Below are 70,442 nucleotides of genomic sequence, written 5' to 3'. Positions count from 1 at the left end.
GCATTCCGCGGATGGGAACCCAACATCGTCTACTTCCAGCGACAGGACACTCTTCAAGCCATCCACCGCGGCGCTTCACACTTCTCGGGACATAGAAGCCGACAGCGAGCTACCAGTTACCAAAGGACATGGCAGCAGGGCTTGTACGCAGATGGCTCATAGCGCCCTCTTTCCGCAGGTAAGAGGGCACTATGGAAAATGCTTTCGCTCCATGCAGTGAGCGTTGTCTCGTCGTGCTGCCGTGCCCTATGGTACTTATCAGTTCTTTGTGTGACATAGTGTATCTTGCAAATTTACTATTGCTTGCCGGCGATGTAGAGACCAATCCCGGGCCCGACTTGTCAGACCTTGCCGAACAACTTAGCCAAATTACCGAAGACATAAAGACAATAAAGACGAACGACTGACATCTATCGATAAAAAACTAGAACGCTTAGCATGCCTTGAAGAGAATGTTTCAGCCTGTACTGAGCAAGTTGCTAGCTTGCAAAAATTTTTAACTTCCTTAGAGCTAAGATTCGACGATCTAGAGAATCGGTGTAGAAGATCAAACCTTATTGTGTAAGGCATACCGGAAGACGAGGAAGAAAATTACGAATCACTGGAGTGTGCAGTAAATGAAAAGGTCGTTAAGAATAGCTTGCAACTAGAGGAAGTGTCTACTATAGCTTGCAACTAGAGGAAGTGTCTACTGAACGCATACATAGGTCAGGAAAACCAATGGCAAACAAAACTAGGCCAGTAATCTTTAAGTTGTTAGACTTCCCAGAGAAAACTAAAATTTTGCACAACTGTCGCAAACTCAAAGAACGTGCCTACACCATTAGAGAGGACTTTTCACCGCGTTTTCGAAGCATTAGGAAGAAGTTGTGGGAATATGGAAAACCAAGCAAGGATTCCTGTGATAAGGTGTCATTGGTGTAGGACAAACTAAAGATTAATAGTTGTCTTTATTTTTGGACGAGGAATAGAATGACGTGTCACCTGTAACGTCAAATTCAAACAACACAAAAAACCAGGACATCGGTGCACGGATCCTCCGTCCGCGCGGCACACAACGTCCAAAATAAGTTCCGCTAATATTAATGCTCGAAGTGTCATTAGTAAACTCGGTCCCCTCGAATCAATATTAATAGCTTACGAACCGACATTTATAGGCATAACAGAAACCTGGCTAAACAAAGACATCAAAGATTTAGAAATTACTCCCACAAACTACGTCATTGTTCGCAAAGATCGATCAACTCAAGGCGGAGACGTTGCTTTACTGGTAAAAAAAGAAATCTCTTTCATTACACTGCTTGAGGTCGAAGAAGCTGAAGCCGTTTTTTTGCAAACTTTGCCTTACTAATAGCATCTTCAATGTGGGATGCATTTACCGTAGTCCTTGTTCTGATTTGAATGTTCTACAATCACTGCACGTGTATATGCAGCAGTATGTGAAGGGAAACAAGGTGATACTATTAGGTTATTTCAATCTGCCCGATATCAACTGGCACACACTACACCACCACTCACCTTACGCAGATATTTTGTTTGACATCATGCTCTCTTTGAATCTAACCCAGATAGTAACTGAACCCACTCGCGTACAAGGATCCAGCTGTAACATTTTAGGTCTAGTATTTCTAAGTGATCATTTTCCCAGTCATAAAGCTAATATCGAAATGTTATCCGGCCTGTCGAACCACAAACTAGTATTATGTGCGGTACCATATCACGATTCGCTACCATCACAATAAACAAAAACATACAGACTACAGCAGAGCTGACGATACAAGCATCATTGATACACTGTTTCATGAACTGTCGTCATTCAATGAACTCTCACATGATGCGAACACAGACATTGAAATTTTATGACAACGGTTCGAATCAGTTGTGTCCCATTGCATCGCTAACTACGTCCCATTGAAGACTAAGAAAACACATAAACACAACTCCTGGATAACTCGAACTGTTATCCACGCAAAAAGAAAAGTTTGCCGGCTCAGAAGAAACCAAAAAAGTCATCCGTCGCAACGCACAGTACAAAAATTATCTTCCGCGATTGACGACTTGAAATCAAAAAATAAAAGAGCGAAATCATACTACTTTACCAAAACACTTCCCAATTTCCTTAAGAATGCTCCACAAAAACTTCTGACGTTATTTAATCCCTAAGAAACGGGATGAAAGACAAACATCTACCGAAGATAATAAACAAACTGAGATTGCTCTGAACAACTACTTTTGCTCCATTTTTACAAGTAGTAATGGAAAACTGCCCACAATGAACTCTAGCACAGGTATGAAGATGGAACCTATAATTATAACAGAAACTGGAGTATTAAATCTTTTACTAAATTTAGACACTAAGAAAGGACCAAGGCCAGATAACATTTTTAACATATTTCTGCGCTGATATGCTGAGTGGGTGGCAAATTCCTTGTTCTACACTTTAACAAATCATTATCCACTTGTATCTTCCCAGGGAATGGAAATCAGCAAAAAGAACCCCAGTACATAAATCGAGGAATAAATCTGATCCCTCGAATTTCACACTAATATTATTAACCAGCACAGTATGCAAGCTACTAGAGCATATTATCTTGAAACACATAAATGCCTTCCTAGAAGTAAATGATATTTTAACCCCCTGTCAACATGGTTTTCGTAAGGGCCTTTCCATCATTACTCAGTTAATTGAATTAATACATAATATATCCTTGAGCATTGATAACCAGAAACAAAAAGACCTCATATTTCTAGACTTTTCTAAAGCATTTGACCGCGTATCACACACAAAACTTCTGGTAAAACTCGAGCTATCTTTGGGAACTGGTCCTGTTCTAGATTGAATTAAAAATTATGTTAGTAATCGCACACAATTTGTTGAAATTAACAACGAGAAATCCGTTGAGGTGTACCCCAATGACTCACAAGTCATGAGGTGTACCCCAATGACTCACCAGCCTACGCTTCACATAATATTAAACTTTTTGCTGATGATTGCGTTCTTTATCAGGAAATTAACTCCATTGATGATCATCTAACTTTAAATAACGCCGTAACAGCAGTATTTCAGTGGTGCCAGGACTGGCAAATGAATATTAATTTTAAAAAGTCTGTTCTTTTATCTATTACAGGAAAAAAGAATTCATCAGCATTTCAGTACACCCTTAACAACATTTCCCTTAGATCTGTTCATGGGCATAAATATCTTGGTGTGACACTAACTTCTGACTTCCGGTGGAACTCTCACGTTAACAACATCACGTCAACCACCCTAAAACAGCTATTCTTTATTAACAGGCGTCTTAAACCAGGACCACCTGAAGCAAAATTACTTGAATATAAAACACTTGTCAGACCGGTGCTAGAGTACACTAATACCGTTTGGTTCCCGTTTACTAAACAGCTCATTAAAAAACTGGAGGCAGTACAAAAAAAAGGCACTAAGATTTATATACAATGAACACTCCATTACAGACTCACCAACAGAATTACTTAAACGTGCAGAACTACTAACCTTAGAAAACAGAGCCTATCTTGCAAGACTTAAAATCATATACCAGATAATACACAATCAACTAAAACTGCCTATTACAAAGTACATGCCGACGTCCTTGGACAGATTAACCCATTATGACCTTACGCGTACATTAGGCGAACTCTCAATTCATACTGATATTTTCAAATACTAATATTTTTCAAGGGCAACGCGAGATGAAACAATCTACACACGCGCATTACTAACGGCACGTCCTTAGCGGAGTTTTGTTCCTTTGTTGCAGATAAATTATACCCATTGCAGTAACAATTGTAATCCTTATTTTTATGCTTCCTTGTTATCTTGTTAATTTTACTTGCCTGTTTGTGCCTGATTCCAGTTGTGAATTCATTATAGTCGATTTTCTCCTTTTTTAGTATTTTAAACCTTGATTGTGCTTTGACTGTCAATTATAACTAATACTGATCCCCTCGCTGTATCGTCCGTAATCATGTAATTATTATATGTGATATATCCTGTGTTCTTCGATTGTTGTAAGTTGCATATAACACTCTACACCATGTATTATTGTGTATGCTCTTATGCTTTAGTATAATATGCTCACAACCCTTCCTGTTACGATCTCTGATGGGATTCACAGTATCAAATAAAAAAAAATCGTTTTCTTGTGGAATGTTAACGGAGAGAAAGTGAAAAGGGTTTGGTCTGAGCATACTGCAGTTGAAGCGAGCAATGTACGTCCATTTTTAGTCTCTTAAGATGACAGCTGGAAGCTCGCGCAGAAGCATACCGCAGAATAGATGAACAAGGCTATAGCGATCAGTTGCAAACTTTAGTACTGCACGGCATGGAAGAATGCCACTGCAAAGCAAAAAACATACCGACGCATAGCAATGACATAGGTTATTCGGTACTTAATGGGGCTTTGTTAAGCCACATCCATTAATAAAGAATATATATGAGTACTTCTGGCCAATGGCTGAAAATAAAATCCAGCATTGCGATGGTTCTCTCGCTCTCGTGAATTGTTCCTCTAACGGCCTTTAGCGCAAATCAGAATTTCACGCAACGCAGATTAACCTGTCCGGGCTCAGTTTCTTCACATCTGGACATGCATTTCACTCTGGAACATGTAATATAAAAATAGCGATGTACTTTAATTCTTACGCTATAAATTGGGCTGAAGCTGCCGAAGTGTACCAGCACCTAAGCCTAGCCATCCATGTGACACAACACACAGTGTACATATAGAAAGTTTGACGTGGCTCGGGTGCGTGAGTAGATTAGTTGGCTTCTTTTCCTAGCATGGATCCTTGGACATGACTGAAATACATTGCATTGTTTTTGTATTTGCTTTATATAACGAGCAATTGACAAATATGAAAACCTGAGACACTGAAAACCGTCTTAAGTTCAAGATTGGAGACGTCACACGGTGCACAATTCGCCAATTTATTTTTGAAGCTCGTGAGAGTTTTTCGTTTACGTCCCTCAAGACATAAATTCGTTGTTTAAGGCAAGGAAAGATAGCTTAACATGTTTGCTTGAACCAGGGTATAGTACATCTGATCGAGAATAAGGGGAATATCTGACTGTGGCATTCGTGTCGGTGTTTCCCTTGCCTAGTGGGATGTGACGTTAACTGCGCCAAATAATGTCTGAGATGATTTTACTGTACATTACAAGCGTAAACTTTAGGCCTCTAGCTTCTACCCATAAAATACAAAACATAAAGATTATAAAATTGTATTATTTTTTTGTTCCAGAATAGTGAATGATGCTAAGCAAAGGATCGTAAGCCGGCCTCTCTGCATTCTTTCACGCTTCATGATCCACAACCTGACTCTACAACGCAACTCTAAGACGAAATCTATACTTTTTATTGTACTCGTGTTTTGCATTTCATATTGCGTTTTAAATAAACCGCGTAAAAAAGCAATTCGCTTTCGCATTTATAATTTTTTTCAAGCCACTGTCATCTCATTGTAATTCATTAGCGCTACTACCATGCGCTCTTCATGTTACACGCAGGACTACAACACCATAAAAGCTAACCCGTTGGTGGAGATCTCCTCCCTGATGATTTGCATTCTGTATTGCACATCAATTTCATCTATCGGAGCCTTTATTTATAATTTCCGGTGTTGTTTACCTGGTGATATTCAGGGTATCTCGCTGTTGCATGGAAGTTTATCACCAGACGTATTTCAGCAAACTATTCAGAAATGTGGCGCAACAAACACAAACACAAGAGAAGAGACACAACGCACGCGCTCACCACCAACTGTTGCGCGTGAACGGCGGTAGCAGAGGAGCAGCAGTGGGGCGGTGGCGACACCACCGAGGAGCGGCAGGCGGTGGAAACAGACCCCATTGGTGAGGTCGTAAGAGAAGAGAAGCGACTCTCCCACGAGACCGGCCGTGATCTAGGCTAGTTGGTGGAAAAAGATTTGTTTACTCAGTCGGAGGCTGAAGTTGCACAAGTGGCGCCTGCCAACCGACCTTTCAAAAATACTCTTTCAGCTGTAAAACCAGTAACCCTTTTTGCAGACAGATTATTATGGAATTAAAGATATGTTTAGGTACCACACAATTAACTTCATTTTGAGCACTCTGTTTCCAAATCTGACAGTTCGTAATCGGCTTCATTTAAACGGGTTACGCTTTCTCTTTGAACTTTATTTTCACGGTTGCTCCCCGCCTGTGTATCTTTAGTTTTTTTTCCATCTTCCCGCGTCTCTTATCAATTCTGCCTTTCTTTATCTTTCCTTCTCTTCCTATCTGGCACGTCTCATCTTTTCTCCCTGTTTCCGCGTCACTTTTACAATCTTTTTGTCCCGGGTTTCTGAGGCTGCCAAAAGTCGCTGGTTGAAATATTGGAGCAGGAGGGTATTTTTTCTAGTGCTCTAGATATGATCATATTAAAAATTGCTACATTTAATAGGTTTCTAAGTTAAATAACCATCAGTTGTAAAAGAAATAATTCGTTAAATGCCGAGCAGACAGGAATCACTCTCCTTTGTTTATTCAGATGAAAGAAAAAGTAAACTGTTTTTGTTGTTTTATTCAGGTGTTAGTTCGTTCCCTCGAGAACAAAGGTCTGCGGCTCTGGAATTCGTGTGGGCGTTTCGGTTTCGTAGCATATGTCACACTGACTGCCTCGATAAATATTTGAGCTGATTTGATTTTACATTTTAAGAGCAAAGTGGCGGTCTTAGGCTGACATTCACTAGTAAAATAAATACAAGAGCGATGCCGCTTTCTATTTACTCTGGTGGAGAATTCAATCTAAATAAAGAAAGGGAAAAGCGCCGTGTCAGCGTTCTTTCCCCTGCCTGAACTACACCGTAAATGTTTAACTCATTCTAAAATATTAATGCATTCTTCATTCAGTTTAGCAGAGCGCTTTAAAGGGCCTGTGTTATATTCGATGCTCTTTCTATCCGTTTCTATCCATGGTGATTCCATTAGCATTCCTTAGTACCGCTATCATGCGCTCCCGTGTCATCACTATTCTTTTCACTCGAAAACTTGCCACGTGGCATCGGAATGGTTTGTTTTGGTTTGGTTTGTGGGGTTTAACGTCCCAAAGCGACTGAGGTTATGAGGGACACCGTAGTGGAGGGCTACGGAGTAATTTCGACCACCTGGGGATCTTTAACGTGCGCTGACAGCGCACAGCACACGGACGTCTCTTCGCTTCACCTTCATCGAAACGCAGCAGCCGAGGTCAGGTTCGAACCCGACCTCAGCGGCTCTAAGCACTGACGCCAAGAAAGTAACCGAAATATTTTGGACGGAGATTAGCAATGGCAAGATTTGTATTCTGAATGTTTTATTGTATGCTAATGTGTGGCGTCCCTGTTTTAATTTTTACGGTATCGTTTCACCTGTGCTATGTACGGTACCTTGTAGTAGCAAATTGTTTTGATGTAGACTCGTTTAAGCAAATAGTTAAACTTTGGTTATTGATTCCCTTGCATTTCATTGCGGACGGCAAGAAACTCCAGCAAAAGAGGCGACACCGCGATTACGTCTTCCCTCTTGATTCGTCAAGCTTCCCTCTGGAAGTTTTAAAACTGTGTTTATGTTTGCCGCTTTATCTGTATATGTATCCTTTTTTACCTAAGTTCAGCATACAATTGCTTATGTGAACCTTGCAATGGTTTTTTAATTATAAATACACGGTTTTACGAAACTGAAAATTGCACAAATAAAACTGCAGTACATACTTCAAATATCTTTCTCTGTTTCTGGGACAGTATGAGAACAAAATGTTAGTGCAATTTTCTAATGCGATCTATGACCTGCTTTTGTTTAGTTCACTACTACATCTCTCGTTAATGACGAAGGTGAAAGGGAAGCCATGAAACATCCCCTTCTATGATAAATGGTTAGAATGCTGAGAAAAGAGAAGTGTCATAAGCAGGTCAGGCATGGCAAAAGCATGTCGATTTTCCAGTGCCATGAAAAAGGTTAACTGTAAAATTATATTCAAAGAATCGTTCGCATAGCCCGATTAGATTAAACTGGGAATCGGAGCAGAGATTCGGCCGACTGTCGGTCAGTACAAGGTCTTCGTTGGGGGTTGCACGCATGAGGTCCATAATTCATTAGCTTAGCTCTAGTTTAGTAGAGCATTTTTCTGCTACCCATGCTGAAATATGACCTCCACATACCACCTGTCCCAGCTGCAAAGTGCACGCGTTACTTCTGTGTTGCGCATGTGCTCTGAATGTAAAGGACGCTGCAACTGTTTTAAGGTCCATTGTGTTTCGTATACTGCGTGCGTGCTATCTCGCCTATATACTCTCTTACGTATTCTTCTTTCCCATGGCAATTTATTCGCCCATACTACCTCCCCATTCCAAAGCTTAACAAAATTTAGTTACTTTCGGAGGTATTTTTGGCCTTTACGTTTCATTTGTTCTTTTTTTTTTAAAGAAGCCTTCGGGTAGCTCTTATCGTAGACCCATATCCGTCCTTTATCAAGAAAGTCATTCTAAATGCGGATTTATAAGACCCCAAAAGGATTTCAGACACATCAAGGTGGTCACTGTCCGTCTTTCTGTCAGTTTAGCCTCTGTATTTGTGCTATAATCAATACTAAGATAACATAAGATCTAGCCTGCCTTTAAATTCTTTTAAAATGATCACTGTACAGCTTCCGGGAAAGAACAACACTTGTGTATTTCCCGATATGATGCGAAAAATCTACATTAGCAGCTATTGTTTAAGGTTCACATTTACATTCAGCGACTTCCATTTTTATCGTTGAATGGATTCTGCCGCTGTTTTTTCTTTGTTTTATACCTCGCCTTCTATTGGGAGAGAGCTTCTTGGATTTTGGGGGTTTTAATATATCTAGTGAAGGACTGAGTGGATAGCGCTGTTTTATTTATCGGTTTGCGGCCATTTTACTACACATTCCCGCTCGTTCACCCCCAAAAACACATAATATGGTGTTTGTCACAAAGTGGAATATATTTTTATAGCTATAAAACTTTCAGACATTTTCAAATAAAACCTTTGTGCGTACTAGTGATGCGCCCTGTTCCTGAGACCAGGCGCCTTGCATATTGCGTTTGCGATGTGTTTACGATTAAACAGTGCTGAAATGGCACTTTATTTAGTGTAGCTTAGTGGAGCGCTGCAGATGACGGCTTACAGGCGCCCTACACTTTCGGTACTGCAACCAGTAACGTCTTTATCAGATATACAATTGAAGCCTTTGAAGTGGGCCGAACCCAGAAGAAATTTACTTAGTTCTGCGCATTTCGTCTCCCATTCTGACAGAAAAAGCGCGTTTCCTCCAAACTGCCCAAAGAACGCGACCTTATTGGCCGCTTTACCTAAACACATTAGGTTTTCTTCTTGGCGTTTCTTTGCATGGCTACTTACACGACAATGTATTTGCAATCATTCTGGCCTTTTTAATTTTTTTTCACTCTTTCCTCGTTCCGTTGTTTTCCGTCTTCGCTTTGTATTACACAGGCCCTCCTTTTCGCCCTCAACCGTTCTCTCGTACTTCCTTGCCACTTACAGAATGTCTGTGATTAGGCTCGCGAAGCCTCTTCTAATTTCTCTTAATGTGCCCGTCTCTCATACCGCAGACTCATACCCTCTTCTCTCTCACTACGATGCTCACCACTTCTAACGCTTTCTGAACTAATGTCGCCTCAACTGCTCTGTTTTCTCCAGCTTCACTTTTCCCTGCAACAGATGGCGTTTACGCTCGATGTGAAATGTCTCCTTAGGGAGCTCAGCTCCTCCGAGGTTTTCGCTGCACGCTTAGTTAGGCCAAGGATACCCTTTGTAAAAGATTCAACTATGGTTTCTTCTTGCAACACATTTTTCCATCGCATCTGCTTATTGGCATCTCTTGTTAATTTTCCTTTTCAGGGCTGTCTTCCGCGCTCTTGTGGTCGTGATCATGACAGGTCTGCGTTTTTCGGATGTTCGAAATTACGGCGACTGCACTGGGGCCTCGTACGTGCTATTATGTTGCCACATAGCGCAGAGAGCCGGTGCCTCACGCCTTGCGTTAATCTGTTCAATAGAATTATGACAACAAAAACGATGACGATAAAATGCAGCCGCAAGAGGAGGAAGCAATACATCTTTCGTGTAGAATGTCGGCCATATATGCGGCCCAGGCGCAGCCTCATAGCGTGAAAGTTGCATGTATGCGGGAGTCTCCATACTATTAATATTGGCGAAAAAAACGTTCTCTAGAAACTGCCGTTAAACGCATGGCTTGGGAGCAGCCTTAATGGAGACATTTTGAGAGCAATGGCAACCCACCGCTAAAGCTATGCTGCACTCTTTGTAACCCTCCGAAGAAAGTAACATCACAAATATAGACTCAACGTGAAAAGAAGAAACAACAGCTAGTTTATTTTTATAGTGGAAAAGGTAGAATTTGGTTAGCTAGCATTCCCCATCTTTCGTTTCACAAGCGTAACCGCATATTTATCTCTAAAATTTGATTTTTTATGCGCTACTATTCTGGTCCTGTGGAAACCCAGTTACCTCCCCCTTCGCCTCGACAGATCGCCACCACCACAGCGAGCGTCGAGCCAGCGCCGGCTGCGAGAGGAGGTAAGTACCTCCCCTTTAAGGGAAGGAGCCCCAGAGATGAGTGCGCCACCAAGGCGGCTACGCGGGTTGCCGCGAGAAGACGACTGAGAGCTTCTGGATCAGGCCGGCAACGAGAGCGGTCGTCTCCCATCGCCTCTCCAAAAACACGCCGGGGGATAGCAGACAGGGAGCAAGCTGGACCCATCGTGCGCGACCGCCCGTCTTCTGGTTGCCAACAGCGAAGCGACCGGTAAATACCGTACGCTCTCGCTGCCACTCGCGGCAGACGCCATGCTATTTTTTGTCCGAAGAATGCAGCACGCACGGGAGATCCCAACCGCCATATTCAAGGCGCGTGCAAATGGCCGCCGCTGAAATCCGACCCCCATACCCCAGTCGGTGAGTCAGATATCATTTTTACGTAGCCTTGCCCTTCCAAAGAAAACCTTGTTAATTTATAGCTAGACGGCTTGCTCTGTATTATTTGCAAGTGCAATAAATAGCATTCCAGTATGTACGCTGTGTCATTCCCCTTCGTGTCCCATTGTTCCATCCGCGGATCGCTTGCGAGAACGCTACACCCGCGGAGTGGCGACGGGGCGGAAGCCCGCTCCCATCATATCGCCATAGTCGTTTGTTTGTGCTTCAGTTCAGTCGTTCAGTCGTGTCCGACTCTTCGTGACCCTATGGACCATGTCACGCCACGCTTTCCGGTCTCTCACTATCTTTCTAACATCACATAACTTCATCTGCAGTGCCTCAAGGATGCCATCTAACCATCGCGTTCGCTGCCTACCCCTTCTCCGGCGACCCTCAACCTTTCCCAACATCAAATCTTTCTCCAGCGACTCCTCTCTTCTCATCAGATGACCAAAGTACTGAGCTTTAACTTTAGAATTTGACCCTCCAATGAGCAGTCAGGGTTTATGGTCGACAATATCGACTGATTTGATCTTTTGGCAGTCCAAGGAACTCTCAAGAGTCTTCGCCAGCACCCCAATTCAAACGCGTCAATTCTTCGGCGGTCAGCCTTTTTTACAGTCCAACTCTCGCATCCATACATCAAAACTGGAAAGACCATAGCACGAGTTATACGGATCTTTGCTGGCAGACTAATGTCTCTGCTCTTTACTAGGCCGTCAAGGCTAACCATTGCTCTCTTTCCCAGAAGCAGGCGTCTCCTAATTTCATGGCTGCAGTCTCCTTCCGAGGTAATCTTGGAGCCCAAGAAGAGAAAATCTGTCACAGCTTCCACTTCTTGTCCATTGATGCTCCAGGACTTGATAGGGCAAGACGCCATGATCTTTGGTTTTTTAATGTTCAGTTTAAGCCCAAATTTCTCATTCTCTTCTTGTACGCGCATCAGAAGCCTCTTGAGTTCCACTTCACTTTCTGCCATTAAAGTGGCATCATCCGCATATCTAAGGTTGTTGATACGTTTCCCAGCAATCTTCACTCCAGCTGAAGACTCGTCCAGACCGGCCTTCCTCATGATGCACTCTGCATATAGGTTAAATAGGCAGGGCGACAGTATGCAGCCTTGCCTCACTTCTTTCTCAATCGGAAACCAATCAGCAAGACATGCCCAGTTCTGACTGTGGCCTCTTGTCCTTCATACAGGTTTCTGAGGAGACAGATGAGGTGAATTGGAACTCCCACCTCTTGGAGAGCTTGTCACAATCTGCTGTAATCTACGAAGTCAAACGCTTTCGCATAATCAATAAAGCAGAAGTAGATGGGTTTCTGTCCGTGCTTATGCTTCAGTTTATGCCTTGGTTGAAACCTTTAGGGTCTCCCTGATTTATGGCTAGTATTTCAGCAATATATGCCCATTAGTGTATGCCGTTTCTTAATGGTGTTTAGGCTGGCATGATAGTCTTCAGAAATTAAATATGACATCAGATAATATTGTTAACCAGGGAGTCATTAACGAAACAACAACGAGGCAAATGTGCAGGTGTTAGGGAAGGAAGTGGTTTACTCCCTCCACTTTGGAGCGTTGCGTTAATTTGCGAGGCAGCTATAAAATTCTGTAGATGTGTGTGTGTGTGTGTGTGTGTGTGTGTGTGTGTGTGTGTGTGTGTGTGTGTGTGTGTGTGTGTGTGTGTGTGTGTGTGTGTGTGTGTGTGTGTGTGTGTGTGTGTGTGTGTGTGTGTGTGTGTGTGTGTGTGTGTGTGTGTGTGTGTGTGTGTGTGTGTGTGTGTGTGTGTGTGTGTGTGTGTGTGTGTGTGTGTGTGTGTGTGAGTGTGTGTGTGTGTGGAGAATTTTATGGCGTTCTACGTGACGCTGGCGGTAGCACAGGACGTTCCACGTCTGCCGCTATAGTTGAGGGTGACGCTGGTGAACACTCTCAAGGTTCTTATACAGACAACATTAATACCCAAGAAAGTAGCAGGGGAGACAGCGGCCGATGTAGCTCAGTTGGAAGAGCACCAGACGCGATATTCGGAGGTCGTGGGTTTGGTTCCCACCATCGGCTATTTTCTTCTATTTTGTGTTTATTCATCTTTCCGCTAAACATATTGATTACTAATTTATGTGATTATCGAAGTAAAAATTAAAGAAAAAAAGACAAACTACAATCACCTGTGCTTCCCCCCCCCCACCAATCCCCTCGCCGACTGTGTATATATATATATATATATATATATATATATAAGAGAATATTCTTTTCAGTGTGTTGAAAGGCTGCTGTACAGTCTTCAACACATTCAAAAGGATATTCTGTTTTTCCAATGCATAAATAGTCTGATTCTTTAGGTTTATCTTCGCGTTCGAAACCAATTGGTGCGTTTCTTTGCACTAGTTCTGCGGCCACTGCAAAACATTTCATAAGATGTTTTTAACATGCTGATGCAAAGAAAGAGTTTATTCATCAGCTGCATCCGAAAAGCTATTAAAGTTTGCCCGGGTATGGCACCGACTAATTAATACTGCCTCGGAAAATCAACGTGGCACGTTATTGGAAAACAATAGCTGGAACCTTGACGAAACCCGAAAGGAGATGCATGTGTACTACGTTGTTCCCTATTTCGTAATCTTAATATGCGCTGAGTAGTTGCTTTTATAAGCTAATGCTTGCTGAGAAATGCCTTATCGAGAATTTCTGGCTATGACAGCCTTGCTTGCAAACTTCTAGAGGTAAAATTGGGTAATAATGTTCCTATCATTGAAGGGGTGTAATCCCTGTATTAACCGCTTCTGTTGGGGCAAGGTTTCTGTGAATCAGTTCATTGTAATGAAAAAAGAGATTAAGGCGCACTTTACAGGGTTAAAATGCATGCCAATTGAAAAAAATCACATACAAACTTTTATTGTCTAAACAGAGTTTCTGTTGGGGTTTTTATCATGAACCACTTGTAACCACAAATACTTCACTTAACCTTGATAAATCAGAGGCGTTCTGGTTAGGTCACTGGGGTACAAAGCCTAAATTTTTTGCCGGCGTCAGGTGGGATTCCGAAAACTTACAGTATTTGGGGGCTCCTTTGCATCAATATCGCAGTTGCGGGCCTTACTGGGGTTCTCGGATCTTATCAGTTAGGCGACAAACCCAGGCATGGATGGGTAGGGAGAACAAGTTTGCAATGTCTTCCTGATTTCTAAGCTTATCTATGTACTGCAGGTGTTGCATTGTGCAAGAAACAAAGTTCAGTCCATGCATAGAATTTTTGCTACTTTTGTGTGGCGCTCTCAATGAGAGCCTATGCTTCGAGAAAAATTGTTTATGCCTCTGGAGGCTGGAGCAGCTGGTTTTCAGCACTTGTTTGTTCATCAGCTTGTTTCAAGGTTTTTCCTTTTTAAAACACCTGTGCTGTGCCTTAGAGACGAATAAGCCTAATTTGTCCAATTTGTTTGCGCCCACTAGTCAAAGGAGTGAGGCTTTTTTGTGGGGTTTTCTTAAGGAAGTTGCCGAAACGTTCCATTTCCTTATTGTACTGTTTTTCTTGGAATGCCTATAGAGTCTATCCAAAAGACAGATGACAAAAGTTCTTATTGAGACATTATTTCCTGTACCGATGTATTGGCAGCCTTACCTCCCCTTTCTAGACAATAGTGTATTAAAGCGGGTTCAGCGAATGTATGTACAATCAGCCGCAAAGACTTTCTTTTTAAACTTCACACATCAACCTTGCGTGTCAAAACGTGGCTTCGTGCAAAAGGAACTTTTGTGTCATAGTCAGTAGACTGTCGCCTGTGTCAGTAACCAGAAACTAGATCTTTGCTTTGTGTATGGCCGTGATGCAATGTTTTTTTGAGACATTCTTCAATGGACTCTCAAAAAGGATATTGATATTATGCCCTATACTATAAGATATTTGCCTACAATGGAAACTTCTGAGGCGCCTTGTGACCTTTTTGTGTTCATGGGACTTTTTAGTGTGTGGATGAGCCGCATGACAGATCGCCAAGCAGAGCCACCACGTTCATCGAAGTCTCTGTTCTGAGAACAATAAGCTGTGGTGCGGGGGGTATATGCTGCGCAGGATCGACCTCCTGCCTGGTTACCTTTACTTGATGCATGTATATGTCTACCAGAATTTTGATATGTGGTCAAAGTGAGAGCTCGATGCTGGTGTAAATGTGCAGTGGCTGGTTGCGGAATGAGACCTGTTTGAATTGCTCGAAGTACTTCCGTGCAATAAAGAAAAGAAACAATGTACTGTGGACTGTGGAGTAGTGGTTGAAGCATCCATTTCAACAGCGTGAAGACCGAAGTTCGAATCCAGAATTATCTCCGCTGGTTTTTTATATTTTTATCTATTTTTAAATGTAGTTTTATTTTATATTGCTGCACGCTTTTTCAGCCTGGCGAACGGTTTTTTCCCTAAAACAAGGGTCGTCAACCATACAGAAAATTTCGGCATTAGAGCTTCGCGCGGTTTCAGTCCGGACTTTACTGTGCAGTACAGGAATTTCCTGTAATTTCACACAATCCTGTATCCAAGATCCTGTACAATAAACCTGTATACAATTTCCTGTATGGCTTTTATACATAATTTTTCTGTTGGGGTGAGTCGCGGTGTAAAATGGAAAATAAATAATGACATGAAAAGCATTTATTTAACATTTAAAATTATAGATTTTCTGAAAATCAGGTATTTATGCCAACAACACTAGCTGAGAAAGAGAATAATATTTTATCAAAATATATCCAGAAATATAAATCAGACATTTTGTAATGAGACTAAATTTTATTTTTACAAAAGAAGTTAAAATAAATGTTTTCGATGATAGAGCAGGTCATGATGGGAGAAGCTAAATAGAACTAAAACCAATTGTGTTTCTATAGACTGGGAATCATATAATACCGCACAGTAGAGCGACAGAGAACGGAACGCAAGGAAAACGTTGTGACATTAAAGAGAAAAGTTTTGGAGACGGCATACGATTGCAACATGTCGAATAGCCAGGATACAAGCAAATCCTGGCTTCACAAAATCCTTCGATGCCACAGATCACAGCAAAAAAACAAGCCTGCCATAAGAATAGTCTCAGGAAACTCACGATTGTGCTCCTGAAACGCGTCTTTTGCGTTTTCTGAAGGAAAGAGTAGTGCGTTGGCCATGGTGAGACATCTCGTTTTTCCTGGTGATGGCTGAATTGAGACATCTTTACATTTTGAATTTCATAAATTAACTTGCTTTATACTCAATGGCTGAGTGCTACCTCATTCTGAGGACTACTGCACAGTAGCAAATAATAAATGATATTCACGTGCCATATTATTTACGTATTCGACCTTTGCTGAAAAGCAGTTCACGACAACCCCTAGCTGTAATGCAGCGTTTGTTTACTGGTCAATCTTTATTTTGATCCCCTCCTGCCCCTGCATCAATCTTCACCGGTACTCTTGATATTATTTATGTTCGGGTAAGGACTGCAATCGATTAATGGTATCTGCCCTAGTTTGGGGGGCATGTTCATCCTTCGCCACCTATTTTTCCTCACAAATGATAACTTTGTTTTGCAGCCGGCAAGAAATAGAACACGAAAACACACTCTGTTATTTATTCATGTTCTTTATCAATGTTCTACTGGCGGTGTAAAGCTGAGCACTCTACGATCTGCAAAACGTAACTGCTGAGCTCGCTTTTTATTGCTGTCATACAATTTCATTTACATAAGTGTGTGTCCAAATAGGTCGCTTAGGGAGCCAGCGATACACACCGTCTTCGAAAGAGCTTTCTTAGCGTGGCTGTCGATAAGCCGACGTCACTTCTGGCTTCAAATACATTGAATCACCAGACCAGCGCAGAGAAACAACAAACCTACAAATAAAGCTGCGGTGTCTATCAACATAAATATTCAATAGCCTTGCGTCTCACAGCGGGGATCACGTCACCGCTGTTTATCTCCCAGGCCCAGAAGACTGGCTTTCAGTCGGCAGATCGATAACGGCCCGGATGCTGTTTTCGCCAAATGACTCCTTTGAGGGTAAGCACGCCTGTCCGAATCGGCACTCGGATACGGCCCGTATATATGAATGTCCGGATACACTCTGCAGAGGGCGACTTCTCTGGACATTTCGTCTTATGTTCTTCTGTTGCAAGAGAGTAAGTATTGCCTAGCGACAGAGCAGTTCAATTTTGATTGAACTTCCCTACTCGAGGCCACGGTTGTTTTGAGCCTGCTGAAGTTTCTGCATGCAACGCATGTGGAGAATCAACCTAATCTGACAGGCGCTTTGAATTAAGCACTAACTATGCGTTCAGGTTTGAAAAGGTTGTGTTTTCTTTCTCCACTTGGGGTGTGCAGCATTTAAGATTTCAATAAATTCTCGACAGTGAAGATTTGCCGGCGCAGCGGCACAAAAACAAAGCACTGGGGTAATTACACACACATCCGCCATAATTATTATCATGATGGTTAAACAAACTTGAAATCTAAAATGACAATGTGGATAAAAATAAGCGTATTATGCTGCAAGACCGAGGATTGTCTGTTTGGTGGTAAGGAAGTAAGTTTCACGACTAAGCACTTCATTTGTTTTCTGTTTGTCGTGTAGAATTCGTTGAAATTCTCAAGCCTAAAGAACGACGTTAGATTACAACTGCGTTTGCTGGTAGTCTCAAGACAATTTATTTTGGTTGATGAAATACTTATGAGGAAATACTTATGAAATTAAATAGAGTCGTACAATATTATTGGGCTCATCAAAGGCTTTTTTTTTAATTCGTCACTGTCACAAAATCGGCGCACAATTTTACTAAGCCGGCGCGGCGCGAGTCCCGCGCGTCGCCGCATCGAAACTTCCACAAAGTTCTAGAAAAACCGCCTTCCCCGCGCGAGAAAGCGCGTAGCTTTGTAGGCATTGCCGTCACCCTCTTTCTCGTCACCCGGCGATGACGGTGATTCATCAGTCCGGAAATTGCAGACCTGTACATTCTATGGGACCTAGCCAATGAAGACGCGCGGCTCGACGAGAGGAAACGGGAGCGCTCTAACCAGTGAAGCTAAGTGTGTGTGCGCGCTAGCCTTGGCGCGTGTTAACAGACAGACCCGGTGCACCCTATATATTGAGGCCGCGCCGCTTGTGAAGTCAGTCAGACAGTCGGTTAGTGGTTGCGGCGTATTCGCCAGTGCGACAACTGGACTCTCAAGGATCACCCGCTGCTGGTAAGCCCATGGACCTGCGAGGGAGCGGCGCTCGTCTCGCATGGCGGCCACATCGTAACTCTCGAGGCGTCGGACTGCAACAGTGCCCGGTGAACAATTTGGTGTTTTTTTATGTGTCTCTCTTGTGTTTAATCTGTGTTATAAAGCCTCTGTGTTATTGAATACCTCTGTAGTTGCATGCTTACCGTTTGTATTCTGTGAACCTCTCGTCTGTGCATTTCAAGTGTTCTTGTGTGTTCCTCTGTATCGTCTCTCGCTGTGTATAAAGTGTGTTTTGTTTGTTACTTTTGACTCCAACCCTAACTCTGGCTTAAACCGGCGAAAGCTGGGCACCAAACGGCCACCCCCTTCTGTCACTACAAGGTAGTTGAACTCCGGGTGAGCTTGTCACGCAAGTCGAGGGCATCTCCTTTGCGACCGGAACCGCTACCCCCACTCACTCTAAGGGTGACCGGGAGTGTGTGCACCGTTAAGGGCGCATCGTTAATAATCCTTCTAATTATTAACGGGTGAGAGACGTGCATTACGCATGTACGACTGCCATAGAAACCCAAAAGAACGAATTGACTACCCGCAAAACTGTAACAGTAAATAACTATGAACCTTACGAGAGGACGTCTGCATGTCCTAATTGTTGGCCTACCAGAGCATTTAAGCTACAGACAGTGCTAGCTAAACGTGTCAAGAATGTACTGTCATCCGGGAAATACAGCGCGGGAACCGAATGCATTACTAAGCTATGGAATCAAAACAGTTATCAAATCTGCACGTTTTTCCGAAGAGATTACCTGTCTTAAAAATAAATCTATATCCATCAGCAACGCTGCAGCTATAGTACAGTATTGCACAGTTGTGTGGAAGGTTCGATTGTGGGTGTTCCTGCTTCTGATAAGATATCAGCAACAAAAGAAAACAGCGAATCAGAGATAATAGGATCTCTCAGATTTGAAGAGTGCAGTATCGCTAACATAGAACTTTCCATCACTGTGCGCATGCGGCATCTAGGCTTGAATAATACCATCCTGAACTTACAGGGAAGACTTCAAGCCAAAAGAGAGCACAGATAAGCAAATAAATGCCACTTCCTAATTATATTCTCTGCTGGAAAGGCACGTAATTCCGTGAGAGCCGAATAAATTATCTAATTTCCAAAATAAAGACTTTTTTTTATGCATGTAATATGGTATACTTATTTCTTCGTTGATAATCTCTGCTGGGTAAACAAATAGGTTTGTTGGGTTTAACGTCCCAAAGCGACTCTCGCTATGAGAGACGCCGTACAATAGGATACCGGAAGTTGTGATCACATCGGGTTCTTTAACTTGCACTGACATAGCACAGCGCACGGGCACCATACTTTCGTCTCCATCGAAAAACGGCCGCCGAGGCCGAGATTCGATCCCGCATCCTTGGGCACAGTAGTCGAGTGCCCTGAATGATTAGGAAATATTCGTTGGTATACGGAAGGTGACTTTAAACCAGCATCTGGGACATCAAATTAAAACCATTTATTGCTTTCAGAACCCGCTTATCCCAGGATGCTGGATCGAATCCCAGCCGCGGCGGCCGCTGTTCAATTAAGGCGAAAAGCAAGGCGCCCGTCCGCTGTGCGATCTCAGTGCGTCTTATACCCTTGCCACACGGCAAATTTAATGTCATTTCCATCGAATGACATTTGTTCAAAATGACATTTGTTTGCTTCCACACGGGAAAATGTAATTACATTCGATGAAAACGACATTAGGCACCGAACGAGTTTGAGGAACTCATTCGAAGGCGACTAACGAGGGCATGTGTTATCTCAACACCAGAGACTCAGTGAGAATATATACCCAAAATAAACTGCAAAAGTGCCGCATCATTATAATACTACTGTGCATATACAATTTTGTAGCTAGTCATTAAATTATGTGAAACATGCCAAATAGCATCGCGAAAAAAAAATTCAACCCTCGCTACCAGCCAACCAGCCACCTCACTCAGCGCGAGCGGCAATGGCAGCGGCTGCCGCAGTCCATGGACGCAGGAACAGCGGTTCCCTTTTGCCACTGTCAGAAAACATGTCAAAATCTGCTGACCCTAAATAATACGCGGGTGGATAAAAGAATTCCAAAAATAACCTTTGCTGAGGATCGGTGGTAAGTAACCAGAGCGTTGTTCTGCTCACAGCCACGTAGCAGCTGCAGCACCGGTGTGAGGCAGCTCATCCGATCTCGTGCTGTACGTAGTACGTAGCTCCAATGCTAATGCGTCGCCGAAAATACACCTTCCGTTTACCGTCGGAAAATTTATGACACCATTGAAATTACAGTAAGCAGCTCCAGGAATAGGCAACTGACTATTCCCAACGCGCTGTCCGCTATGGCTTCGATGCGGAACCGTTTAGGCCTAGCGACGACCAGGGCGTAGCGCACGGCCAAAGCGCCGTCGTCCACCGCTCTCGCGGGCAACACCGTTTAGGGTAAGGTCGCGGGATCCAGCGCAGCAAGTGATGCTATTTTGTTGTCTGCTTTCTTGATGAGGCTGGGGTCCGGCATTTTTCGACGGACAGTTAGGCCGAGCAAACGGTCTTGCGATGACGAGACTCGACGAGGCTGTGGTGCGCTACGCCGTCGGGAAATACTCGCAGATTCAATAAAAGCGTCGTCGGTCAATACGCTAGCCGCTGCCTATTTTACGTGTTGCACTTGGAGTGTGCAAAATGTACGTTGTTGAAACAATTCGTCCGCTTTCCACACCGAGGCACCGACGCGCGCACGTTCCCTACCCTTTTGTAAACAAACGCAACCGGCGCAGTCGCTAACTTCGTAATGGGTAGTCGTAATTAGCAGGTTTGTTGCGAGTCATGCAATACATAAATATGATTTTAAAGGCTGCATTCGTTCACAGCGCTCATCATTCTCGCAAAGCCGCACCAACATTTGTGTATCTATTGCAACTGCCATTATTTGCAAATGACATTAGTTTTGGTCGTGTAGCAGCGCGTTGAAAAAATGACAAACTGAACGAATGCCATTCGGCAGAAATGACATTAATTTTCCCGTGTGGCATGGGTATTAGAACACCCAAGTGGTCGTCACTTTGGGAGTCCTCCACTATAGCGTCTCTTATGGCCTGAGTCAATTTGGGACATTAAACACCCCAAACCAAACCATTTATTGCTTTATGAGCACACTACACAAAGCAGTTTTTATTACTCGGAGCTTGGGATGATTTCCTTCTAGCAGAGCTTCAATGTAACTTCAGGAGCCAAAAATTATGATAGTCAATGGCGGTTGCATTATGGAGCCACAGGTCCACATTTTGTACCCGTGCATAACCCAGCCTTTTTCAAGTATGTTTTTCAAGTATGTTTACATGCTCATGAAATCAGCTTTGCGGCCATGAAGACACTACCCGGCGTGCAAAGATAACTTGGCACCTGAAGACTGCCGAAATGCTGTACTTTAGGAGCATGCAATTTGATTGTAAGGTTGCTGGACACAGGGGATGCAAATGCTTATGTGCTCTCCCGATTGTGCGAGGAGTTAGAGAGATTTCCTCCTGTGTATGAAGGTCGGATTCATGAGTAGTGAGCTAGTCACCTTTAATTCGAAGAGGGTGCTTGTCTAGAATTAATACTTCTCAGGAAACTCTAAAGCTTTTCAGATCGACGCAATTGTGTCCGACTAAGGATTCTGTGTGCTTACCTGCTACGTACGACTTATGTTGTGAGCGACGCCGTGGTGGAGAGGAGCGAACGTTTAGACCTCTCAGGGTTTATGAACATGCACCGACGACAAGTAATACACGGGCACCTTGATTTCAGCTGTGTAGAAATAAATTTTGGAGGACGCTTAAGCTTCGCCTTCAAGAGTGGAACGCGATAGCGTTATTGCACCTCGTCGAGAAAACTTATTAAACGCAAGGGTATTGGGGCATTCTCGCACCGGTACCCGCGCGGCCCGAAGGGGAGAAGCGGGTGAGCGAAGATAGTGATCTAAAGAAAGGAAAAACGCTTGATTCTACAACCCGTGAGGGTGCACTGCGAAATGTCAGGGGCGAGTGGCGCGCCACGTGTCGGGGTAGCGCCGCACATTGCGAGGAGGGGCTCTTCTGTGTTTGCCGCAAGATGGCTCTGCATGTGCGCAGAGCGCAGGAGAAATGTAGCGGAAACGTACTTCGCTACTCGTGTAACTGCGACTTCTGTAACATGCTCGTAATTACCGATATACACCGCAGTATAACGTTCTACGGCACGTTTCTAAGGCAACACCGCATTCACTAGAAGCGCTTTTGTACCGCTTTCAAGCATCGAACTCGTGGCTGAGTAACTCGTGGCAGGACGAATTTGTTCCGTCGGGTAAAAGACGGCGGTTTGGGACTCGGCCATCTGTTTTTACGGCAGGTGGTCAACCGGTTTTTGTTTTTTCGGGATGCTTCGGACCCTTTCTTACGCACCGTCTGCCAAGTTAGGCTACGGCGCCTACTGCCGGAGTTTGTTGTCTCCACCGAAGAAGCTACGGGTGGGATTTTTGGTTATTACAGGGAGGTCGTCGCTAGTGTAAGACTTCTTTCAGTGCGTTTTTCTAATGAATATTTGTCCACTGTAAAACGAAAAAAGCTGTATCGCGATTTATGTGACATTGTTTTGCCACAACCCTTGTACAGAACCTTATACAGTGGAGGTCCGGGCAGAGATGTCTTGAAGAGAGTAAAGAAAATGCAGGTGTCGCCAGGAGCTAAGACATTTTTCTTTAAATTACACACCGGAACATTATCAGTAAAGAAGTTTTTGGAGGAAAGGGATCTTTTTTTACCGTGGGGGGCGCACTGTTTAATCTGCAAGCAGCCGGAAACAATAGACCATGTTTTTTTGCATTGTTGGGAAGGGGTTTATTTCTGGGATGTTTTGCTACGTACGATAAAGAAAGAATTTCCACTAGACTCCCACGGCATCCGGTATTTAAGCATTGATAATGAAGATGGCGTTCCGTATGATTTAATCATGCTCATGGGCCTCCACTCTATATGGCGCTCCAGAATGGCGGGCTGTCACTGCGACAGGGATGCTCGACCCGCTGGAATATACTTTCGAGAAAGTGTGAATTGGTTTATTGCCATACAGAAAGTGGCTGCTGAACCTCCCGAATGGCTCTCAAGGGTAGAGCCTTTGCTGTCGTTGCGGGAGTTTTAATGTACTGAGACGAAGCCAGCCTGACATTGGCTGATGATGACCTTCCAATATGTACTTTGTTTTGTGTTATTCGTGTTGTGTTCTTGTGAAATGGTATGAACCAAAGCCAGGAAATAAAGAAAAAAAAAAGAACTCGTGGCTGAGTGGTAGCGTCTCCGTCTCACACTCCGGAGACCCTGGTTCGATTCTCACCCAGCCCATCTTGGACGTTGCTTTTTATTTATGAAGTGCATGCCGGGATTTATCGCTCACGGCCAACGCCGCCGACACCGGCTTTTCTGCGACACGATCTCCTTAACGCTGCCGCGTTAAAACGGCCGCTGCGGTTACGTCTTTTAGTTCTGCAGACGAACGTTTCAAATACTGAGCCTCCACAGCTAGCGTTACCAACATAGCGCCTCTAACTATAATAGACGCTGCGATTGCGTGGAGATATTATCGGGTATTAAGGTAAACACTTATTACTTCAGATGTGCGCATGAATAGTGTTTTTTGCCAGAATTTTCGTCCTAATAGGCTTTATTACTTGTTTTTCAGCCCACTTTCTTCATCATTATTATGGGTCCTTTACATGGCCACAAAGAGTGAAGCTTTCGCATTCGCACCTGTAAGCGAACCATGCCTGTACCGAATTTATTATTGTACCGAGTCATATCCGTGGAGTGAAGAACACTATATAGGCGACCGTTTCCAATCGCTCTACTATTAGCTAATAGCAAGAGTTGTCTGTTCAATTTAAAAGTATCAACGAAACCAGCCTCTTCAATGATCAGATTTTGGCAAAATACCAGAACAGCTGAGTGACACATTGTCGATTGTTTAGCAATTAAAGCCTCATTGGCGAAACGGCCTGTCATTTCAGCGTGTTTCGAAGCTGCAGCCTTAACGAAACGCAAAATAAGGACGAAATGGGATGAAAACGAATAAAACAGCGGTTTCCCAATTTAAATCTTTGAGCGCGATAGCACGTGGCGAAAGCACAAACAAGTTAGCTTCATTTCACACTCTTTTTACACGCCACAGCCGTCGCTGCTTAAATCTCTTTTGTCTTCATTATGCGAAAGAAAGATCTGACAGGCATCTGACATGCCTTACTTGTTCAGGTAGCATCCTGGTATGCTTTACTTATAGGTTATATGTCGCTTGTTTCGCTCAATCCGTGTTAACGTTGATGTATTGCAATGACATATGCTTAGCAATACTTGCTTGGTGTCTAGTTTGGGCACGAAGTAGGTGCCAGAATGTAGAGGATAGAGACGGCACATTTTTGCATCAGCATCAACCCATGATTCGCATATACATCCGAAGTTTCCATACAGGACGGAGGACACATGCATGATGATCCAGCATGCATAAAAAAACTCACTGAGGATGGCATATGCGTCCGTTCTGTTAGACAGGGGGTCTACGATCTCAATGGGCCTCTTAAAGGAATAGTGACAAGAAAATGCTTGGATTCGCCTCTTTTAAACTTCAAAAGGTCATCATGACAACAGTGTGCATCTTGCAGATGTTTAATTTATAAATAGGTCTTCAACTACATGTAACCAATATTTTTAAAAGAAGTTTTTTATTTCTATTTCCACCGCTAAGCGCCGGCTGTGACAATTCCAATAAGTTTTGGCCATGTGATCCATAACAAAACTTTCACATAAATACTGGTTATTCAAAACATGTGATTCCTTCTCTTCAACAGGTATGTGTAAGGATTCCTGCCGATTAAAAGGAGCAAAATAGTAGAGACTATTCTAGTTTTTGTGTGCCTCACGTGACTTAAGCCCGTCCGCCACCGACATCGCAACCACCACTCGGTGGCGATAACTGAGACGAAAATTTCCCCCAAACAAAAAAAAGTTATTTATAGGTTATACATTACTTTTTCGTGCGGTCCATATTAACGTTGATGTCTTGCAACACCATATATTTAGCAATCGTTACTTTAGTTCTAGTCTGTGCAAGAACGTAGCGCCAGAACGGAGAGCACGCAATAAGAGAGAGGGGGCAAGCGCCATTTGCAGCTGTGTATTCACGAGGGATGCCACCGAATGTAAAGAAAACGATTCAAGAAGGACAGGAGAAACCATATATGCGCACTAGGGTATGCAGGCAAGAGCGGTGGTATTTGTCAAGCAAGTTTCCACCACATTCTATCAAAAAATGCATAGTCATAGTAAAAACCGGTGGTTACATATTTTTTTAGAATTTTATTTCTTTCTAGCCTCACTTGTGTCTATCGGCGGCTGTAATAATAACCGCCTATGAAACAGTTATCACGATTTAGCAAGTGGCAGGGGATCACTTTTGCCGCATCATTTCAAAGCCTAGTGTGAAAGAGACGAGAACAGATCGAAAATGAGGCATGAGGATACTAGCATCTTAAACAGGAGTAAGGAGGAGAGAGCCCATGAACTTGTCGAAGAATTCAACATGAATGGAAACGGTAATGAATGTTTGAGCACCGCAGCTACTACTGTTTAAAATAATGATAGTGCAATTTAGATAGGTTTCTGTGAAACACTGGTGTAGCTGGCAGCTCTGCTGTGAATCGCATGCACTCTGATTGCATGTATGGCGTCTCCTCTCCCTCTTGATTGCTTTCTCCGTGTTCAATCGCTTCCTTATTGAATCAAAGCTGCAAATCTGCTCGTGTACCACTTTTCTGCGGGTTCTCTGCGTTTCCGAAGTCGTTTAACCAAAATATCCCGAGCATCAATCAAAAGACAGAACACGCACAAATATTTATTGTGTCTACACTTTAAATATCCCCTCAGAAATGCTACGAAAACGAATGGTGACATGACGCAATGCCATGATTATATATTTTGACTTCTTGATGAGGTGACAGCTGTCCAATTGGCGTCCATACTCAGACATCCTGACGGCTGAAATCAACGTAGTGACGTCTACATTCTGACGATACTATAGTATTGTTCACATCTCATTCGTCAAATTGTTCTACAGGTTTGCTCTTTTTTTCTACCTCTTATGGTCATAGGCGCTGAATAGCTGAATGAAGCCTCATATGAATTTTCTCTTTACACTTACTGTAGAGAATGGTGCAGGAAGTTTGTAAGGTTTCCTTATAAAGTTATTGACGCCTTTAATTTCATCCGCGTACGTTTCAACTAGATGTTTGAGAATTCGCGAACGGTAAAAACAATTATTTGAACTCAGTTGTAGCATTATTTTCCCATAAAAGGATCGCTGACGTGGTGTCGAAGGAAGAAATTAAAATATCGTTGTAACAAGGAACGCGGGTAGTGGACACCAACAAAGTTTGATTCTGAAACTGTTAGGTATGAGATCCGCGTTTGAAGAATACCGGCGTCATCTCCGTACAATCACTACCGGCTAACGTAGCATATTACCGTTGTCGTATTGAACTTTAATGATTATGCAGGTATAATAAAGAAACCACCCTAAACGCTAATTGCTTAAACAGCAAAAAAATAAATCACGCGCAGTCCTGTACGATGGTTAAACAAAGCGTTCCATCGCTGCCTCAGCAATCCAGCCATATTATAGGTGGTTCTATCATTTATCGCACGGTGTGACAAAAAGAGCGCCGCCAAGTTTTCAAAATTAAACATTCGGCATTTCTCTCTTTTTCTACGAATCTGCGAATTACGTTGTTAGCGATAACTCTCAAAGCCTACCGCGGCGAAAATATTACTGCTTAATCGGTTTCTGCTGAAAGAAAGGTAAGAAAAGCTGTACGCATAATTAAATTTAGCCGCATAGGAAGCTAAGATATTTCCCAACGAAATGAAATTAATTTATTTTAAACAAAAAAGAAAAAACAACAAATTTTGATAATCCTACGAAAACTGCACGTTGCGCAACTAATGGCGCTTTCTCTCGACATAAACCATTCCACCCAATTTACCTGGATCTGTGACCCGTTGTGGGTGCCTTATATAGTGTACCGGCTGTTCTGATGAAGAGCGGATTCAAAGGGTGGACGCCTGGTGGGTTTAAGTAATACATCTTACTCACGCGTAAAATCAGATCAGTACTAACTGAACGAGCTCAGTGAGGCGTGTTGTGTGATGCGGACGTGGATGCTAAGCTCAGTACCGTCACACCTGTCATCACAAGTCGGCCATAATACGTTCAGAAAATACCTTGCCTCTGTTACACTCAATCGTTTGTCGTGCTCTAGTCGTGTCCACTTCATGAGAGGACGTTCACAAATATTTTCTAATTCTCTGTATCAAAAGTAGAGCTAATTACGTACTGAACTCTCATAGTAGACTAAAGGTGGCCTTTCTTGTGATTTACTAGTCCTTCTGCATGAATTACCTAGACTCTCATCTTTTACTCACTCGCAACAAGCGCTCTGTATTGGCAGAATTTCCAGTCCGCTGAGCGATCGTTCTCCCTCCAAGAGAAACGTTGAGAGGTTGTATACATATAAGCTTATCCATTGATTGGAAAAGACCGCTAACGGCTACATAATTTCGTTTAAAACAAAGGAAAAATATGATTGCCGCCATATTTTCCGTCTGTCTTTAAAGAAAGACAGTGCATTTAAATTTCCCAATATTTGATGCTAAAGGCTGCCTCAATATTCTGATGTGCAAAACCCAATCTGCCCACAAAAGGATATTACAATCTATCTCGTAATGAGTTGAAACGCGATATCCGGAACAGGTGTGCAGCCTTCATCTTCTAAGATCTCGCCTTATACATGTGCTGGCAGGCACAAGTCTCTCGTGATTATGTCGTTGCCGATAATTGTGACTAAACAGAATAGCTTTGTCAGCACTCGCATACGTGTCTTTAAAGTAGGCCTATGGTGTTGCTGCAGCCATCATGGTCTCCACTCAGGCTTTTCTATGTTTCTCGCCTCCACTCTCCCCAAACCACACTGGGATACTCAGGAACACACGAGTGACGATGTGGTGACAAGGCGGTTACTTTCGGGACACCGATAACGAGGTAAAAAAGATATATGTGACCTTGAGTGGAACCTTTTAAACCTCCTGGCTTTGTGGGTGCGCACTGGTAACACAATTGTCGTTAGCGAACTGTTAACCGAATTAGTGGCCTGGAGGTATGAGTGTTTTAAAGCTAAGTTAAATATTGTTTTAGCTCCAAACACAGAATAATCAATATAATATTCGCAACTATTGTCTGCTATGACTGCGCTGAGAGAAATCCTGACTGCCACATGAAGTTTATTTCTATTTTTTTTAGAACGCAGCTCTGGCGCCCGTTCCTGCGTTTTGAGTCATCGCCGGCGTCGGCCTCTAACAAGCTCCGCCCCCCTTTCATCCCCCCAGCTCAGCCACCCCAGGTCCTCCGTGGCGGCGACCGCGCGTGCTATCTGATAGCTGCGCGCTCTCCGCCGTTCACTGCTTCGTATACACCCCCACCCGCCCTTTCTCTTCCTTGGTGGCGGTCAGGGTGTTCTCCGGTTGCCGAAGCGCCGGCTCGCTATCAGCGGATCGCGATGCGCGCATCCCAAGCCCAAACGCACTGTCAAGTTGTCTTCACTCGCTAGGGGCGTCAGCGGCATCAGTCAGTCACTGCTGTCTCTTCGTCGTGCAACGTTCCTAAAGACCCACACGCTGCCTCCCACAACCTCCCGATACCTTAATTGCCCTCTACATTTCTCCGACCACGAAGCTTCCTTCATAACAGTTAAAAACTGTTAGTGGAGTGTTCCTTAAAGGAATATGGGTGAAAAATAAAATCAGTTCAGTTCAGGCGTTCAGTCGTGTCCGACTCTTCGTGACCCTATGGACCATGTCACGCCACGTTTTCCGGTCTCTAACTATCTTCTTAATATCACATAGCTTCATCTGCAATGCCTCGAGAATGCCATCTAACCATCGCGTTCGCTACCTACCCCTTCTCCGGCGACCCTCAACCTTTCCCAACATCAAATCTTTCTCCAGCGACTCCTCTCTTCTCATCAGACGACCAAAGTAGCTGAGCTTTAACTTTAGAATTTGACCCTCCAATGAGCAGTCAGGGTTTATGGTCGACAATATCGACTGATTTGATCTTCTGGCAGTCCAAGGAACTCTTAAGAGTGTTCGCCAGTACAACAATTCAAACGCGTCAATTCTTCGGCGGTCAGCCTTTTTCACAGTCCAACTCTCGCATCCATACATCACAACTGGAAAGACCATAGCACGGGTTATACGGATCTTGGTTGGCAGACTTATGTCTCTGCTCTTTACTAGGCGGTCAAGGCTAACCATTGCTCTTTTTCCCAGAAGCAGGCGTCTCCTAATTTCATGGCTGCAGTCTCCTTCCGAGGTAATCTTGGCGCCCAAGAACAGAAAATCTGTCACAGCTTCCACTTCTTGTCCATTGATGCTCCAGGACTTGATAGGGCAAGACGCCATGATCTTCGTCTTTTTAATGTTCAGTTTAAGCCCAAACTTCTCACTCTCTTCTTGTATGCGCATCAGAAGTTTCTTGAGATCCACTTCACTTTCTGCCATTAAAGTGGTATCATCCGCATATCTAAGGTTGTTGATGCGTTTTCCAGCGATCTTCACTCCAGCTGAAGACTCGTTCAGACCGGCCTTCCTCATGATGCACTCTGCATATAGGTTAAATAGGCAGGGCGACAGTATGCAGCCTTGCCTCACCCCTTTCTCAATCAGAAACCAATCAGTAAGACCATGCCCAGTTCTGACTGTGGCCTCTTGCCCTTCATAAATGTTCCTGAGGAGACAGATGAGGTGAATTGGAACTCCCATCTCTTGGAGAGCTTGCCACAATCTGCTGTGATCTACGCAGTCAAACGCTTTCGCATAATCAATAAAGCAGAAGTAAATGGGTTTCTGGAACTCTCTTGCTTTTTCCATGATCCAGCGAAGGTTGGCAATTTGGTCTCTAGTTCCTCTGCCCTTGCGAAACCCAGCTTGCACGTCCGGAAGCTCCCGATCCACATACTGCTGCAGCCTACCTTGCAGGATTTTTAACATCACCTGGCTAGCATGCGAAATAAGCGCGATCGTGCGGTAGTTGGAACAATCTTTGGCACTGCTTTTCTTTGGAATGGGGATGTAAACTGGCCTCCTCCAATCCTGTGGCCACTGCAGGGTTGTCCAAATCTTTTGACATAATGTATGCAGTGTGTTAACAGCGTCGTGGTTGAGGTTTTGAAGCAACTCAGCTGGAATACCATCAATTCCGCTAGCTTTGTTCTTAGCAAGGCTCGCTAAGGCCCATTCAACTTCACTCTTCAGGATGCCCGGCTCGAGATCAGTAATCACAACCGTCCTATGTTGGGTTTGCACATCCGGGTCCTTCTTGTACAGTTCTTCTGTGTATTCCTGCCACCTCTTCTTTATCTCTGAGGCTGCAGTGAGGTCCTTGCCTCGTTTGTCCTTTATCACGCCCAGCTTAGCACAGAAGCTTCCTTTGATATCTTTGATTGTCTTATACAGAGCTCTTGTGTTCCTTAATTGGCTGTTGTCCTCAACTGCTTGACACTGTATGTTCAAGAAGGCATTCTTATCTCTCCTTGCTATTTTCTGAAAATCCGCATTGAGAACCTTGTATCTTTCTCTTTCCCCGATACCTTTTGCCATCCTCCTTTCCTCAGCTATTTGCAAAGCCTCTTCTGATAACCAGTTTGCTTTTTTTGCATTTCTTTTGCTTTGGAACTACCTTAGTAGCAACTTCTTGTATTATATCACGAACATCAGTCCACATCTCTTCGGGCTCTTTGTCTTCTAGATCTAATTCTTGAAATCGATTTCTCACTTCCACAGCATATTCTAATGGAATCTGATCCAGATCATACCTGAAAGGTCTTCTAGTTTTCTGCGTTTTCCTCAATCGAAGCTTAATTTTGGCAACAAGAAGCTGATGATCGGTGCCACAATCGCCCCCAGGCTTTGTTTTTACTGCTTGTATAGCGCTTCTCCATCTCTGCCGGCAAAGAATATAATCGATTTGATTCCTGTACAGACTGTCCGGTGAAGTCCATGTGTACAGGCGCCTCTTGTACTGTTGAAAATGAGTATTCGCTATGGTCAGGTTGTTTTCTTGACAGATCTCTACTAGCCTCTGCCCAGCTTCATTTGGCTCACCAAGACCGAACTTGCCTGTAATTCCGGATATTTCTTCACTCCCGACCTTAGCATTCCAGTCTCCTATGAGAAAAACGACGTCTGATGATGGGGTGCGGTCTAAAAGGCATTGTAGGTCCGCATAAAATCTCTCAACGTCAGCTTCTTCAGCAGCAGTGGTCGGTGCATAGACTTGGATAACTGTTATGTTGAAAGGGTGACCTTGGATCCGAAGTGAAATCATTCGGTCGTTTTTGGGGTTGTACCCTAGCACTGCTTTGCCCATTCTTCTGTTTACTATGAGAGCGACCCCATTCCTTCTCTTGGATTCGTGCCCACAATAAAAGACATAATGGTCGCCGGAGTTAAATTCTCTCATTCCGGTCCATTTGAGCTCGCTGATACCCCAGATATCAATGTTCAATCTGTCCATTTCTCGATTGACGACATCCAGTTTACCTTGCGTCATAGATCTTACATTCCATGTTGCTTTGTGATATATCTCCTTGCAACATCGGACTTTCCGGTCGCTTCCCGACACATCCACAACTGAGCGTCGTTTTGGCTTTAGCCCAGCCGCTTCATTCGTCCTGGAGCTACTAGGAATCGCCCTTTGTTCATCCCCAGTAAAATGTGGGACGCCTTCCAACCTGGGGGGCTCATTTTCCGGCGCCATATCGATAATGGTATTGTGACTGGCCATAGGGTCTTCTTGGCAGGAAATACTGGAGTGGGTTGCCATTACCTTCTCCAGTGAATCACATTTTGTCAGAACTCTCTGCCGTGACCTGTCTATCTTGGGTGGCCCTACACAGCAGAGCTCACGACTTCACCGAGTTTCGCAAGCCCCTCCGCCACGACAAGGCAGTGATCCATGAAGGGGGAAAAATAAAATAGTTGTCTCTAATTGTATATACATGTCTTGCTCGAAATTTTTGCCTTAATCTATCTAAAAAGATGAAACAGCTGATCAGCTGCGCTGAAATCTTATATTAGCAAGTACCGTAATCGTCTGTAAATTTTTTTCTATCTCAGTGACTGTAAGTATTAAATGAAAACTCCTAACCTGGCACCTCTACTCTGGCATATAAGCTTGACCTTGTTTGTTACTTTGCAAAGCTGTTCAAAACCGCGGGTTTCTTAACATATATTTTCACATTAAGCGGTTAAATCCGCTACATTTGCATAACAATTTTTCTTTCTCAAGAACTTTTCATATTAATCTCACATGATCGTCTCAGCCGTGTCATCGTGCTAAAAAGCACCTAGGCTCGAAGAGTCTACCCCTGCGTGGCACCTTCTAGACATTTGTTTTCGTATAGGACATTCCAGACAAACAAATAAACAAACAAACAAACAAACAAACAAACTGCTATCATCCATGAAGTTTACCAAAGCGCCTTCCACATAGTGTTCCGAATGAAGAGACCATTAGCTTAAAATAAGAGATTCTGTGTCGGAGGTGTCTATTTAAATCAGCCTTTTATTTTGCAGATCATGTGAATGGAAGTCTCCAATAGTTAAAGTGGTTTAGAATAGCTTCAAGCCATCCCTGAAAAAAATATTACGGGCATAACTGGTCTATAATAGAACCATATATAATTTTACCTTTTTGTGCTGTCATCCCTTTTATACACATTATAGTAATATGCGTATTCGACATTTTTACGTGTAATATACGCCACTCCAAATTTTTTGTTTTATTTGAAATACTATTGGTCCTACTAGACAGCGTACGCGATTTGTTCGCACTGTCCTTGATTTCCTCTTAGCTTATCACCGTACTATAATGTCCATGCGGGTGATTTGAATCGAGAGCAATAAATAGACAAAAAATGAACGGAAGCTGTGCCGATTGTCGAGAGCTCTGAAGGACAGAGGCATAGATTGCCCTTATGGTAGTTCGCTAAATGTGGAAGGAGAGACAGTCGCTTGTCGAAAAGCAGCGTCGAAGCTACCACCACCCTGTTTCAAAGGGGCGCACTTATAATCGATACATCCATCCATAAATGGCCGATAGAAGTGACTTGCTTTGTTATAATTGCCCGTGGCCCGCAAACCACATCCTCGGCGCATGAGAACGTCATTGATATATACGATTAGGCCGTGTACTTTCTCAAAAATGGGGTGGATATTTTTCGGAAATTATACGCTTTCTTGAAATTGATGTCTTACATCTAGTTGTGTTGTGCAAACTGTAAAAAACGGGGATTATCGTCGGAAATATTATCAAAGCACTCAAGAAGAAAACACGCACAAATTTTATTAGCTGAGAGAAAACGATATTAACAGTTTATTGAAATAGATACAAGCATTCTGCTGTCAGCTATGCTATTTTTAGTGCCTTTCTGTTGACACCACGCAATTTTTAGACTTTGTCAAATGTTTAGGGGAATCCCCCAAGGTGGAGTAGATTTGTAATAAGGGAGTAATTACTCATTGCATCCACCCAAGCGCAGCCATACGGCTACAAAGGAAAGCTATACAGCTTTCTCAGAAACTTCGTAGTTAAAGAAAAATTCGTCCTGATCCGGGAATCGAACCCGGCACCACCGCCTTTCCGGGGCAGTCGCTCTACCGACTGAGCTAACCAGGACGGTCAGCAGATCAGATGGTAGGGCGAGAGCGAATTGATCTATAACTCGAAGTGGGAATGGTGTTTGTCAAATGTTTAGGGGAATCCCCCAAGGTGGAGTAGATTTGTAATAAGGGAGTAATTACTCATTGCATCCACCCAAGCGCAGCCATACGGCTACAAAGGAAAGCTATACAGCTTTCTCAGAAACTTCGTAGTTAAAGAAAAATTCGTCCTGATCCGGGAATCGAACCCGGCACCACCGCCTTTCCGGGGCAGTCGCTCTACCGACTGAGCTAACCAGGACGGTCAGCAGATCAGATGGTAGGGCGAGAGCGAATTGATCTATAACTCGAAGTGGGAATGGTGTTTGTCAAATGTTTAGGGGAATCCCCCAAGGTGGAGTAGATTTGTAATAAGGGAGTAATTACTCATTGCATCCACCCAAGCGCAGCCATACGGCTACAAAGGAAAGCTATACAGCTTTCTCAGAAACTTCGTAGTTAAAGAAAAATTCGTCCTGATCCGGGAATCGAACCCGGCACCACCGCCTTTCCGGGGCAGTCGCTCTACCGACTGAGCTAACCAGGACGGTCAGCAGATCAGATGGTAGGGCGAGAGCGAATTGATCTATAACTCGAAGTGGGAATGGTGTTTGTCAAATGTTTAGGGGAATCCCCCAAGGTGGAGTAGATTTGTAATAAGGGAGTAATTACTCATTGCATCCACCCAAGCGCAGCCATACGGCTACAAAGGAAAGCTATACAGCTTTCTCAGAAACTTCGTAGTTAAAGAAAAATTCGTCCTGATCCGGGAATCGAACCCGGCACCACCGCCTTTCCGGGGCAGTCGCTCTACCGACTGAGCTAACCAGGACGGTCAGCGGATCAGATGGTAGGGCGAGAGCGAATTGATCTATAACTCGAAGTGGGAATGGTGTTTGTCAAATGTTTAGGGGAATCCCCCAAGGTGGAGTAGATTTGTAATAATGGAGTAATTACTCATTGCATCCACCCAAGCGCAGCCATACGGCTACAAAGGAAAGCTATACAGCTTTCTCAGAAACTTCGTAGTTAAAGAAAAATTCGTCCTGATCCGGGAATCGAACCCGGCACCACCGCCTTTCCGGGGCAGTCGCTCTACCGACTGAGCTAACCAGGACGGTCAGCAGATCAGATGGTAGGGCGAGAGCGAATTGATCTATAACTCGAAGTGGGAATGGTGTTTGTCAAATGTTTAGGGGAATCCCCCAAGGTGGAGTAGATTTGTAATAAGGGAGTAATTACTCATTGCATCCACCCAAGCGCAGCCATACGGCTACAAAGGAAAGCTATACAGCTTTCTCAGAAACTTCGTAGTTAAAGAAAAATTCGTCCTGATCCGGGAATCGAACCCGGCACCACCGCCTTTCCGGGGCAGTCGCTCTACCGACTGAGCTAACCAGGACGGTCAGCAGATCAGATGGTAGGGCGAGAGCGAATTGATCTATAACTCGAAGTGGGAATGGTGTTTGTCAAATGTTTAGGGGAATCCCCCAAGGTGGAGTAGATTTGTAATAAGGGAGTAATTACTCATTGCATCCACCCAAGCGCAGCCATACGGCTACAAAGGAAAGCTATACAGCTTTCTCAGAAACTTCGTAGTTAAAGAAAAATTCGTCCTGATCCGGGAATCGAACCCGGCACCACCGCCTTTCCGGGGCAGTCGCTCTACCGACTGAGCTAACCAGGACGGTCAGCAGATCAGATGGTAGGGCGAGAGCGAATTGATCTATAACTCGAAGTGGGAATGGTGTTTGTCAAATGTTTAGGGGAATCCCCCAAGGTGGAGTAGATTTGTAATAAGGGAGTAATTACTCATTGCATCCACCCAAGCGCAGCCATACGGCTACAAAGGAAAGCTATACAGCTTTCTCAGAAACTTCGTAGTTAAAGAAAAATTCGTCCTGATCCGGGAATCGAACCCGGCACCACCGCCTTTCCGGGGCAGTCGCTCTACCGACTGAGCTAACCAGGACGGTCAGCAGATCAGATGGTAGGGCGAGAGCGAATTGATCTATAACTCGAAGTGGGAATGGTGTTTGTCAAATGTTTAGGGGAATCCCCCAAGGTGGAGTAGATTTGTAATAAGGGAGTAATTACTCATTGCATCCACCCAAGCGCAGCCATACGGCTACAAAGGAAAGCTATACAGCTTTCTCAGAAACTTCGTAGTTAAAGAAAAATTCGTCCTGATCCGGGAATGGAACCCGGCACCACCGCCTTTCCGGGGCAGTCGCTCTACCGACTGAGCTAACCAGGACGGTCAGCAGATCAGATGGTAGGGCGAGAGCGAATTGATCTATAACTCGAAGTGGGAATGGTGTTTGTCAAATGTTTAGGGGAATCCCCCAAGGTGGAGTAGATTTGTAATAATGGAGTAATTACTCATTGCATCCACCCAAGCGCAGCCATACGGCTACAAAGGAAAGCTATACAGCTTTCTCAGAAACTTCGTAGTTAAAGAAAAATTCGTCCTGATCCGGGAATCGAACCCGGCACCACCGCCTTTCCGGGGCAGTCGCTCTACCGACTGAGCTAACCAGGACGGTCAGCAGATCAGATGGTAGGGCGAGAGCGAATTGATCTATAACTCGAAGTGGGAATGGTGTTTGTCAAATGTTTAGGGGAATCCCCCAAGGTGGAGTAGATTTGTAATAAGGGAGTAATTACTCATTGCATCCACCCAAGCGCAGCCATACGGCTACAAAGGAAAGCTATACAGCTTTCTCAGAAACTTCGTAGTTAAAGAAAAATTCGTCCTGATCCGGGAATCGAACCCGGCACCACCGCCTTTCCGGGGCAGTCGCTCTACCGACTGAGCTAACCAGGACGGTCAGCAGATCAGATGGTAGGGCGAGAGCGAATTGATCTATAACTCGAAGTGGGAATGGTGTTTGTCAAATGTTTAGGGGAATCCCCCAAGGTGGAGTAGATTTGTAATAAGGGAGTAATTACTCATTGCATCCACCCAAGCGCAGCCATACGGCTACAAAGGAAAGCTATACAGCTTTCTCAGAAACTTCGTAGTTAAAGAAAAATTCGTCCTGATCCGGGAATCGAACCCGGCACCACCGCCTTTCCGGGGCAGTCGCTCTACCGACTGAGCTAACCAGGACGGTCAGCAGATCAGATGGTAGGGCGAGAGCGAATTGATCTATAACTCGAAGTGGGAATGGTGTTTGTCAAATGTTTAGGGGAATCCCCCAAGGTGGAGTAGATTTGTAATAAGGGAGTAATTACTCATTGCATCCACCCAAGCGCAGCCATACGGCTACAAAGGAAAGCTATACAGCTTTCTCAGAAACTTCGTAGTTAAAGAAAAATTCGTCCTGATCCGGGAATCGAACCCGGCACCACCGCCTTTCCGGGGCAGTCGCTCTACCGACTGAGCTAACCAGGACGGTCAGCAGATCAGATGGTAGGGCGAGAGCGAATTGATCTATAACTCGAAGTGGGAATGGTGTTTGTCAAATGTTTAGGGGAATCCCCCAAGGTGGAGTAGATTTGTAATAAGGGAGTAATTACTCATTGCATCCACCCAAGCGCAGCCATACGGCTACAAAGGAAAGCTATACAGCTTTCTCAGAAACTTCGTAGTTAAAGAAAAATTCGTCCTGATCCGGGAATCGAACCCGGCACCACCGCCTTTCCGGGGCAGTCGCTCTACCGACTGAGCTAACCAGGACGGTCAGCAGATCAGATGGTAGGGCGAGAGCGAATTGATCTATAACTCGAAGTGGGAATGGTGTTTGTCAAATGTTTAGGGGAATCCCCCAAGGTGGAGTAGATTTGTAATAATGGAGTAATTACTCATTGCATCCACCCAAGCGCAGCCATACGGCTACAAAGGAAAGCTATACAGCTTTCTCAGAAACTTCGTAGTTAAAGAAAAATTCGTCCTGATCCGGGAATCGAACCCGGCACCACCGCCTTTCCGGGGCAGTCGCTCTACCGACTGAGCTAACCAGGACGGTCAGCAGATCAGATGGTAGGGCGAGAGCGAATTGATCTATAACTCGAAGTGGGAATGGTGTTTGTCAAATGTTTAGGGGAATCCCCCAAGGTGGAGTAGATTTGTAATAAGGGAGTAATTACTCATTGCATCCACCCAAGCGCAGCCATACGGCTACAAAGGAAAGCTATACAGCTTTCTCAGAAACTTCGTAGTTAAAGAAAAATTCGTCCTGATCCGGGAATCGAACCCGGCACCACCGCCTTTCCGGGGCAGTCGCTCTACCGACTGAGCTAACCAGGACGGTCAGCAGATCAGATGGTAGGGCGAGAGCGAATTGATCTATAACTCGAAGTGGGAATGGTGTTTGTCAAATGTTTAGGGGAATCCCCCAAGGTGGAGTAGATTTGTAATAAGGGAGTAATTACTCATTGCATCCACCCAAGCGCAGCCATACGGCTACAAAGGAAAGCTATACAGCTTTCTCAGAAACTTCGTAGTTAAAGAACAATTCGTCCTGATCCGGGAATCGAACCCGGCACCACCGCCTTTCCGGGGCAGTCGCTCTACCGACTGAGCTAACCAGGACGGTCAGCAGATCAGATGGTAGGGCGAGAGCGAATTGATCTATAACTCGAAGTGGGAATGGTGTTTGTCAAATGTTTAGGGGAATCCCCCAAGGTGGAGTAGATTTGTAATAAGGGAGTAATTACTCATTGCATCCACCCAAGCGCAGCCATACGGCTACAAAGGAAAGCTATACAGCTTTCTCAGAAACTTCGTAGTTAAAGAAAAATTCGTCCTGATCCGGGAATCGAACCCGGCACCACCGCCTTTCCGGGGCAGTCGCTCTACCGACTGAGCTAACCAGGACGGTCAGCAGATCAGATGGTAGGGCGAGAGCGAATTGATCTATAACTCGAAGTGGGAATGGTGTTTGTCAAATGTTTAGGGGAATCCCCCAAGGTGGAGTAGATTTGTAATAATGGAGTAATTACTCATTGCATCCACCCAAGCGCAGCCATACGGCTACAAAGGAAAGCTATACAGCTTTCTCAGAAACTTCGTAGTTAAAGAAAAATTCGTCCTGATCCGGGAATCGAACCCGGCACCACCGCCTTTCCGGGGCAGTCGCTCTACCGACTGAGCTAACCAGGACGGTCAGCAGATCAGATGGTAGGGCGAGAGCGAATTGATCTATAACTCGAAGTGGGAATGGTGTTTGTCAAATGTTTAGGGGAATCCCCCAAGGTGGAGTAGATTTGTAATAAGGGAGTAATTACTCATTGCATCCACCCAAGCGCAGCCATACGGCTACAAAGGAAAGCTATACAGCTTTCTCAGAAACTTCGTAGTTAAAGAAAAATTCGTCCTGATCCGGGAATCGAACCCGGCACCACCGCCTTTCCGGGGCAGTCGCTCTACCGACTGAGCTAACCAGGACGGTCAGCAGATCAGATGGTAGGGCGAGAGCGAATTGATCTATAACTCGAAGTGGGAATGGTGTTTGTCAAATGTTTAGGGGAATCCCCCAAGGTGGAGTAGATTTGTAATAAGGGAGTAATTACTCATTGCATCCACCCAAGCGCAGCCATACGGCTACAAAGGAAAGCTATACAGCTTTCTCAGAAACTTCGTAGTTAAAGAAAAATTCGTCCTGATCCGGGAATCGAACCCGGCACCACCGCCTTTCCGGGGCAGTCGCTCTACCGACTGAGCTAACCAGGACGGTCAGCAGATCAGATGGTAGGGCGAGAGCGAATTGATCTATAACTCGAAGTGGGAATGGTGTTTGTCAAATGTTTAGGGGAATCCCCCAAGGTGGAGTAGATTTGTAATAAGGGAGTAATTACTCATTGCATCCACCCAAGCGCAGCCATACGGCTACAATGAGTAATTACTCCCTTATTACAAATTTTTAGACTGCTCGCTCAACATAGCACTTCACGATTGTAATATAATATGTTTTAAGATTCCTAGTGTATTACGGCTACCGTCCCATGCATTCTGTTTCCAAAACAAAACTTTGAGTTCAACAGCTCCTTAATGCATTGATGGCACCTGTGAAACTCCCTTCCATATTGCATTCGTCATGGACTACGAGTCTATCATCTGTTTATGTCGACTGAACTCATCCGGCAACTCCCCTAGCATGTCTTCTACTACTGCTTCCACGCGGAATTCAGGAGTGTCATCTCGGAATGAGTTCTGGTAACTGCGAAACATGACTTGGGAAGAGGCTGGCAACAAATTTCAGCAAATAATCCGATGCTGCAGCAACGGAGATGCTAGCAGGTGCGTTTCAGAGTATATATCGTCTTCCTTAAACAGCTACTTTTGATTGCCCGCTATCCCGACTCTTTACTCTGAAGGGAAGGAAATGGGCAATTTTTTTTCGTCAAGAATGGGTTTAGGCTAGCACGAACATACCAAAAACCGCCGTTTTTCAGTTGTAACCGATTCCGTAGTTTTTTTACAAAAGGATGTTTATGCGCTTTTTTTTTTAATTTTTGCTGAAAGAGGAAAGTACACGGACTGGTTTTAAGACATCGTGGCAGTCATTGCGTCCTATCGTTTTCCGAGGCGTCGCAAAACTTTTTTGTGAGTTCACAGCTATTTTTGCTCTTATATCGAGTTAAACCTTCAGTTAGGGTAAAAGTACGTCCTGCACAGTTCTAACCAACCGATATATTGTTTTTTTTTAAAACGCACGACTCAGCAAGAACCGCAAAACTTGCATCGCTTGGCATGTTTGCGTAGTCAAGGCGAAAACCATGGTATTTACAGGCGCTCGCCGTAGTTTTCGGTTGAACGGCCGTAAAAGAAGGTTTTAGTACTAGCCATTTCAGGCAGACGGTTACTGCCTCCATTAAATGGCAATAAAGATTTTTCGAAAGACAAGCTTCATTGTAACTACATTATATGTTTCTGTAGTCAAGCTTTTGTTTGCGGTTTTATTTGTATCGGGTTGACTACCTATGGAGCACCTGATTTTCTTAGTGCAATGTAAACTAGCCCTGGAAGTATTTTACCACATACAATGAGCTTATAGATAGAGTAACATCTAGACAAGAAACTGCCCTGGCGACCAGGAAGGATAAATAAGCCATGAAGCTCAGTATTCGATGACTGAACAAACTGATTGATTAATCCCTTAAATCTACATCCGGGAACGCTAAGAGCTTGTGTGCGCAGGGAAGCGTTGTTTCAAGCTAAAGTGAACGGCCTAAGGAGTAGCGTAGGTTTTGTTCATGGGGCCCTGTTCTTTACTTTTGCTTATAACCGGTACTTTATCATACCTTAATGCAGTACATTTTGTTTGTAACTCAGATAAGACGGCTTAAATGATTTGTGACCGATATAGAGGCAAAATATATATAGATAAATATAGAGACAAAAAACGATGCATTGTATACATCAAGCAGTGTTGTGCTCTTTTTTTTTTCATGTCTGCCCGCTAATTTTTATAATACATTGAATAATTGCTTCCCAAATGTTTTCAGCAACTGTGATGTGACCGATGATGTACCACTGCCAAAGTGGGGATCTTGAGGCCTCGTCAAGCTGCCTTAAGGCAGCTTTTATTCCAGGCTCCCGCCATCATGTAAACGTTGATGGTAAATAAAAGGGCCATTTTTTTAATCTACACCAGCTAAACCAGTGCAGCAAAAATTATTTATAGGTATAGGAGATTTCTTACACTAGTGTAGCTGGTGTAGGTTAAACAAATGGCCCTAGAGTTATTACTATTATATAATTACAACTTCATTTCAAAACGGAAAAGAGCGTTTAACATAATATTCAAGTAGGGTAACTGTAATCTATAATAAGATTCTTATTTGTAGCACAACTCTCATTAATCATAGTGCTGGGTCCCTGAGTAATTTGGTGACCCTTTCAAACTGCTACGTTTGCGTATATGACACTGTTCAAGGAATTATCTACACAAAACACTAATATCCTTTTTCAACTTCTGAAAATAAATGTGCACTTGGTATCTGTGGATTCACTAATGCTTATTTATATTAATTTCTGCACACGTTGTTGCACAATACCCCGACAGCATGCGACGAAGTAAATATCCAGGCACCGTAATCAGAAAATTGCGCCTGGGAGCTCTTTGCCTGAAGGCTTCAGTGCGAATCATTTTTATCTTTCGATGTATTTTCATTTATAGCGTTATATGGCAAAATTCCACCGTACCATCTTTCAGGGCTAGACCTTGCACTAAAGAAACTATACCCTTAAGTGCTTAAAATAGTCTCTATGCATAATCGAGTAAATATGGCATAATTGAGGCACACGTTTTGTAGTTTCAGTGACGCTAACAATCAGACAATGTCTGTCTAGTGCAATTCGCCTGGTATACTAACGGCACACTGGCAGAGACTGTGTTTACTGTGCTGCCTGCCTGGTTCTAATCAAGAGAATACCTCTAGTGAGGACGGGGGGGGGGGGGGGAGGGGGGGCTGACAGGCGATGGGACCACATCCCTAAATGCCATATACGTCGCGGACCAAATAGCAGTGCAGGAATCATGCTCATGATTGTTGTGTCTTAGACGCCGCCACCTGCTTTCCTGCTAATGGGGAATATAATTCTTGCACATTGCTAAATATGGGGAAAAAAGGAGAGACAAAGATAAAGGAAACAAACGCTACGGCCATTTAAAAGTCCACCGAGAAGGAAACAAGAAAAAAGTAATACAGAGTAAGGACAAAAATGAAGGAAGCGGTAATTTTTTGATCTCACTGACGACCTGAAAAAGAAAAGTTCAAAGAAAGCACTAAAGGTACTCACGTAGAGAGCGTTCAAATGATTATTATCTTCATCTGTACTGCCCTGGGCGTCCCCGCGGAAGGTATCCTTTCCACGCCCGGAAGAGATGTGAAATTCGATTTCATTTTTGCATTTCCACTGTTACCCGCATCTCCCCACAGGAGAATGACTAGTGCGGGTGGGGTGACACTCACCATGGAAGTCAACATGTCGGAAGTTTAACTCATATGACATTACTCCGCTTTATTCTCCGCTCAGGTATGCGAAGCCGCGTGGACATTTTTTTTTCCACTTTGCCGCCGCACACAATGGACCGTTCGGGTTTCTCTGGTAGGAGAGAATGCGAGCACTACCAGAGTCGCGGGGCGAATTCAGTTTCAGTCCTCTCGATGTTTATTTGGCCGTTGAGATAGGGAAGTTCCTGATAGTCCTGACAATGAAATGGACACCCCCGTCAATTCAGCTCCAGCGAAATATATAAGCTATTAGTTGATGGAAACTCAAGAAAGGCGTCCATTTGTCTGTCCCTCTGACTGACGGCGGAAGGGCGTTATTTGCAACGCAATCAGGCTAGTCCAACAAATCCACTTGTAAGGCGACACTCCCTGCAGAGACACGACGCCCCTAATCCCTCAACCGGAACTGATAGACGGTCACGAAAAAAGCTCGAGCAATTAGCGGATAACGCAACGAGTAGTCTACGCCCCTCCTTCACCCCCTCTCCCCCCCCCCCCCCCCCCCCCCACACACACACTCAGTGAGCCAGACAAATGGACGCCTTTCCTATGTTTTCATTAACATACAGGCTAGAATTTTCGTGCGGAGGAAGAGCTAACGCATTCTAAAAGTATGCCTTACCGATATTTTCTTTGAATGATGGCAAATTTGCAGGGGCCTAATATATATAACATTTATTTATTATTTTATATTTCCGCGTTAAGCAATGTGATAGTTTGTTTAAAGCATCCTGATCCTAATCCGTGCCCTTTAGAATCCTACACTTCTAACCAAGCTTCTACCCTAACTTCACTGAAGAGCTCGCTTAGTGATTACTCATTACACGACCGCCAGGCATTCCTTCAGCAATGGCACTGCACCTATCCATCGGGAATGGCGCAAGGAATACCTGAACATGCGCATGCGTTTTAACAAAGATATTCACTATATATTTCATTCAGTGGCTGGAGATAGCACAATTCAGCACCGAATTGACAGTTGAAAAGCCATTGGAATATATTTTTAACAGCATATTCTTGGCGAGGGGCTGCTCTCAATGTATACCAATTGTCTGCATGCTTTATTTGCATTGCCATGACAACTTCATATCGGTTAATAGAATAGCGCAAGTACAGATCCTCAAGATATGTGCGTGCTTGTACCTATGTATTGCAATTTTTGTGGTGCAATTAGCTTCAATAACTGCAGCGTTATTGAACAGTGGATTGTCCACATGCGGACTACAGTTTGCAAGGGCGGTTAGAACTCTGTTGGAGGTCTCCTGACTTTCGTACTTCGGGACCCTCTTCTTTATCGCTTCTTATCCATTTAACATCTTTCAAATAAACATAAACCTGATACCTGACGTCTTGCTTCGGTATTTGGATATGCGTCATCAGCACTCAAACTAGGCGCGGAATAGACTACGTGGTCTTGGTTTTGTCGCTGTTCAAGCGGCTCGTTTTGAGAGGAAGCTGTTCAAGCATTACAATAGAGCTTGCAAGAAGTTCTTTTTCTTTTTTTAAATGTGAGGCTTTACCTACATGATTGTCTTTCTCCCTTGAAAGATAACTGTGTGTTGTATCAGTGCGCTTTTGAAGCATGTGCATTTTTATGCTACCCCGCAGTTTCCCCAGTGTGTTCCGCCTCCACACAGGGAAGTAAAAGCGCTGCTGTGAGGTCGAGGCTCATTTTGCTAATGAAGTGAAACAATAAAGCTGGCTCGTCTTCCGCGCTGGAGCCTAATGCGACTGACAGCTTACGCCACACATACTACATGCCCCGTTCGTCCTGATTACATCCACTCTGAAAAATATGTGCAATGCGCTGCAGCAAAACGCGTGGTCAAAGGCATTGCAAGATTTAAATTAGAAAAGGAACATCGGCTGGGTCGATCAGATTTACAAGGAAATTAATTTAAATTTCCGTATTATTCCAGTGTAGTGAAATTTTCTCTGTAGTGTTCTGTCGCGTTCGGCTTTTATTGATATGCGAGACATTTCAGGAAGACTTCGAACCCGCACTGTGTAATCCACAATGAACGCCTATTAGCTTTCGCGTCTTTATACTGGTACCCAAATCGCGAGATCATATTCCGTATGAAATGGTAGCATTTTCTTGATGCGAAATACCAATAAGGCAGTAATTTATGCGATGTCAACGGGCGTTAGAAACGCTTTGGAGATCTAAAGTGTTCCGCCACCCAAGATTACGGTTGCCTTCACTTCCATGCGTTGGTTTAGTACGTGCTGAACTGCACATACCCTGCCATATTATGCCCTACAATATTGTTACGTGCTTTGTACACACGGGGGGTTTATTTACAGGGATCGATCCAAACAGGACTGCGGCAAAGCGTACAAACGTCCCTCTGCCCTTGCTCTTCTTTCTTCTTCACCGATCTACCCGACCGTTCTTCATCTTCCGTCGACGTTCTACGAAGGCGCGTGACATTTCCCTCCTCGCACACGAAACCCATCGGGCGAGTTACAGAGATCCTCTGGAATGAAATCGCTTGAGGCGGGCTACATGCACCACCTGAGACTGCCGTGACCGTCGACCAATTGCCGTTATGCGTGCTATGACGTAATTCAGGTCACTGATGCGTTCTAACACAACAAACGGTCCGGTGTAGTGTGACAGCAGTTTTTGACTAAGACCACGCTTACAGAGAGGTGTCCACAGCCACACATAGTCACCAGGAGCATAACATACTTGTTGGTGTCGGGCGTCGTAGCGGTTCTTAGAACGTTCTTGTGAAGATAAAATTCGAACTCTGGCCAGCTGGCGGGCTTCTTCAGCACTGCAGAGTGTGGTAGCAAGAGAAGGTTCGTCATGAAGGAAAAATGGCAGTATGGTGTCGAGGGCATAGCGAGGCGTGCGAGCATAGAGAAGGTAGAAGGGACTGTAGCCTGTTGTCTCATGTTGCGCTGTGTTATATGCATGAGTAATGAACGGTAGAACGCCATCCCAGTCCTTATGATCTGCAGCAACGTACATAGCCAACATGGTGGTAAGCGCCCCCTTAGTTCGTTCTACCTACATAAACCGAAAGTTTACCTATCTATTCCGGGAGTAAAAAGAAAACGGGTGTACCATTGCCTGCCTTGAAGCAAATGACGTTGGGTCGCCTGTATTGTATGCACAATAATCGTGAACACGTCTACACAGATGGCTCAGTTCCTTCAACAAGCTCCGCGGGGTCCGTAGTGATACCGTCGAGGTCCATCGTGCTGAGGATCAAGACGACGTACCCCACCTCTTCAACTGGTGCGGAACTGGTTGCCTTAAGTGCAGCTATTGATTACACCGGCCAGGAACTTCCAGGTGTCTGGTCCATTTTTACGGACTCGAAAGCAACGCTTCAAGGCGTTCAAACTGCGCTACGTCGCGGATCACATGAACAACTAACTGCAGAGATCCGCGTGCTATACCACGACGCTACATCAAAAGGTCATGATATAATTTTCAGTGGCTACCTGGACATTGCGGTAATGAGGGAAACCACCAGGCAGACCAAGTTGCCCGTTCTGCACACAACGACGGAACTACAGTGAACATTCCTATATCTAGAGTTGACGCAGCTTGTCGACTTCGTTCCTTAGCGGCGGAGCTAACGCTTTCAGCCTGGAACATAGGATAATTTTTCAATCGACGCCTCAGGGAACTAGACCCTGGGCTGCGCCTTCGTGTTCCCCCTAACAAAGGGCGGCGCGAAACAACACTGATGTGCCGTATGTGGCTCGGTGTTGCATTCACCAAAAAATACGCTTATGTGATGAGAATGGCGGATAGCCCTAACTGTGAAAGATGCGGCTGCGAAGAGACCACACAGCATCTCCTTTGCGAGTGCCCTGCTTTTTCAAACGAAAGATATGCGCTGCGTTCGGCTGTGGACCATCTTGACAGCCGTCCTTTCACAGAGGAGAAAATCCTCGGCCCATGGCCACAGAAGGCGTCTAACGGTCTAACGGCAAAGCCTTCAAAGCACTTAAGTGTTTTATGAGAGACACGAACTTGATTGAGAAACTGTGACTGTGCTCCTCGCCGCCTTACCTTTTCCTATTATTCTCTTCTATCTTTCTCCTTTAAACTCCTCATTCCCCTTCCCCAGTGCCGAGTAGCAAACCGGAAGCTTTCCTGGTTAACCTCTCTGCCTTCTCTCTCTCTCTCTCGTTCTACCACATCGTTCGTTTGGGGATCATATGGCGTGGAGTGGCGAAAACTGCAGGCGCTGAGGCGATGAATTTCTTCGACAATGTCCGCTGTGAATTGGCGTCCACGGTCAGTAATGATGACTGCAGGAGGGCCGTGCTGAAGAATGACGAGTCGAAGTAAGAAATTTGATACTTCAGACGCAGTAGCGGATGGTATCGCGGCTGTCTCACAGTAGCGGGTTATATAATCAACGCACACAAGAATCTATCGGTTTCCTTTAGAGAACCGTGGTAAAGGTCCAAGAAGGTCAATGCCAAATTGCTCAAACGGGGCTGTTGGAGTTGTGACTGGATGCAGTTTTCCATGTGGGCTTGAAGTCGACAGCTTAAAGCGCTGGCATTGCACACAGCTGGCTACATATCGCTTGATCGTTGAACGCATCTTCGGCCAGTAAAATCGCTGCTGTGTGCGGTCGAGTGTTCGGGCCACTCCCAGGTGACCAGACGTGGCGTCATCATGCATCATTTCTAGAACTGTGATACGTAGGCTTTCCGGAACGACAAGAAGCATACGTGCTCCCCCAGAGGCGAAATTTTTTTGTAAAGCACTCCTTCGCGAATGCTAAATGTGTTCTTCATAGGATCGTTGGCGGAATCAAACAGTGAAGTTAATGTTTTGTCTTTGCGTTGCTCGGTTCGGAAAACTCAGAGATCGGGGAAGGTTTGTGAAATTAGAGCCAAATGAAATTGGAGCAGAGGTTTCCGCGCAAAGCGGAATAATCTGCAACTTCACTTATCTACCATATCCCCTAGCGAGATACCGGCAGTGATAGCGCTGCAGGAGACGCTTGTTTCGGTTAAGCTCCGCGACTATACTACTTACGAGCGAGCCATCCACCCAGCCTCAATCCAGGGTAGCGTCGTTGGTGCACCGCAACTTTACCGCGGTCGAACACCCTCTTCAGGTGGATGACGTGGATGGTCTCTTGCTGGAACTCCTACCCCGCACACGAAAAGCACACACCCTTTTTGTTCTCAACCTCTATAGCCCTCCCTAGAGCCCTCCTGCCCCACTCATTGGCGCAATCAAGAAAGCCCTCACAGTTAGCGCGGGAGGATCCCTACTAGTGGTTGGCGACTTCAATGCTAGCCATACCAGCTGGGGTTACCGAAAGAATTGCCGTAAAGGTACGGCAATTTTGTCCTTCGTTCAGGACGAAGGGCTTTCTATTCTCAACGACACCTCCTATCCCACCCGAATCGAATCTAGCGTTCAGCACGACACAAGCCCAGACAAAAGGTGTTCGAAAAAGCCGCTGGACTAATACCACTCACTCATTAGGCAGTGATCACTACATTTTATGCACTGAGCTCTCCATCTCTTCCCTCACCCCACCCAAACGCAATCGGGCCTGCGTGGTCGATTGGGATCGATTTCGCCGCGTCCGGCAAAACGCCCGGACACCATTGTGGACTTGGAGGCCTAGGTGGCTTTTCTCACACAGGATGTGGAGTCGGCGACATCTACTATCCCGGAACCAGAGGACACTTTGGCTGCGGATAGTCGCCTTCTCCACATGTGGGAGGCACACGCCAGCCTTCATAAACGCTGGCTGTCCCAAAAGCATAACCGCACCCTCAAACGGCGAATTTCCCGCCTTGTGAAAGAAATTGAAGCTTATACAAGGGACCTCGCTCGCCAGCAGTGGGGGCAGGTCTGTGACCGCATGAGCGGTAATCTAGGCCTTAAAAACACCTGGTCGCTTTTACGCTACCTCCTTGATCCTGGGCACACCAAGGCCACACAGCGTAAGAATATTACCCGCATTATTCATCAGCTTCCCCTAGACGATGACGCCCTCCTTCAGACCTTAAAAGATTAGTACATCACTACAACCCCCTCTACCCCCTCCCTTCCTACACCGGTTTTCCCAACCCTACCCTTGATGAGGAAATCTCTTCAGCTGAAGTCAGGGCGGCGATGCACCGCCTCAGGACGACATCAGCTCCGGGGACGGACCGAGTCACAAATAAGATGCTTCGTAACTTGGATGACCCGTCTGTCGATGAGGTCACGGACCTCTTCAACCAATGCTGGTGAACGGGAACCCTTCCGGCCCAGTGGACACACGCCCGTATCACATTTATCCCTAAACCCGGCAAACCACTCGACATCAAGAATCTCCGACCCATATCTCTAACTTCCTGTCTTGGCAAACTCTTTGAACACGTTGTGCCCGCACGCCTCCAGAACCACATAGATGACCACAACCTCTTCCCTGACACAATGGTCGGCTTCCGGCCACATCTCTGCACGCAGGATGTTATGCTGCAACTGTCAGAAGATGTCCTTCACCCCCGCCACGCAAAGCGCACCCGAACAATTCTCGCCCTAGGTCTCACAAAGGCCTTTGATAATGTCCGTCACGCAGCCATTTCAGATGCTCTCTCATCGCTTCAAGTCAGCTCGCGTGTCCACCAGTACATATCCGCCTTTCTTAGTCATCGTACAGCAGAAATCACCATCGGCTCGCTCTCATCTCCATCTTTCAAACTCGGTAGCATTGGCACCCCACAGGGTTCTGTCCTCTCTCCACTGCTTTTTAATATTACCCTTATCCCCATGGCACACGCCCTCAATCAAATCCCTGCCCTGTCCCACTCCTTATACGCCGATGATATTACACTGTGGACCACCACAGGTAGGATTGGCTCTATAGAAGATACATTACAGGCCGGAGCAGACATTGTTGTATCTTTTGCAGCAAATGTCGGCTTGGCTTGTTCCCCTACCAAATCGGAGCTTCTCATACTCCGACCTCCTAGGTGTCGTACAGACAAAGGCCCTCCTCCCCCCATATTCTTGACAATTGACAACACCCGGATACCAGAAGTGGACAACAACAAGATCCTTGGTATTCTGATACAAAACAATGGCAAGAATACTGCAACCATCACTAAGCTGACGGTGATGGTTCATCAAACATTCAGCCTCATTCGCCGCATAGCCAATCGCCATCGCGGCATGCGCGAGCATGACCTCAGATGCCTGGTACAGGCATTTGTCCTGAGCCGTGTTGTGTACTCGCTCCCCTACCTTTTCCTCACGCGGGTGGAGGAAGACAAGGTTAGCGCCCTTATCCGACAAGCATACAAGGCCGCCCTCAACTTACCCCGCTACACTTCCAATGAACACCTTTTTCACATGGGCATCCATAACTCCCTAACTGCGCTCACGGAAGCCCACCGCTCAGCCCAGTTGGAGCGATTATCATCTACTCTCACCGGCCGGAACATTTTTTGCTCGCATCCATCTCTCACCTCCCAGTCACTGCTCTACACAACATACACTTCCCCCTGCGATACACTGCGTTCTTAAGGTGCATCCCCTGCCAAAGAATATGCACCCAGAGCACCATGTCACTCGCCGCAATGCACGCGCAGAAGCTCTTCGCAAGCACTATGGCTTCCAGCCAGAGACCGTTTACGTAGACGCTGCCTCATACCCCTCCCGCCCAGCGTTCGCCCTCAGCGCTGTTTCCAACTCTTTGCAACTGGTCGCGGCCGGTACAACTTTTGCCTCCACTTTCCTGGAGGCGGAGGAGGCGGCGGTTGCCTTCGCAATAGCTACCACCCGAGCCACAACCATTTTTAGCGATTCTAGATCCGCCGTACGGAACTTCGCCCGCGGTCGGATCTCTACCCCAGCCTTCCGGTTCCTCGCCTCCCTCTCCCCACCCGAACACCCTATTCAACTAATATGGGTGCCCGCTCACACGGGTCACTCAGGCAACGAAGCAGCTCACTCTTTTGCTCGAGGATACGTCAGCCGAGCAGGGAATGCCACTGCCTAGGGAGATGCTCGCCATCTACCCTCCTCCTCATAAATCTATGACTAAGCTACCACAGGTGACGTGGCGTCAGCTTCAGTCCCGTACATTCCCGTCCCCTGCTTTCTTATCTTTGATCCATCCAGGACTGTTCTCGCCGCAGTGCACCCTGTCTGGGGCACCTAAAGCTGATTTTGAGCATATTATGATCAAATGCTCGGAATTACACCCTCCATCCACTTGGCAAATCTCCGACCTCGAGCGATGGGAGGCTGCGGTGTCCAGCTCTGACCCGGCAGTTCAAAAGCGGCTGACGGACTGGGCTTTGGGTGTCGCTGGGAAGCACCAGCTTCCGGCCACAACACGCAGCCAAGAGCCGACCCGTCATTAGCATGTAATGCCTTAAAGGGACACTAAAGACAGCCAAAGATGGTATGAAAATCTAATAAACTACATTTGGTGACACTGTCGCCGCATATCCGGCAGCAAAAAATCGAATAATTGCCGAGATATTGCGATAAGAATTTGAGGTTTTTTCTTGTTTCCGCCGGTCGAATTCAAACTGTGGCCTCCAACTACGTAGTTGGAGTTGAGTGACGCACACTATGACGTAAGCGGAGACTCCGTGATAGCTAGCGAGCCGGCGCGGCCCGCGGCGTCGCATCCCTCAAGGGCCAACTTGGCAACAGCGTACTCGCAATGACGGCCTCAGCCGAAATAAATAAAACGATGAAGAGAGTAATTTACCGAGCGATGGGCCCATAAAGGAAGAAAAAAAGAACATAGAGCGCTTGTAATGCACAATACTTTACATGTTTCTCAAGCTTTTGCGCTCCTTCTTGCACTGTGTATAAACAAACCGAGCCCTCGGTCATCGCAACGCTTCCTGACATGTTTACATGCAAATCAAGATTTAGTTACCAGCAAAATAGTGTCCTCGCTGCTGCGCTTGTCAGTTTTGAAGCTTCGTCGCACTTCTTTCCTTCAAGGTTTGTGCTACAGCTCCGTGTTCAGCGAAAATTACGTCCACGGTAGCAGAACATGACCGAAGTGCCGGCGCCACTACATTTGCCAGCGCTGTGAAATTCCACATGTTAAAATGGATCCAGTGCACAATATAGTGCGCATAGGCATCCAGAACATTAGTTGCAAGACGTGAGAGCAGGCAGCATGCGCCGATGATCAAGAAGTTGTAATTTTTAGACCGGCAGCAAAAACACTTTATTGTAAATGGGGCCATGACATAAAAACTAAAGATATTTACAAGTTGCTTGTAAATATCGTTGTAAATGTAAGTTGCGAGAACTTTATCGAGAGTGTGCTGCTCCTTAGAGAAACGTATCGGGTGCTTTCTGATCCACCTGACTGGATCAGTGTGCTTGATGAACTGGCTGTCCTCAAAAAATTTTAAACCTTTCGTGACAGCCGAAGTCTGGTTGTTGCGAGTTTTACCATTATCGTGGATCTTTTTTGAATTGATGTGAACTCAAAACAGGCAATAAAGAAAAAAAAAAAAAGCGGCGTAGCCGAGCGGTTAGCGTCGCACGTTTCGGAGCAAGCAGTGGCGAGTTCGAGTGTTACCGCTGCTGGCATTTTTTTTTTCACAAATTGATTTTTTTTAACCTTTTGTAATGTATTTCTGGTGCTTCGTTATTTTTAGTTTTTATTTTCGCCTTTTTTTCGCCGGGCGACGAGCGCAATATATCGACGCTCTCCTTGGTATGAGCGGCACGTATGCCCCTCTTGTTTACGACGCCTGCAAATAGCACGTTGAAGGTCTTGTTGACGCAGTATATGTTGGTCAGATGTGTCATGATTTAGTGAACAATTGAATGATAATGCGTTTTTCCTTCGGTACTTAGCATATGTATGCTTTTCGTGGCGTACGTAGCTGCAGTAAAGCGGTCAGGTCGCAGTCGAAGCGGCAACGGCGGCGATATGTTGGCGCAGAAGTGTGAACGAAGGACTGTGTCGGTGGTAGCGGATTTCGCTCGCTCGTGCCTCCGAATGCTCAAATGGGAACCATCAAGGAGCATCTGCTGCTCCAAGCTCGTAATTCAGGCGCTGCAGGTTCAAACAAACTATCCGAGTGCGCACGAAATGCCTGAGCCGAAACATAACCAAAACTGAAGTGGCTGCCTGTGGCGCCTCCAAGTATATTTTTGTATTTGCCTTGCAACGTTTACGTTGCCTTTTCGCCGTCGTTTACGTATGATAAAAGCGTGTTATCATGTTTGAGAAAAAACGTACTACCGCATTCAAACATGCAACGTAATTCGCATTTGTCAGCCTCCGGGATCCCTAGCGCGTCACGTGATTTGTAGTTGCGAGCCTCGGCCGTTTGGCTGTGGTGGCGATACCTGTATTTCTGTTATTCTTCTTTACTACCTTATAACAGCTCTGTTTTCAGTAAGAGTGGTCTTTTTGTAATCAGGAACTGGCATTCTATCAATGCAAACCCACTTCCTTTCTCTCTTTAGTGTCCCTTTAAGGCTCCCAAATATAAAGTTTTTCACCACCACCACCACCGCCCACAGGGGTCACGAAGATTCACAAGCCAGCAAAGGGAATGATGGTCGGTCACAATCGTGAAAGCATTCCCGTACAGAAAGGAACGAAAGCGCTGTACAGCGAAAACAACGGCTAGACATTCTTGCTCCGTAACCGTGTAATGTCTTTCACATTTACTCAACGAGCGGCTGGCATACGCTATCACGTGCTGATTGCGTCCATGGCGTTGTATAAGTACCGCGCCGATACCGATACCACTTGCGTCAGTGTGTACTTCAGTTGGAGCTGATGGGCAGAAGTGGCGGAGAATTGGGCCCGAGGTCAAAAGAAACTTCAGATGACGGAAAGCTGAGTCACATTCGCTGGTTCAATTGAATGGTGCATGTTTATGCAGTAGACACGTAATTGGGTAAGCGATGTCTGCAAACCTTGGTATAAAGCGTCGAAAGTACGAGCATAGCCCAAAACGCTCTGCAGCTCTTTTACTGATTTGGACACGGTAAAACTTTTGACGGCTTCAATTTTCTTGGGATCTGGTCGAACACCTTTGTCAACTAAGTGACCGAGGACAATTGTTTCACGATCGCCGAAATGACATTTCTTTGCATTCAGTACAAGACCAGCTCGTTCCATGGAATTAAGTACAATATTCAGACTGCTATTGTGCTAAATGTTTTGCCAAAAATTACATCGTCCAAATAACGTAAACAAATTTGCCACTTTAGTCCACGTAGAATTGTATCTATGAACCGCTCGAATGAGGCAGGTACATATTACATAATCCAAAAGGCATAACGTTAAATTCATAAAGTCCATCTGGTGCTACGAATGCAGTTTTTTCTTTATCTGCAATGTGCATGGGGATTTGCCAGAAACCGGATCTCAAGTCAATAGAAGAAAAGTATGAACATGAGTGCAGACAGTAAATTGCGTCAACTATACGTGGAAGTGTGTAGACATCTTTCTTGGTGACTCAAAATAAACGGCGGTAGCCAACACAAAACCTCCATGTGCCATCTTTCTTTTTAACAAGGATAACTGGAGCTGCCCAAGGACTACAGGACTCTCGAATAATGCCGCGCTTTAGCATGTCTTGAACTTGCTCATCTATTACCTTACGTTCAGTTGCTGAGACTCGATAGGGCTTCTGACGTATTGGAGGTGCGGACCCAGTGTTGATCATGTGATGAATACGACTGGTAGGCAGCGGCATTGAGTCATCCTTGGCAAAGTCGACATCCTCGGCAAAGTCGAACACTGTCACGTGTTTCAGTAGTAGTTCTACTAGAATACGACGCTCAGTTGTAGAAACTTACTAATTTTAGCCGTAACTTGGGTCTCCATGCCTGGTCGCACCTGCTGCTCAGTGACAGAGCTATTTAACGCCGCGACGGAACCGGATATCCCTTCCTCGAAACGGGCTAGTTTTAGGCCCCGAGGCAACACAGTTGGCTCTTCGGAGTGGTTCACTGTCCACAGCTCAGTGCGGCCTCTAGTCACGGAAAGGGCGTAACGAGGAACAAGGATAATCTTCTTAGAGCAGATGGATCTCGTAGGTTCCACTATAGCCTCGAAAGATTCGCACTGGTTCCGAATAGAGAAAACCCGCACGAATGCTGCAGATAACGCTGGCACAATTGTGTCTTCTTCCACAGCAAATGCTCCAAATTCAGGTGTCGAGTCATCCACAAGAACCGAAAGTAGTGAAGGATTCAAAGCAATCTCTCCCGTACCACAGTCTAAAGTTGCCCCAAACTCTTGCAGAAAATCAATCCCAAGAATCACATCATGCGTTGATTGAGGCATCTCTGCAAATTCTACTCTAAACTTGAGGCCGCCAATAACATCCGAAGCACACACCAAGAGGAACTAAAGGTTCACCACCGACACCACGGAATAACACTGCACGGTCACCACTGAACATTACTTTTCTACCTAAACGGTTATTAAAACTCGAACTGATAACAGATATGTAGCACCAGTGTCCAAAAGAGCCATTGTTTTCACACCATCAACAAACATTTCCAATTTGTTCTTTAACATGAACACGGGCAGAGGTATGGACGTCGTCGACGCGCCGGCGGCCTCACCTCCATCGGCCGCGCCTCCTAGTTTCTGCGAGGCGTAGGGGAAGAACGACGTTGAGGGGAAGGTGACCTGCGTGGGCGCTGGGGTGGCGGCGTCACACTACGATCAGATGCAGGAGATGAATTCCACAAATATGTCGAATGGTATGAGTACCCATATAGTGCCTAGAATATACTGGCTAGTGTGTCGAGCGCGCCGGCTGGGATGGCTCGGAGAGCAATGAAAGCCGCCGGCGGCCGCATAGCGGCGCTGTGGTGCGAGAGGGTGCGAGCCGGTTTCTCGCGCACATTGCGCCGCGCTGCTGAGAGTTGGAAAGGGAGCTGCGCGTTGCTTTGGCTCACGTTTAATACTTTGTTTTAGAGCTCTTTCAGGAGCTTAGGATTGATATAACGTTTTAACATGCTAATGTTATTATCGAATTGCTTTGTGCAGATTGCTCGAACTTGAAAGCTAGATCGGTACGTGAGCCACACGCTAACCCGGTAAACGCACATGAGAGCTTTCGCGTTTGGAGGAATTCAAACTCAAATAATACAAGTCACGAAACACAGATTCGGTTTAATAGAACGAAGGCAGCATGTTTAATCAAAGGTGACAATGCGAGTGGAAGGCAATGCTGGCATGTTCTTCCCACTTGTCCAGATATCCTAAAAAGTCTTCCAAGAAACGCATGTCTGGGCTACCCGGCTTAAGTGCACGCTTGGTTATCCTGGAGGTCATTACTCGTATCAGGCGATTGATTAGCGTGACGAAGTCTTCTGTTGGTTGCACCCGAGTGTATATAGTCTCCACATGCCGCCATTGCAAAAAAAGTCCTTTAATAACCTCATCTCCAAAAAGTTGGAATGCAAGGTCAACCTTCATCTTTTCAAAGTTATTGGGTCTTAAGCATAAGCTAGGCTGTTATCCACGGAAGGTATCCGCATCCATGTAACCGGAATGAGAATGTCCTCAAACGAACGACGGCCTCCGTGGTGGTTAGGTGTCTGCAGTGTAGCCTGGCTGCCACTCTGTTCACCCACAATGCCCGCTTCACTGGAGCCGGAGGAGTCGTTGCAGTCTTGAAAGCCAGCTTCGAGAAAACAGGAGCCCTTGTTGATTTCCGAGCCCGAATCGCCGGGTCCAGTCCCTGCGGCCCGCTTATGGCGTTTACGAGGTGGTTGCTGCTCGCATATGTTTCTTTCCTTCCTTTTTGGTGCCGTCTTGGGCACAAGGTGTGGAGGGTATAATGTTAACGGTTTGAAAATAACGATGTTAAAATAACCATCTTCTACATGCTTCTGTTTCGCACCCCAGTTATGTAACCCCCCTCACATATGACTCCAATTGGAGCCCGTGAGGTATTTGAATAAAAAGAAAAAAAAAACAGCAGAACACAAACGAGGAACCTTTACTTACAGCGGCTAATTAAGGTACATCGCGGCCTGCGATTGCACAAGGTTTTGCCGAAGTCACCATCTTTTGAATGAAGAAGCTGACGAAGTTTTTTTTTTTTTTCTCAGATACGCAATATGCACGAGACGCGGCCGGTTAATCGCGATGAAGCTCGTTGGTAATGCCGCGCTTACGGTGAAACATGCGCCTAATATATAACTGCATCCATATGACATATGTGTAGCGCAAAATGACAATCGAGGGACACAGAAAAGGTACACAACACAGGTGCTGTCTGTAGCGCCTGTGTACACTCTTTGCGCTACACACTGCCATGGAGCACCGTTACCGACTCGCCCAGGTTTGCATCCTTGTGAATATAAGTGCATGCTCTAAAAATGTTTCTCGCCAACAAAAGCAGTTGCCGTTTACCTTCAGTCATTTCTATCGATGCTTCGTTCCCATTGTACAGAATGCGTACTTACGTAGCATCAGATAGCGCAGTAATACGTACGCTCCTTGTTCTAGCGGTAGCCCCGTTTGCCAAAAAAGAAAGTCTTCTCTGTGCACCATCGCTTTCTCTTTGGCATTTTTCTCTGCAGTTTAGTTAGATGCACTGGGGAAACAACAATCGGGAACCGCGCTTCACCACTGACGACACAGTAAAAAAAGAAGGGATACAGGCGAGCACAGAACGCGCGCACAAAACGAGGAAAAAAAAACCGATGCAATCGTCGCCGAGCAGGTAGAAGTGCGGAACGACTCGCATGAGCAAACACCTACTCCGTAAATAAACTACTGCACCTTCGTGAAAGCAAAAGAGGCGCAGAAGCAGGTTTAACACGCACGCACAACACCAACAGATTGCCGTATTCTGAAGAGAGAAAACTGCGTCGTCTGCTCAGGTGGCACCCTCTTGACAAGCAGCGCCCTCTGCCGCTAACGATTGGCTTTCATTGCAAATAGCGCCATCCTCGCCCATAGGGAAGCGCGGGCGCTCGTCACACTAGCCAGTATATTCTAGGCACTATAGTACCCAGTAGGCATAGTCGGGGATCGCTGTTGTTCGGTGTGCAGCCGTCCGTGAATGTTCGCGTGGGGTCGGTAGTCTTGGACAGTTGGAAAACGGCGGCGGCAGTATCTAGCGATATGCCCCGCAATGCCACACCTGTAGCACACAGGTTGAGGGCGCCAGCGATCAGCATAAGAGTCCTTACTAACATAGTCGCGACGTTGGTTGTAGCGAGGCTCTCGCTGCTGACGAACCACATTTTCAGAGTAGGCGGGCCTCTTTTCCATCGGCTGGTGGTCATAACGTAGAGTACAGCTGCGCTGATCGTCCATATGCGAAGTGCCGCTAGGTTGAACCCACGGAGTGGACAGGGCGGCAACATTTGCCTGCGGTGCACAACTCTGCAGCACATATTCTTCACTACAGATGGCGTCACTAGATCTTGACAATTCCTCGCGTACAATCTCTCGTATCATATCAGCCACGGAAACTGAAGGACAGGCTTCAACACTGGCTACAGAGGTGACATTGGTCAGCCTTCCGAATTCACGTGTAATTCGTCGCAGCTTGAGAGCCTCAAATGTTCTACAATGCTTTAAAACATCAGCGGTGGTGCTCAGGTTCTGTTTGCTAATAAGAAAATTATAAACGTCTTCCGCTATTCCTTTCAGGAGGAATATAATTCCAAGTAATATAATGGAAAGCAAATTCAAAAATAAAGCAGAATGAGAAAAAGCCTGCATCAGCTAAGCTATATCAGGATTAAACCAATAAAAAATAAATGAATAGGGCCCAGTCGGCCAAAGTGTTTAATTTGGTAGAAAAAGCCAATTGTAAAAATAAAAAGTGGGCACGGTAACACATCTGCAGAGCTGGTTTATTTCAAAAATTTCATATTTCATATTTTTCAATAGAAGTGCCCAGAAGGGGACAGACAAAGAATAAGGCACACAAACACACAAAAACAAACAAAAACAAAAACAAAAAACACCAAAATAACATTTTATTGGTGCTTAAATGATGAATAAAATTATTTAAAAGAATAAAAAAGGACAATGAAACAGGAAATATAGAAATGAAGTAGATGAAAGAAGAAAGAACAAATTTAAGGAGGACTGTAAATAGGAATGCGAAGTAAGATGAAAATAAATAAGATGTAAAGATGAGAAGTAGACAGGTAGGTGAGAGAAATGTTGGTTTAGGTCGAGAAGAAGAGAGAATGAGGCATGTGGAAAATTAGAAAGAAGTAGGAAAGACAAAGAAAGCTGGGAGAGATATAGTATGCTGAAAGTGATCTGTAAACGAAAAAAAATTATAGCACTATGAAATGCAGTGGGAAGAAGTCTTAGAGGGATAAGAAGAATGAAATGCATGTAAAATTATTTAGGTGAGTCTAGGTGACTGTGTGTGGTAAATGCTGTGATTGTGACGCTAGCGCCAATTATATTTTGAAAAGTGATATAAAGCGTTTTAAATATGTGTGTATGCATGTGTTAGACAGATATGTGGGTTCACTGTGTAAAGAAATTATGAATATGTGCATATTTGCAAAACATTCGCTAAGCTATCCCTCCATTACCTCAGATTTGAGAGTGCGGACCAATATTGGTCGACCTCTGTGGCCTGACAGGCCCTCTCCAAGTCCAGGTTAACGGCAGGGGCTGTGTCCGGTGTAAATAAATAAAATAAAACTCATTTCTTCCATAATTTGGTAAATGGTTACTTATAATTCAGACAATTTGTAAAAGTAATGCACACGATTTTTTATTTCCAAGCCAATGTATGTAATTGAAATTTTGATTATCTCCCAATTTAGGCAATTTATCAACGACAGATTTTGTTAATGGACACGTAGTTAAGTAATGAGTGACGTTGCCCTCAGGATATCCACAAGGGCACAAAGATGATTTACTTAGACCGAATCTATGAAAATATGCAGGGAATGTGCCGTGACCGGTCAACAGCGTGACCAGTGGCCTCGGCGGAGGGAAATGATTTGGAATATGCAGTACACTAGGTACCCAGGAATAAATTCCAGTGCCCTAATTGTTGTTATGCCACCAAACAGCCCAGTTGCCAAGAACCACCCGGCGCATAAGAGCTCGAACTGCAATCTTTGACTGCACCGAGGCTCTCGCACGCGGTGATCGGCTGGCTCTAGAGGCAACTATATCAGAGAATTCTTTGCCCAATATTCCCTGATGAGCGGGAACATGAAACAACCGAACTCGCCTACGAGAGGAGACCGCTGCTAAATTTGCCTTGATCAAGGCAATTCTGGAGTCAGTCGTGGTATAAACGGAGAGCGCAGTGAGGAGCGAAAGCGAATCCGTATAAAAATACACAGGATGCAACTCCCGTGCGCTCTCCACACTCGTGACCGCCTCCTCGAATGCAATTAATTCTCTGCTGTAAGCACCTGATGCGCCCTCAACACGGAAGCGGCCGACCGATGTTATGCGGCCGCGGGGCGAAAAGATGACGTACGCTGCGCCGGCAAATGCACAAGTATACGAACCGTCTGTATAGACGTGCGACACAGGTGACGACGCCAAAGTCACCGCGGTCGCCACATCTAGACGAACATGCTCGAAAGAATAAACTTCTGCAGGATGCTGGAGACTTTCGTCAAACGGCCGCTCCACCTCTGAAGCCCTGAACGACTGTGTTCCGAAGGAGGTGTCCAATTTGAGTGCAAATAATGCAAACTCGGCGTTTAGCCGATCCAGCTCAAACTGGATAGGCGGCGCGCGGAGTAAAATTTCCAGCGCCCTCGTGCTAGTTGTGCAGTAGGCTCCCGCCAACGCCAATAACGGGGCCCTCTGCAAAGTTGTCAACCTAGCACGGAGTCCCGAATGGGGACACTCAGTCCACCAAACTGGAGACGCGTATGTAATTGCGGGCAGTACAACCTGATTGTAAAGTGCCCTGGCCTGCTTAGGTGCCGGAGTACCGCTTAGCCGCAAGAAAGCGCTAAGGCGTGCGGAAAGCAACTCAGTGCGCTCCTTGAGATGGTCGCCGTGGGCTATAAATGAGACAGTGCGGTGAAAGGAAACTCCGAGGACCCTGACGGCAGGCTTGAATTGCAAGCGCCCACCGTCAAGGCGAACGGTCGGAGGTGTGCGACCCATACCTCCCCGAACAGGAGAGACCAGGACGGACACCGTTATCTCCGCGCTGATGGTAACTCTGGCCTTCCTCGCCCACTTCGCCACTCGGCTGAGAGCGTCCTCCGCCAAGCTCTGCAGCTCACCTCGCTTAGGGCCAAGCACAAGGACGATGACATCGTCCGCATAGGCCTGGAGCGATACACCCTCTGGCATCGGCAGGTCAAGCAATCCACGCACCACAATATTCCAAAGGAGCGGTGACAGCGGAGAACCCTGCGGGCTGCCCAAGGTGGGACGCGCGACCGCGTCTCCCGCTTTGCAGCGGTAAACCACCTCGCGGTCCGATAAAAATGACCGCAGCAGTGCGCAGAGATTTCTCAGGCATCCCCAGTCACGGAGCGATCCGATAACCAGCGGGTGCCTGACGCTGTCAAAGGCTCCTCTGAAATCTATTGATATTATTAGTGAGTGGAGGCCGGCTGCCCGCAATTCTCGAATTTTGGTTACTAGGGCACGCAAAGCGTGCACTACGCTACGCTGTCTTGTAAAGCCGAATTGATTCTGATGTAATAATTTATGTTTTGCTAGAAAGTGGTATATGCGGCCGTAGAGCAGTCGCTCCAACACTGTGCCTAGCGTCGAGTTCATCACGATTGGCCTATAAGACGCGGCCACCTCCAGCGGGTGACCCGGTTTGGGCAGAAAGATTATGCGGCCCTTGCGCCAGAGCATCTGAAAATGGTCCAGTTTCAGAGCCGCAGAAAAAAATAAATACAAAGAAATTTGGATGGGCGCGCCACAGCGCGCGGACAACCCGCGGAGTCAAACCGTCCAGGCCAGACGCCGTGCCATTCTTGACTCGAGAGACCGCCGTGTCAATCTCGCCCAAACTGAATGGCACGTCGTGAGGACCCCCTAAACTATTGTCCGCTGCAACTGCGCGGAGTTCGGCATGGCACGGTTGGTCGTCCGCCTCGCTGTCACACGCTACCTGTGAATTTAGGAACAACTGGGTTGCTTCTAACGTTGACTTTGTCATCGAATCGTCCGAATGGTTTATTGGTGGCAGAATTATGGGTCCTCGCGTTCGGTTGAATGCAATTTTGCAACTGTTTCCACAGATTGACGTTTTAATAGCAGCTCTGGCCATTTCTCTAATATGAGAATCAAGCGCCGAAGAAACCTCGGCGCGGAACGAGGCCAGAGCTGGGTTATATTGGTTGCCGAATTCTTTGCGCAATAAATAATCCTTGGTTTTGTCGGTAACGTCTGCGCATTGCACGGACTTTTTTACGTTGGAGTGCTAATTGATCTGTCCACCATGGTGTGGAATCGAATCGTGGTGCGTTTGCATCCCGACGCGAGGACGAGTACTTTTTTCTTAATGCTCATAAATTTCGTAGAATTTGGATAGAATTCATTCAAGTCCGTCCGCCGACACCAATTGCGCACCGACCACAGAATCAAAGAAAGTACAGGTAGATAAATGCGCCAAAAGCCTACTTGTATCCCTATATGTCAATCGCGTTTCTTTGCTACCACCCTAAACACCAATTTTGACTGTGATGTGTTTGTGTTCAGAAAATGTGCTGGTGTCCGACACCCCCCACGCAATCCCCGTCCTCACCAATGACGGAGAAGCGAGGGTGATGTCGATCCAACTATCTGTATATGGTGTAGAATAAGGAGGGGACGCCGGATCGTTTAAAATAAGGAGTCCGGAGGACATCGCGAAGCGAAGGAACTCCCCTCCCTTCTCGTCACAAGCCTCCGGTCCCCACGCGGTGCGCTTGGCGTTGAAATCGCCTGCAACAACCGCGGGCGTCCCCTCTTAAAATAGCGAATTAGTGATGTCGTCCAGTGTGGGTGACATAGGCAAATGTGGCGGCTCGTAGGCCGCCGCCAGAAGGAAAGATTATGTGGTAGACGAGCAAAGAACGCAGATTACACGCTGCGACAATTTAACCGGGAAATAATTAAAATTTGTGGTTCGCGCACGTATGGCGCAGCAGGGCTGCGACGGTGCAAGGAAGACCACCCAATCGGGAGGCAATCCCGGAATCGTATCCGCCCTGGTGTACGGGTCGCACACCCCAGAGCGAAATCGAAATTGCCCAAATTCATCTGGTCCACCAAAACAGGTGTCGCTGCCATGCAGTGGTCCAAATTAGCCTGTGTGAATTTAAATGACAGATCAATTGTCATTGTAATTTAGAGTTCGTGAAAGGAAAAAAAATATGCAATGAAATGATGGATGTAACCGATTATTGGACCACCGACCCGAGGCGAACCTTTTGGACTACATATGGAAAAGAAAAATGCTCTGGTGGAACATAAAGCGCCGTCCGCAAAAAAAAAAAAAAAAAGGTACCAATTGGTGCATAACCGAAAGAACAGTCCCAATCCCCGCATCTGAAATAAAAGTGGCCTTCCAATTTGAAGCGCCTTATTTTTGGAGAAGAAATAAATGAATTGCGGACGCCGCTCTTTGAGAAACGATTGTGGTAAGATCCGTCGCAACTGCCGTGAACCGAAGACATGGCTTGGAAAGCGCGGCGACAGAAAAATTATGGAGAGCCATGTTGAGAAATTTCCGATTAAGAAGCGAGCATGAAATGTCTTACAAAAAAGAAGAAAAGGAGGTGAAAAAGCGCCCCTTAAGCGGTCGTCCAAAGACTTTTGAAAATAGAAGTGGTTGTAAATAACGTTTTGAGAATAAGTTTTAAATAATAAGTAAAGAAGGAACAGAGGATTTATAGGAAGACCCGCAGGGTGCGCGTGATGAAATGTTATGGTTAAAATAAAAGAGGGAGAAGAAGAATTGAGAAAATATCTATCGAAAACGAATGAATGTGAAAGAAGATGATGCGAAGGAGCGTTTACGCGTTTTAGTTGAAAAGAAAGAAGAAGAGGATAGGAAAATTTAGAGGTGCTCGCCTCTGTAATAGGAGGTATGAAAAAAAGAATAACGGTATGGCACATGTTCGTGGTATTTGTTTTGAATTTTTGAAAGACTAAAAGAAACATGGCTCTCCATTGCCGCGATAGCGCTGGGCCGGTAGGTGGAAAATGCATGTCGAAGGAGCCATAGAACCGTGTCGAAAAAATGCGAATAATAGAGCGAGGTTTGAATTTTTTCGAAGAAAGAAGATGTGAAAGAGCGCTTGCATTGTTTCGTGGAAGGAGAAGATGAGGGTTAGAATTGTTATTTTTACTCGCTCGTACAATAAGTTTGATTGAAAGAAGAAGAAGAATGAATACAGGCCACTTGGGGCCGTTTATACTTATAGATAGAAGAAAAAGTAGCAAGGCTCCCAGCTCCTCCGACCGCGGCGGCCCTTTCTTATCGCGCGCCATAATCCGTTCTCTGGCGCAATAGCGCCAACCGTGTGGCCAGTATCGGGAACTCGCTCGAGCCGGCGCTATGTGGCGGACCCTCGCGACCAGCGCTGCGGCACACAGCGCACGCAACCGAGGCGCCGCCCTCAGCGACGGCGCAGTCGGTCGCCGCGTGCGGCCCCGCGCAGCGCGTACAGGTCGCCCTGCTTGTATCTGAAGCGGCGCGGCAGTTTCGACGCGAATGCCCGTATGTGGCGCAAAACGTACACATCGGCACGTGTAAGTCCTCCGCAACTTGTGCAGATGACCAGCCGATGTTTATTTTGCCTTTTGTCATGATCTTGTTGTAGGTGCTAGCGTAAACCGTTAAGACGTGCGTTTTTGTTCCATTACGTGCGCGAAAAGTGTACTTGCGCGTAATGTAATCCGCGTTTAGGTTTAGATCTCTGTTTTTAGAGACTATGTTAGAGATCAAATCGTCGTCGGCCACGTCAGGGTCCACACCCCAGACCCTGACATGTGGCCGACGGCGCTCCGCTACTCTTATCTCGATGACCGTGCGAGTGCTTTCGTTTCTCTCAACGGCCGTTTTTAGGTTGTCTATTGTTGCGCGGTCGTTCGCGAGGACTGTTACTCCCGCGTTCGTTGGTCTTAGGCTGACGGGGCCTATGCCCTCTTCTTCTGGAGAGATGTTGCGCTTTAGGGTCTGAATGACCTGAGCCGCGGTCATCTTCGGCGACGTGGGCGTGAGAAACGCTACGTGATTTGGCACTTGCCGCTCGATGTTTTGAGAGCGCTGGCCGGTCGCAGATGGTTGGATGACCGATGACGACGCCGGGAGTCGTCCGGGCGACGTTCTCAGGACCTTCGCGAAGGTGGGCGGCGGAGGCGGTCGGGACGCCGCTCCTCCGCCCTGGAGAGGCGGTCGCGGAGATCGGACGACTGCCTCCTTTCAGCCGTCCACGTCTCGCGGAGCACCTCGGCGCGCCCGCGGGCGTCAGACGCCAGCGCTTGATATTCGGCGCAGCGTGCGACGACGCCGCCGAAGAGTCTCGTAATGGACGAGCGGAAAGCAAGCGCCAGCTTGCTCTCCGGCGCGTTGACGAGGCGCGTGAGCTCGTCCTGGAATTTCGCGAGGTCATCGAATGCGGGCATTGCCGCAAATCCGAGTTCGAGCCGCTCAGTGAGCGGCGGCTCGTCCGCAGGTCGTTGGTCAATGAGCGCCTCGGTATGAGAATGCGGCTCCTGCGAAGCGGCAGCCCGGACGGGCGACCGCTCGGCCGCAGTCTCCGACGCGACATCGGGCCGCTCACCTGGATCGCGGGTCTCGGTGTCGTGCCGCGGTGAAGCGGCCGGCTAGTGTTCCGCGACCGCGGCGATAACGGCATCACAGCCGTCCGAAAACGCCGAGCCCGCACTCCGGGCAGGTGAAGCGGGCCCCCGCGACGAAGGAGAAGTTGAGGGCGATACAGAATGCATCGCCCCCGCGTCCGCAGATGGTTGTGAAGCGGACGTGGTAGGCTTCCGTGCAGGCATCGCCACCGCGGGAACGAGGAAGGACCAGAAGCTGCGCACGGCTGAGCCCGAAAAGGCCTAGCGGCAGCCGGCACCACAAGTGAAGTCGTCGGTTGATGCGGCGAAAAATCCGCCAGCGGACCGTAAGGGCCGCAGGCCAAGGCCGCCGCCGCAACCGGGAAAAGGTACCAGTCAGTCGCACTGAAAGCGCGACCGACCGGCAATGGTGTCTGGCAGCTGTGCCCGCTCGCGGCTAAGTGTCAGCGAGAGCCTCCGCAGTCGAAGTCCGGAGGTCGGAAATAGCGGCTAAAAAACCGCCGGGCGACCTCGCGGAGCGCCGTCGGGAACCGCCACCGGGACTGGAACCGCAGCAGGAAACCGGGCAGGGAGCTTTTATCTGCAGGAGAATGAAAAAGGCTATGCCTCGCAGCCTGGAGATAGGCTGCGGGCAAGCGCCGATCGAACGGTGGCACAAGCCGCTTCGCGTGGCTCGGGAGCGCCGGCCAAGCACGTCCTATCGCTTCGAGCTGCTCGGAGCGATCCTCCTGATATTTTACCATATATAAGACCTCACATCATGTATTTTATTGTAACTTACCATTATATATTTTACTGTTTCTTACACTGCATGTACAAACTGTGGGTGCGACGTGCCTATAGGCCACATTCTTTGTGAGTGCCCCAGTGAAGTTCCGTTGGTGGTTCTTTAGCCCTGTGCACCAGGGGTGCCCGTCTGAGACGGTATGTTGCAGTGGAAGTTCTTGCGCCAGAGAAGCCCCGTCGGAGACGGTATGAGCGAAGACTTGAGGGCAGGAGTTGACGAGAAGAAAACCGAATTTTATAAACACAGCAAATATTAACAACATTTACAGCAGAGATACAGGTTGGAACCGACTAAAAGGGAAAGATTCCCACCTCGGCATAGCCGACAATGCCGAGCATCAAAACCTAGTCCGGAACTCCGGAGCGTGCCCTCGGGCTAGGTTTTAACCTTCTTAGGTCCAGTCCTAATTTCCGCAACGACCAATCACAACCAACATCAACCTGATTGGTTCGTTCCGACGTCCAGCGCCCCCTTCAACCTTAAGAGGGCTAAACCCTCTCTCTCATAAAAAAAATGAAAGGCAAAACTCCTAGGGTCACGTCCTTCCGTTGGGCGCTTGCATTGAATGAGCGTCGTACCTGCCCTCGCGAGGTCGAGACAGCGCGCTCAATCCGGTGCAGAAAAAAGAGAAAAGGAAAGAAAAGAACAGAGCAGTCCTGTCACGACCCGGCTGTCGTCACGAGAGCAGTGCCATTGTTAGACGTCCGCCACAGCGTTCCATCGGGGCCCGCGCTAATCTGTTGTGCCCGTCGGTCCCTTACACGCCCCTTCTAATATTCTGCACGGAGCCCAATGGCGCTGTTTAGAATTGATTCAAGGGACCGATGAAGCCTAGCGCCCATTCGGAGGTATGTGCTACTGCCCGAATGCGACTACAACCCTACATTCGGACGAACAATAACCAAATATTGCGGGGGCGCCACAGCAACAAAAAAATATCATGCTCACAAGCATAAAAAGCAAAACAAAAAGTAAAATCCCTTCACACAAACACACTGTTTGCGTGCACAAGTTGCGCCTTACAAAACGTTCAAGTTCATGCGCGGGCATCAGTTCTCGGGTTCGCGCACATCCTGATCATCCTCGCGAACACCCACACATAAACGCACACCTGCAAGGCTTCAGCACTCATTAGCGCCAAAGTCTCTTTCACGGACGCCAATATAAGTATCATCGGTCGCACCCCCTCCGCTGTGTGCGCTCGAGCTAGGGTGTGATGCCTTGAGTCGCCGTCTCAACAGAGTGAACACTCGATGGCCTGTGCCCTCCCAGATCGAAAATATTCGGAAAACTCGTAGGTTCTAACACCGAATTATGCAGGGCACATGACAACGAGCCTACCCAGGTCCGCGGTATGCACGGAATACAATCATTTTCGAGCTTGTCTGGTGCCGCTACCCTACCTTCAATGGACGCGTTAGGACTACCTGCATGCGCATTCGACCGCTGTGCGGCACTGAGTTCGGCGCGACTCGTCCATCGCCCTTGCTTGCCTTGAATGACGAGCTCTTGCCGTCAAGAATACTAGCTAGTCTTTCGGGAAGTTCGCTGCTTTGGGAGTTATCGTCCTCGTCGGTTTCACGTGCACTGAAACAGGCGTTTTTGCGCCCCGGTGGAGGTAGCGTCTGCGGTATCGCGCCGTTCACATCCGAAAACACCGGACCAGCGCCCTCGATAAAGCTGTCCTGAATAGTTACTCCATCGAAATGGACAATAACTGGCCCAGATGTAGTAACATCGGTACAGCTAACCCGAACAGCCGCGTCATCTGAATGAGTAATCATTGCCCCAGAGGCAGTTTCGCATCCAACTTGGACGCTTTCTACCGCCGACCATCGATTTCGTAGAAAGATGCACTTTCTTTTACCTGCTTGTTTTCCTAACGCCTCCATGACGGGTCGGCGATCACGACCATGTCCTCGCTCGTACAGCGTACAGGCACTTGAATGCCCTCCTGACTGTTCTGACCGAGCAGCTCGTTTTCGTCGCTGGCCTCCCGGGGCGGCGGTAGAGCTGCACTGTTTTCCACGTCCGGTGGCGTAACTGTAGGCTCTATGTCGGGCACTTCTGCGCCCACTGCCCTCAACCACCGTGTTGCCAAGCGATCTTCCGATCAGCTTCATGGCGCTCCGCTATTGCAATTTCAATCGCGTGATCCAAATCGAGGATACTGCCCCCAAAAATGGGCGCATTTCCTCCTTTTAGCCTCTGCAATTCTGCCTGCGCCTCTTTTAACTGCGCCCTGTTCCACTTCCAAAATTAGTCTTCTATCCATTTTTAGTTATTTTCCTGTACCGAGGTTTCATCCATGCGGACACACGCACCCTTAAACTGCACTACCGGTTCGAACGCAGACAGAGACATGAGGAATGGGATGGAGAAAACTCACGGTTTCGATGTGTTGATCCCCACTGAACAATATCCAGTGTCGATGTCCGCCATCACCTTCAGTGGAGCCTGCGATGCGCTGCCGCTCGCCTCGGGCCTTGGGTGTGTTGCTGCCTACTTGTGTAGACCCGCCGTTGACCGACGCGCTCTGCTTCCTAACCGGCTGCAGTCCTGCGTCCCTGGTCCCTCTTGGAGTCTCTGCTGCGATGTCTTTTCTGGTCTCCTTTGGTGCAGCTTCTTGCCGCCTGCACCTCCTCCGTCTTCTCCGCTGCCTTACGTTGTCTCTACTTGATTCGTAGAGACATCCTGTCAACTGCGCCGGTGAAGTTTCGTTGGTGGTTCTTTAGCCCTGTGCACCAGGGGTGCGCCGTCAGAGAGGGTATACCGTGTTGCAGCGGACGTTCCTTGCGCCAGAGACGCCCCGTCGGAGACGGTATGAGCGGAGACTTGAAGGCAGGAGTTGACGAGAAGAAAACTGAATTTTATACACACAGCAAATACTTACAACATTTACAGCAGATATACAGGTTCCCTCCTGTTCCCTCCTCGTCCTTTGTGATTTTGAGCGCTTCGCTGTATTGACGATGAACCAACACGCCCAAACATTTTTTCTTCTGAAATACAGGTTGGAACCGGCTAAAAGGGAGATATTCCCACATTGGCATAGCCGACGATGCCGAGCATAAAGACCTAGTCCGGAACGCCGGACCGTGCCCTCGGGCTCGGTTTTAACCCCCTTAGGTCCAGCCCTAATTTCCGCAACGACCAATCACAACCAACGTCAACCTGACTGGTTCGTTCCGACGTCCAGCGCCCCCTTCAACTTTATGAGTACTGTCCGGAATACCCGGGTTCGAACCCGACCTCGGCGGCTGCGTTTCGATGGAGGCGAAACGAAGAGGCGTCCGTGTGCTGTGCGATGTCAGCGCACGTTAAAGATCCCCAGGTGGTCGAAATTTCCGGAGTCCTCCACTACGGCGTCTCTCATAGCCTCAGTCGCTTTGGGACGTTAAACCCCGCAAACCAAACCAAACCTAAACCCTCTCTCTCTCATAAAAAAAAGGAAAGGCAAAACTCCTAGGTTCACGCCTTTCCACTGGGCGCTTGCATTGAATAGCGCACGTTAAAGATCCCCAGTGGTCGAAATTGTTCCGTAGCCCTCCACTACGGCTCACCTTTCTCTCTTTCCACTTTCACTCCCAGCGTCCCACCTTCCTCCCTTCCCTTACGGCGAGATTGCGGTGTCCACAAAAAACAAATGAGACAGTTACCGCGCCTTTCCATTCCTAAAAAAAAAACAGCGTCTCACCTGCCCTCGCGAGGCCGAGACAGCGCGCTCAACCCGGTGTACAAAAAAAAAAAGAAAAGAGCGGTCCTGCCACAATCCGCCTGTCCTCACGAGTGCTGTGCCATTGTTAGGCATTCGCCACAGCGTTCTATCGGGGTTCCGCGCTAATCTGTTGTGCCTGTCGGTCTCTTTTAGCCCCATATACTGTGAGGAAAGACACTGTCTGTGCCGTATGCTGGAGCATCTAGATCAACG

At 46.2% G+C, this 70,442-nt stretch overlaps 20 non-coding genes across 20 annotated transcripts; all 20 read right to left on the bottom strand.

Moving 5' to 3' along the window:
- Positions 1-33,930: 33,930 nt before the first annotated feature.
- Positions 33,931-34,004, bottom strand: TRNAS-GGA (transfer RNA serine (anticodon GGA)). Its single transcript has one exon. It is a non-coding gene; the product is annotated as a tRNA-Ser (tRNA).
- A 211-nt stretch (positions 34,005-34,215) lies between these two features.
- On the bottom strand, positions 34,216-34,289 carry TRNAS-GGA (transfer RNA serine (anticodon GGA)). The gene has a single exon. It is a non-coding gene; the product is annotated as a tRNA-Ser (tRNA).
- A 211-nt stretch (positions 34,290-34,500) lies between these two features.
- Positions 34,501-34,574, bottom strand: TRNAS-GGA (transfer RNA serine (anticodon GGA)). The gene has a single exon. It is a non-coding gene; the product is annotated as a tRNA-Ser (tRNA).
- A 211-nt stretch (positions 34,575-34,785) lies between these two features.
- Positions 34,786-34,859, bottom strand: TRNAS-GGA (transfer RNA serine (anticodon GGA)). Its single transcript has one exon. It is a non-coding gene; the product is annotated as a tRNA-Ser (tRNA).
- Positions 34,860-35,070: 211 nt separating this feature from the next.
- Positions 35,071-35,144, bottom strand: TRNAS-GGA (transfer RNA serine (anticodon GGA)). Its single transcript has one exon. It is a non-coding gene; the product is annotated as a tRNA-Ser (tRNA).
- A 211-nt stretch (positions 35,145-35,355) lies between these two features.
- Positions 35,356-35,429, bottom strand: TRNAS-GGA (transfer RNA serine (anticodon GGA)). The gene has a single exon. It is a non-coding gene; the product is annotated as a tRNA-Ser (tRNA).
- Positions 35,430-35,640: 211 nt separating this feature from the next.
- Positions 35,641-35,714, bottom strand: TRNAS-GGA (transfer RNA serine (anticodon GGA)). The gene has a single exon. It is a non-coding gene; the product is annotated as a tRNA-Ser (tRNA).
- Positions 35,715-35,925: 211 nt separating this feature from the next.
- On the bottom strand, positions 35,926-35,999 carry TRNAS-GGA (transfer RNA serine (anticodon GGA)). The gene has a single exon. It is a non-coding gene; the product is annotated as a tRNA-Ser (tRNA).
- A 496-nt stretch (positions 36,000-36,495) lies between these two features.
- TRNAS-GGA (transfer RNA serine (anticodon GGA)) lies at positions 36,496-36,569 on the bottom strand. The gene has a single exon. It is a non-coding gene; the product is annotated as a tRNA-Ser (tRNA).
- A 211-nt stretch (positions 36,570-36,780) lies between these two features.
- TRNAS-GGA (transfer RNA serine (anticodon GGA)) lies at positions 36,781-36,854 on the bottom strand. The gene has a single exon. It is a non-coding gene; the product is annotated as a tRNA-Ser (tRNA).
- Positions 36,855-37,065: 211 nt separating this feature from the next.
- On the bottom strand, positions 37,066-37,139 carry TRNAS-GGA (transfer RNA serine (anticodon GGA)). The gene has a single exon. It is a non-coding gene; the product is annotated as a tRNA-Ser (tRNA).
- A 211-nt stretch (positions 37,140-37,350) lies between these two features.
- TRNAS-GGA (transfer RNA serine (anticodon GGA)) lies at positions 37,351-37,424 on the bottom strand. Its single transcript has one exon. It is a non-coding gene; the product is annotated as a tRNA-Ser (tRNA).
- A 211-nt stretch (positions 37,425-37,635) lies between these two features.
- TRNAS-GGA (transfer RNA serine (anticodon GGA)) lies at positions 37,636-37,709 on the bottom strand. Its single transcript has one exon. It is a non-coding gene; the product is annotated as a tRNA-Ser (tRNA).
- A 211-nt stretch (positions 37,710-37,920) lies between these two features.
- Positions 37,921-37,994, bottom strand: TRNAS-GGA (transfer RNA serine (anticodon GGA)). The gene has a single exon. It is a non-coding gene; the product is annotated as a tRNA-Ser (tRNA).
- Positions 37,995-38,205: 211 nt separating this feature from the next.
- Positions 38,206-38,279, bottom strand: TRNAS-GGA (transfer RNA serine (anticodon GGA)). The gene has a single exon. It is a non-coding gene; the product is annotated as a tRNA-Ser (tRNA).
- Positions 38,280-38,490: 211 nt separating this feature from the next.
- On the bottom strand, positions 38,491-38,564 carry TRNAS-GGA (transfer RNA serine (anticodon GGA)). The gene has a single exon. It is a non-coding gene; the product is annotated as a tRNA-Ser (tRNA).
- A 211-nt stretch (positions 38,565-38,775) lies between these two features.
- TRNAS-GGA (transfer RNA serine (anticodon GGA)) lies at positions 38,776-38,849 on the bottom strand. The gene has a single exon. It is a non-coding gene; the product is annotated as a tRNA-Ser (tRNA).
- A 211-nt stretch (positions 38,850-39,060) lies between these two features.
- On the bottom strand, positions 39,061-39,134 carry TRNAS-GGA (transfer RNA serine (anticodon GGA)). The gene has a single exon. It is a non-coding gene; the product is annotated as a tRNA-Ser (tRNA).
- A 211-nt stretch (positions 39,135-39,345) lies between these two features.
- On the bottom strand, positions 39,346-39,419 carry TRNAS-GGA (transfer RNA serine (anticodon GGA)). The gene has a single exon. It is a non-coding gene; the product is annotated as a tRNA-Ser (tRNA).
- A 211-nt stretch (positions 39,420-39,630) lies between these two features.
- On the bottom strand, positions 39,631-39,704 carry TRNAS-GGA (transfer RNA serine (anticodon GGA)). The gene has a single exon. It is a non-coding gene; the product is annotated as a tRNA-Ser (tRNA).
- Positions 39,705-70,442: the final 30,738 nt, after the last annotated feature.

Source organism: Amblyomma maculatum, chromosome 9, assembly GCF_055883805.1.
Source record: "Amblyomma maculatum isolate TAMU_Amacu chromosome 9, ASM5588380v1, whole genome shotgun sequence".
In the NCBI taxonomy this organism is placed as follows: domain Eukaryota; kingdom Metazoa; phylum Arthropoda; class Arachnida; order Ixodida; family Ixodidae; genus Amblyomma; species Amblyomma maculatum.
The sequence above is the reverse complement of the archived record's forward strand: the minus strand, read 5'-3'. Positions and strand labels throughout refer to the sequence as shown.